At 45.3% G+C, this 72,089-nt stretch overlaps 2 protein-coding genes across 2 annotated transcripts; one reads left to right on the forward strand and one right to left on the reverse strand.

Moving 5' to 3' along the window:
• Positions 1 to 13,062: 13,062 nt before the first annotated feature.
• LOC125548741 lies at positions 13,063 to 14,732 on the reverse strand. Its single transcript, XM_048712290.1, has 3 exons — positions 14,452 to 14,732; positions 14,241 to 14,308; positions 13,063 to 13,387 (listed from the first exon to the last, which is right to left on the reverse strand). The coding sequence occupies exons 1-3, from the start codon at positions 14,543 to 14,545 to the stop codon at positions 13,250 to 13,252; spliced, it is 300 nt and encodes a 99-aa protein (XP_048568247.1). The 5' UTR covers positions 14,546 to 14,732; the 3' UTR covers positions 13,063 to 13,249.
• Positions 14,733 to 30,303: 15,571 nt separating this feature from the next.
• On the forward strand, positions 30,304 to 33,274 carry LOC125545117 (E3 ubiquitin-protein ligase At3g02290-like). The gene is made up of 5 exons (XM_048708987.1): positions 30,304 to 30,644; positions 30,852 to 31,207; positions 31,790 to 32,162; positions 32,719 to 32,828; positions 32,950 to 33,274. The coding sequence occupies exons 2-5, from the start codon at positions 31,076 to 31,078 to the stop codon at positions 32,974 to 32,976; spliced, it is 642 nt and encodes a 213-aa protein (XP_048564944.1). The 5' UTR covers positions 30,304 to 30,644; positions 30,852 to 31,075; the 3' UTR covers positions 32,977 to 33,274.
• Positions 33,275 to 72,089: the final 38,815 nt, after the last annotated feature.

Consider the following 72,089-nt stretch of genomic DNA (forward strand, 5'->3'; position numbering starts at 1 on the left):
AGGGTTTCGGCCCAGGGTGGGCCGGCGGCTTATAAAGGCTGGGTCCGGGGGAGTCCGGGCCTAGCACGGCCCGTAGGTCGGTTCGGACGTTTTTTTAAAAAAAATTACGCTGGGAAAAAACAAAAGGACTATTAAACTGACTCCAAAAATCCCGAAATAAATTTTCCCCGGCTTCTAAAATCAAGCCGCACAGGATGAACATTTATTTGGGGCCTAAATGCAATTTTGAAAAACGCGCATTTTTCCTAAATTCAAATAAACTAGCAAATAAAACCAAATAAAATCTTATTTGATTTTTTTATTAAATCCTCAATATTTCTTTATTTTGGAAAATTCATTTTATTACCTCTCTCATATTTTTTTAATAGAAATAATTGAAGATAAAATAAATAAAATCAAATGATCCTATTTTTAAAATTTGAGACAACTCAAATATGAAAATAACGAAATCCCCAACTCTCTCCGAGGGTCCTTAACTTGCGAAAAATTTCTAGGATCAACCAAAATGCAATAAATATGATATGCAATGATGATCTAGTGTATAACATTCCAAATTGAAAATTTGGAATGTTACAAACCTACCCCCCTTAAAATGAATCTCGCCCTCGAGATTCGGGTTGGCTAGAAAATAGGTGAGGGTGGTCCTTCAGCAAATCTTCCTCTCGTTCCCAGGTGGCTTCATCCTCCGTGTGGTGGCTCCACTGAACCTTGCAAAACTTGATAACCTTGCTGCGGGTGACTCGACTGGCATACTCTAGAATCTTAACTGGTTTCTCCTCATAGGTCAAACCACTGTCCAACTGAATTGCTTACAGTGGTACCGTATCTCTCAGCGGTATGTCAGCCATCTCTGCGTGGCACTTCTTCAACTGGGAAACATGGAACACGTCGTGAACTCCTGACAATCCTTCGGGCAATTCCAACTTATAGGCAACTTCTCCCATACGCTCCAAAACTTGGTATGGGCCTACAAAACGTGGTGCTAACTTTTCCTTAACTCCAAAGCGCTTAACTCCTCGAAGTGGTGATACTCGAAGATAGACTAGGTCTCCGACTTCGTAAACTGTCTCCTTGCGTTTATAATCTGCATAACTCTTCTGCCTGGATTGAGCTACCTTCAGCCTGTCGCGAATTAATTTTACTTTCTGTTCAGACTCCTTTATCAGATCCGGTCCAAACAACTGGCGATCTCCAACTTCATCCCAGGACAATGGGGTCCTGCACCTCCTTCCGTACAAGGCTTCGAAAGGGGCCATCTTCAAACTGGATTGATAGCTGTTGTTGTAAGAGAACTCTGCATATGGCAAATTCTCATCCCAACTAGATCCATAATCTAGCGCACAAGCTCTTAGCATATCCTCCAAAATCTGATTTACTCTCTCGGTCTGTCCATCTGTCTGAGGGTGGAAAGCTGTGCTAAACTCCAGTCTGGTTCCCAAAGTCTCATGCAACTGATTCCAGAACTTTGAGGTAAATTGGGTTCCTCTATCCGATACAATGCTCCTTGGAACTCCATGCAGACATACGATCCTGGTCATGTATATCTTTGCCAACTTTGCACTGGTATAGGTAGTCTTCACTGGAATGAAATGAGCTACCTTTGTCAAATGATCGACTACAACCCATATCGAGTCATAGCCTGAACGTGTTTTGGGCAATCCTGTGATGAAATCCATGCCTAGCTTATCCCACTTCCATTCGGGTATCGGCAATGGTTGTAGCAATCCTGCTGGCTTCTGATGCTCTGCCTTCACTCTCTGACATACATCACAAACTGCTACATATTCCGCAATATCCTTCTTCATTCCGGTCCACCAGAAAATATCCTTCAAATCCAAATACATCTTGGTATTTCCTGGGTGAATCGAGTATGGTGAGTCATGGGCCTCTTGCAGAATTAGCTTCCTAATCTCCGGATCATTTGGTACATAGACATGGTCTTCAAACCATAAGGTATCGTGCTCATCCTCACGAAATCCCTTAGCTTTTCCTTTGTTCATTTTCTCCTTAATGGAAGCAATTTCCTTGTCAGTCCTTTGATCTTTTCTGATCTTATCCATTAAAGTAGACTGAATCTCCAATGCTGCTACATAGCCTCTTGGAACTATTTCCAAACATAGCTCTCGAAGATTTTCGGCTAACTCCCCTGGTAAATCTCCCGTCATTAGGGTGTTGACATGGCTCTTACGGCTTAATGCGTCAGCTACTACATTAGCCTTTCCGGGGTGATAATGCAATTTCATACCATAATCCTTTATGAGCTCCAACCATCTCCTTTGTTTGAGGTTCACTCCTTCTATGTGAAAATATACTTCAAACTCTTGTGATCCGTGTACACCTCGCAATGGTTTCCAATCAGAAAATGTCTCCAAGTCTTCAATGCATGCACTATGGCTGCTAACTCCAAATCATGCGTGGCATAATTCAACTCATGAGGCTTAAGCTGTCGTGAGGCATATGAAACAACTCTGCCTTCCTGCATTAGCACTGCTCCAAGTCCTCGTCGTGAAGCATCGCAATGCACCTCATAATCCTTGGTCTGGTCCAGTAAAATCAACACAGGTGAGGTAACCAAATGTTTCTTCAACTCCTAAAAACTAGCCTCACATTCCTCCGTCCATATGAACTTGGTATCCTTCTTCAACAACTCAGTCATAGGCTTCGCAATCTTTGAGAAATTCTCAATAAACCTCCGGTAGTATCCTGCGAGTCCAAGAAAACTCCGGATCTCTCCCACGGTGGTTGGTGCTTCCCACTTGGTCACGGTATCAACTTTAGTGGGATCTACTGCTATACCTTCTCCGGATATAACGTGTCCGAGAAATCCAACTTCCTTCAACCAAAACTCACATTTGCTAAATTTGGCATATAATTGATGTTCTCTGAGCTTTCCAAGAACCAAACGCAAATGCTCCTTATACTCCTCTTCATTCTTTGAGTAAACCAGGATATCATCAATAAACACTACGACGAACTTATCCAAGAACTCCATAAACACCTTGTTCATCATGTTCATAAAATATGCAGGTGCGTTAGTCAGACCAAATGACATAACGGTATACTCGTACAGCCCATACCTGGTGGTAAAAGTCGTCTTGGGTATATCCTTTTCCCGAGTCTTCAACTGGTGGTATCCTGATCGCAGATCGATCTTGGAAAATACCTTAGCTCCTTGCAATCGATCAAATAGATCATTGATCATCGGTAGGGGGTACTTGTTTTTGATGGTTACTTCATTCAATCCTCGATAATCGACAACCATCCTTAACGATCCATCCTTCTTCTCCACTAGAAGTACTGGCGATCCCCAAGTTGAAGAACTTGGGCGAATATATCCTTTATCCAGTAACTCCTTAATCTGCTTCTTAATTTCCACCAAATCCTTTGCAGGCATCCTATATGGTCTCTTTGATATTGGCCCTGTGCCTGGCAAAAGCTCAATCAAAAACTCAATATCTCTATCCGGTGGCATGCCTGGCAACTCTTCTGGAAATACTTCAAGGAAATCCTTCACTGCTGGTACTTCCTCCTGCACTACTCCGGTTAAACAATTTACTTGAGTCCTCTTTGGCACATGTCGGGATACATACTTGATTCTTCTCCCTTCTGGGGTGGTAAGTGAAATTGACTTACCGGCACATTCAATATTCCCTTCATACTTTGATAACCAATCCATGCCTAATATCATATCCAATCCTTGGGATTCCAATACTATTAGGTCCGAGGGAAAAACATAGTTACCAATCCTTAATGGTAACCGATCACACCATAGACTAGCCATATGTTCTGCTCCAGGCGAGGTTACTAACATGGGTGACCTAAGGGCTTGGGTTGGCAGTTTATACTTATCCACAAATCCCCTTGATATGTATGAATGCGATGCACCAGTATCGAAAAGAACGAGTGCAGTAAATGACTTAACCAAAAACTTACCGATTACTGCATCCGGCTGCTCTTCAACCTCCTCCACGTTAACGTGGTTCACCTGTCCCCTGTTGAAAGGGTTCGGCTTCTTCCCAGAGCTTCCATTGCCATTTCCATTATGGGATTCAGGACATTCATTGGCATAATGTCCGGTCTTCTGGCACTTAAAGCAAGTGACTTAGCTCAGGTCTTTCTTGGCTGGGGTTGATGGGTTGGTGCGGTTCTGGCCGTTGCTTCCTCCATTCCCATTACCATTCCTGGGGCCATTGTGATTGTGCGAACTAACTCCTCCATGGGTATGCTGAAAATGTCCTCCCGGCCTAGGGGTAAATCGTGGCTTCTGCTGAGCTCCTGAATTGTACTTTCCTTGTGCATACTTCCTCTTGCGATTCTCAAGTTGCTGCTGCTTCCCTTCAATCATAAGAGCATGATCTACCAACTCCTGGTAGTTGTTGAAGTTTGCTACCATCAACTGCATGCTCAACTCATCATTCAGTCCTTCCAGAAACTTCTCCTGCTTAGCTGCATCCGTAGCAACGTCATCTGGGGCATAATGTGCTAGCTTACTAAAGTCCTCCACATACTGGCCAACTGTCCGTCTCCTTGGCGCAAGTTGCGAAACTCTCACTTCTTCATGGCCATAGCTCCTGTTGAAACATGGGCAGTACGAAAAGCCTGCTGAAACTGGTCCCATGTGATAGTATCGACAGGAAAAGTGGCTGTGAAATTCTCCCACCATGATGCTGCGGGTCCTTCAAGATGATGTGCGGCAAACTTCACCTTCTCCGCATCAGTGCATCCTGCTGTGGTCAACTCTCCAGCTGTCTTGCCGAGCCAATCATCTGCTACTATCGACTCGGTGCTACTGGAAAACACCGGCGGATTCAGCCTAAGAAAACGGGCTAAGTGATCAACAGGTGGTGGTGGTGGTGGGTTGTTGTTTTTGTTGTTCTCCTGGTTCTGATTCTGGACTAGTAACTGCATCAATGTGTTCTGCTGCTGGATCAACTGAGTGAGCTCCGGTGGGAAGGTAAATCCGGGGTCACGTCTCGGAGGCATCTGAGGGTTTAGAAAAGGATGAGATTTAAGAATAGAGGGGGCCTAAAAAGAAAACACTACCCATATGCACATGAGGCAAAAGCAAACAGTTCACTTCATTCAATCAACCAAACAAGGGCATACAATCGATCTAACTATCGCAAAAGTGCTCGGGCTACTATATTTACATGGTGGACTACTACTACTGTTGGGGTGGTCTACTAGAAATATTCTTCGGTTGCAGACTCCATGATATCTGCTCCAGCTTCATCAACATAGTCATCATCGCTATCATCTGGATTCGAGTCGGTGTCGTCGATGATGATGTAGTCTTCCGGGAGAATCTCCTTGGGTTCTTCGTCTTCTTCTACTGATGTAGGGTCTTCCATGAATATTCCAATTTTCTTGATCAGATCGTCATTCTTTTCCACTAATACTTCAATTTCTTCTTCAAAATCTTCACGTGTAGCCTTGAGTTCTTCCTCCAGTTTCTTGATTCTTGTCCTTGCCTTCTACAGGTCTATTATGTCGGCGCACCTCTGGTTCTCCTTACGTCGAATGTGCTGGTTTAACTCCTAGATAAAAGCTGCAATTGATCTATCCTTTCTAGTACTGATCATCTCCCAGTGCTCATCTCGGCGCCCACAAATCTAGTAGATAGTATCCTTGAGATCATTGCGGTAGACTTCTCCAATGCGTCCCATGGTGATGTGAGCTGCCATGCTCTTTCCTAGACTCCAGGTTGGTGCATCGAAAGAAAACTCTATGGGCTCAGTGACTGGCATGAACGTCCTTCCTGGAACTTGAACTTGAATCATCCAGCGCTCTTCTTCAGGTAAGGTGGCGTTGTAGGTTCTGGTGAAACTTGGTACTCCTATGTTCAGGTATCTAGTGACTTCCTTCAAGTGACGTCCAAAGGGTGTATCTTCATCCGGTTGAGTGAACTTGTTCCTTAAATCCGCCATCCTAAAAGAGTAGAAAATATGAGAGGTCAGAAGAGAAGAGAGTGAGTAGTGATCTAGGTCTTTAGCTTAGTGGTCGTGTCCTACAGTCAGCGTGTGCTCTGATACCATCTTGTAGCAACCAGACCTCAAACGGTCCAATCTCTGTGCTCCGGTGTCATCCCTGGATCAGTAATGCTGACACCACATAGTACTTGAAGGATTTATAGCAGAGTAGCAATCACACACTTATTACATCTAGTGTCTCCAAAGATAACTTATTACAATAAAAACGGCTTAAGGCCATCTAATAACGATAACAGCGGAAGGCTTGGAAGATAAGTGAGTCCATCAACTCCAACGGAATCACTAAGTATAGAACCACGACCTAAAACTCCTTAATCGTCGTCTGAAAAGTCTGCAACATTTACGTTGCAGCCCGAAAACGGGCCAGCACATGAAATATGCTGGCAATGTAACACATACAGAATAATGGAATGAAACAGCTATACTATATGCATATTTGGCTGGGGGAAAGCTCTATGGTTACAGTTTTGCGTAAAGCCAATTTTTCCCTACTGCAAAGGAATAAATTTATTTAACTATTATGGTGGTTGTTAAACATTGAGAATGGTTGATAGCATTCTCAATCCCAATTAAACATCATCATTAAACAAACCCAACAAAATTAATCTTTAGAGTAACATGTTGAGATTCACATGATAATCCAGGTACTAGATACTCAAGATGTGCATAACCGGGGACACGGCTAACCATGATTAGTTTATACACTCTGCAGAAGTTTGCGCACTTTTCCCCACAAGACTCGACCGCCTCCGTTTGGTTTCTCGCACTACACGGTGTTTGAGAAACGGATGACCGAGACATAGTCTTTCAGAAGCGCTAGCACCTTACGATGGGTAGACCGTACCACCTACATCCCCTACATCTGCTAGCCTACCACTGTAAGAGTTCACACGACTTAGTCAACTATGCTAGAGCCCATAATAGCTTGTGGCTGCACACGGAAATTTCTAGCATGAATAATCTCATGATCCCTTTGAGCCTGGGTGGCGGTCCAAAAGAAAACAGGCAATCCTGAAATACCCAGGTGCCTCAATCCACCCAGATGTGTGTTTAGGTTGCCACCTTAAGTAAACCATTAATTAACAAAGCTCACATCTGTCATGGATACACTCACCCAATCCATGTCTACTAGCATAGCATAGCAATAATAAGCAAACGTAGAAGTAACTCCCAAAAGTTTGATAATTAGACAGGTAATAGGTACTACCTCAACTACTTTCCAAACCCACAATTTATTAGATCCTAATCATGTAATGTGTAAGGATTGATCTAATGCAATAAAACTGGGTAGTAGGAGGAATGATCAAAGTGTTACTTGCCTTGCCGATGATCCGGAAAACCTAGCGATTCGAAGTAACAAGCGGCGCACTCCGGGTACTCTATCACAAACAAACAAGCACACAATAAGTACTCAACTAATGCACAGGTAAAACTCAAATAAGAGATTTAACCAGAAAGTTCAACTTAAGAACTCCGGTTGGCAAAAAGAATCGAATCGAACGAAGCAACAAAAAACAAACGGCAAAAGAAACAGGCTTCGTTTACTATTCTGGATCTAAGGCAATTTTTACAGAAGCAAAAACTTGTTTAAGTTGGTTAAACGGAAAGAGGATTTCGAGACGAAACTCCAGGCGCTTGAATCGCCTGATTCTGATAAACGAGCGAAAAGATAAACTAAAACGAAAATCAGATCAGAAATCGCGGATTTAATCTGAGAAAAAGAGAAACGACGAACAGTTTAATGAACGAACGTTCGTTAATTGCATCTAAACGAAGAACGCGTTCGTTAAAACGAACGAACGAGCGAACGCTCGCTAATTAGCCTAAACCGGGAAAAAAACCGATCTAAAGAAAAAACGAAAAAAAATCGACGAAAACCGAACGGTTTTTTCGGGAAAACCGGCGGCGGGATCGAGGTAAACCTCGGGTGGCGGGACGGCGGCGGCGGCTCCGGCGAGGCGGCGGCGTCGGCGGCGGCGGGGTCCGGCGGGCGGCGTCGGGCGCGGCGGCGGGGTCCGGCGGGGCGGCGGCGGGCGCGGGGTTCGAGGCGGGGTGGCTAGGGTTTCGGCCCGGGATGGGCCGGCGGCTTATAAAGGCTGGGTCCGGGGGAGTCCGGGCCTAGCATGGCCCGTAGGTCGGTTCGGACGTTTTTTTAAAAAAACTTACGCTCGGGAAAAAAACAAAAGGACTACTAAACGGACTTCAAAAATTCCGAAATAAATTTTCCCCGGCTTCTAAAATCAAGCCGCACAGGATGAACATTTATTTGGGGCCTAAATGCAATTTTGAAAAACGCGCATTTTTCCTAAAATTCAAATAAAATAGCAAATAAAACCAAATAAAATCTTATTTGATTTTTTTATTAAATCCTCAATATTTCTTTATTTTGGAAAAGTCATTTTATTCCCTCTCTCATATTTTTGTAATAGAAATAATTGAAGATAAAATAAATAAAATCAAATGATCCTATTTTCGAAATTTGAGACAACTCAAATACGAAAATAATGAAATCCCCAACTCTCTCCGAGGGTCCTTGAGTTGCGAAAAATTTCTAGGATCAACCAAAATGCAATAAATATGATATGCAATGATGATCTAGTGTATAACATTCCAAATTAAAAATTTGGGATGTTACAGGTTCGGAGCCCGTGGCCGGAGAAGGATCCGGCAGTTTGACAACACGGCTCTCGTGCAGGGTAAGGTCAATGTCTGGCTCGATCGCCGATGAGGATAAGGCTTCCGTGGCGGGGTCCATCTACCCGTCCGTGGAAGGCGCAACTGGCTCCAAATTGAGGGTCGGAGCGGCTGCCGGTGCGATCTCCTGAATACCGTCTGATGGTAGAGTTAAATCGTACTCATCGTGACCGCGTGACGCACAAGGCAGAGACTCGAATCCGTCGAAGATCAAGTCTCCGCGGATATCGGCCGTGTAGTTTAAGCTTCCAAGCCTGACCTGGTGGCGAGGGGCATAACTTTCGATCTGCTCCAGATGGCCAAGCGAGTTGGCCCGCAGTGCGAAGCCGCCGAATACAAAAATCTGTCCGGGGAGAAAAGTCTCACCCTGGACTGCATCGCTATCGATGATCGTAGGAGCCATCGAGCCTAACGGCGACGACACAGAGAAACTCTCAACGAAAGCACCAATGTCGGTGTCAAAACCGACGGATCTCGGGTAGGGGGTCCCGAACTGTGCGTCTAAGGCGGATGGTAACAGGAGGCAGGGAACACGATGTTTTAACCAGGTTCGGGCCCTCTTGATGGAGGTAAAACCCTACGTCATGCTTGATTAATATTGATGATATGGGTAGTACAAGAGTAGATCTACCACGAGATCAGAGAGGCTAAACCCTAGAAGCTAGCCTATGGTATGATTGTATGTTATTGTTGTGTCCTACGGACTAGAACCCTCCGGTTTATATAGACACCGGAGAGGGTTAGGGTTACACAAGGTTGGTTACAAAGGAGGAGATATCCATATCCGTATTACTTAGCTTGCCTTCCACGCCAAGTAGAGTCCCATCCGGATACAAGACGAAGTCTTCAATCTTGTATCTTCATAGTCCAACAGTCCAGCCAAAAGATATAGTCCGGCTGTCCGAAGACCCCTAATTCAGGACTCCCTCGGATACCATGGTTGTGAGGAGGATTAGATAGCCAAATATGATGTTCAGGATCTAAGCTAATCGCCATGCGTGGAGTCTATGAGCCTCATCATTGCAAGTGTGTTGCTCATGGTAAAATTCACATGCCTAAAAAACGTAGCGAGAGTAAGGATCTTCTTTAGAATCATGCAATTGTCTCCTAGCTGCTCCGTGGCGCGAATATCTTGAATCACTCCCGGATAGTCAAAAAGTAATAATTCTCACCTTGCTCAACAAAAATTCTTGTGGAACCATGAGTAATGATTTGGGTTTGTGACCCCTTCATACACAACTGCTGATGCACCAATGTAGCAACCCTACGCATCACGACATACCACCCTATAGCTCGCTTGTCTATGGACTTTGGCAGCAATGCCATCGATATTCATCTTGGCCACTCTAGCCTCGGGTAGGACGGGCCCCACCATAAGATTTTATGCTAGATCATATACCATGTGAAGAAGGGAAAAAAGCCCAGCCCAACTCCCAACTCCCATCTGCCTAACCTATCAAATTGGGCTAGATCCAGGGACCTCCTCTTTGATGCCCGTTGTGTAAAATAGGTTGGCGATCCTTGCATCAAATAGGAGGATGGTTGGGCATCCTGGTGGGTCATCCCATTGCATACAGAGTGGGAGAGTGTGTGCACAGTTTGGTGAACAGTACTGGCTAGCCACTGGAGTTGTTTTGCCTTGCTGTCTATTAGGCAGCGCGGTGATATAAGAACTATTAGCAGCGACAAAGCTATTTTTTTTTAAAATTCAATCTTTTTTAAAAAGTGAAATATGGTTTTGAAACTTGATCGTTTCCAAAAATGTGAAGTTTTTTCAAAAACTCGGTCATTTTTGGAAATCTAAAACATTTTTTCATCTGTGAATAATTTTGAAAAAAGGATTTTTTTAAATTTATGAACAGAATTTGAAAACACAACCTGTTTTTTGGATCTGTTAATAATTTTCGAAAATGGGAACATTTTTTGGAACTCCAAACAATATTTGACAACGTGAAAATTTATTTTCAATTTTTTAAACACGTTTTCTCAAATTGTAATCAATTTTAAAAAAAACAGGACCAAATTTTGAAAGTTTGAAACATTTTCTGTAACATTTTTGAACATTTTGAATTTACCAAAATTAAAAAGGAGAAAAAAATCAATTTTGGAAAAAAGGAATGGAAAACCATTGAAGAAAAAAACCCTGAAAGACCGTTGAAAGAAAAACAGACCCTAGCTACTTGGGCCGCCCGTCTCCGCTTTGCTCGCTGCTCCCCTGTACGAAGCAGGGCCAACGTGCCGCATTTAGCCGCATATAGGAGCTCTCTCTCTCTAAAAAAAAACAGCGCCATATAGGGTTTTCCCTTGATCCGCACGTCCATGCTTATGGCTCTCCTTATCTCCATTGAAAGGAACGCACGCCAGCGATCCAGAATTTTGGCTTCTATTCGGCCGATCCCTCTGCTCCCATATCAATCCGTACGTTCCTTTCAGATCTGTTGATATATGTTGACACCGCACTACTGTCCATTCTTAACTTCATCGGCTATCGGGCGACTTGTGCCATGTTGAACTCTACACCCGTGGTTGCACAGTTTGCAGTCTTTGTTGAACTGTTGAATTGTTGATCATTACAGTTGAGAGAAGGTGCTTCAAGCACGCAACGGAATTAACTGCGGAAGTCGACGTCGGCTGCATGAGAAATGGGGACCGACGCCTGCAAATTTATTTTGAAAAAGTCGATTTTTTCATGCCATTTGATTAAGATCCAACAGTTTGGACAGTTCTTCTTCTTTCTTCTTCCTTTAGCTCCTTCCTTCTTCAACCGTTTCTCCTCCCATAAAATCAACTTACCCAAATACAAATTAAGTCAACTCACACATAGCTATCGTTCCACTATTGAGGAGCATAGAAATTCTCAAATAGCTAGCAAAAGAAGCAAAGGTAGAATTCATTTGGTGTCATTGAGTACAAATTGACATACACACATTTTTTTTGGGGAAAAGTCGGTTAAGACCCCCAGCCTCTGCACCAATAGATACATACGGCCATCTTTATTTATTATTCAACATAGGTCTAACAAGAACACAACTGTAATAGGGATAGTTGTTTGAACCCTGCTCATGTTCGCATCTGTGACAGCTACTCTTTGGCTATTGCCGAGCACTGCTTAACAGTCTGTGTGTGTTGGTTTGCCTTGGCTTTCAATAAAAAAGTTGGGGCGGGGGGAAACCCCTCTCATTTAAAAAAAAAGGTCTAACAAGAACATACATCAAGTCACCTGAAGCCATCACTCACACCTACAAAACTCGATGATGTGCAGTGCTCTCACTCCCATATCTAAAACTGGTGTCGTCGCCGATCCATCCACATAACATATTGGAACCCACAACCGGTGCAATAGACCTAAAGCGTACACCATATGTTCACGTTTTAGACACCGCCATCATCATCGAACCGCTGACCCATCTTTAGGAGAGAGATCTACATCATCTTTGCCAGTACGTCCATCCGTCGACGTCACCACGGCGCCCAACAGCGCCACCGCCACGCGCTCATCCGTCCAGGCACGAAGATTCTGAAAGATCTATCGTGCGTAGCACCCGCCGACCAGGCATGACACAGCGTAGCACCTGTCGGCCAGGCATGACTTGACATCTCCATCGAAAGCTCCATGCAAGACGAAACCGCTCCACCTCCTGCCTCTGTCTTCCAGCTCTGCTCCACAAACGATGCTCGCAAGAGAGAAAACGACACCGCAATACCGTCATCGTCTGATCTGGAAGACCAGATCCTAGGGTTTCCCCCGGAGCAGCACGAGTGAGTCGATAGTAGTTACACGATGATGCCTTCATCAAGGTAACGACGCAGAACATCACCATCGCCTGCCATCGGTTCGGTTTTCACCGCCAACTATGTCTTCCCGACTCGCAGCCGGAAGTAGATGGCGGATCTCGAGATCTGATCATCCAGCCTCGTGTCGACCACCTCCGACGAAGGAGATAGCCACCACCGCAAGCGGCACCGGCCAGATCAGATCTGACCGGAGGCGCCGCCGACCAGTCAACCATGGCCACATCCCCTCCCGACCCGCCCTCCCGACCCGCCCTCCCGACCAAGCTGCCAGAGTAGCGCCGAACCGCCGGGAAAGACAAAGACCGAAGGGCGATCTCGCGTCGCCGGGCCCTCCATACCGCGGGGCTGCAACCTAGATTCCCGTCATCCCCATCACCGGTGGCGCCCGGGATTAGTCGGAGCACGTCTCTAGGGACGACGAGGTGGAGGAGAGGAGGCGGCAGCCGGGGCGCTGGGGTTGGCCCCTTGATCGCCCTAGAGAGAGCGATTGAGGGAGCCCTGGAGCGATGGTCGGCATTGACAGACACACATGGACATACTATATTAAAAGAATGAAAAACATGAACATAGGGGCACACACATATAATATACTCCCTCTGTATCAAAATGTAAGACCAATTTTGACACTATTAGAAAGTAGTTAGAATGCTTCTTTCCTTGCTCGGACATGTTTAACCCGTTGAACTCATCAGTCATCACCAACAAGTGCTATCTAGACTAGACTAACCCATTACTAATCTCCCTATACACGGAGGTTCTGCGGATCGACTTCACCCCCTCCCAGGGCTCCTAGGCGGCTCATGGCGGCCGTTGGCGCTGGATCCAGGGTAGTCGTTGATCTCGATGTCCATCCGCGCCACCACTTCGCCGACGACGCTTTGCTCCTCGGCGGCCGTCGTCACGACGCCCTGTATGAACAACACAAACCACGTTAGTGGTGTCACACACCTCAAGCTGAATATACATATTCTAGATGCATGCACTCAGTTTGCAACTTGCAGGCAAACACCACACCGCGCACTGGGAATGTTCTTGTTTGCACGAGCGAGGTGGACCTTTCGATCGTGTGGATGGGTGCAATGCAACTACACAAGTATATAGTACAGCAAATGGCTTATGGGGAGTGGCCACGCATGTGGGCTGCACTGTGGCCGGCAGGCCGCGCTTATCTAGCCGTGCATGCATGTGACTGGACATGGGATCACTGCACTAGCTAGCCACCGGCCGACGCAGCTTCGGGTATGCTCTTCCGAGCGTCCAAAGGTCACATGCGATTTTGTGATTTTGTCAAACTGTGGGTGCCGCGTCAGTGAGTGGCTGACTGATGAGTGCTCTATCGTGGACACCAGCTACAGAAAGCACTCGACTTAAACCCTCAGCGTGAGTGCGCTTAGCTCCCTAGTCAAATGGTTAATATGCACTCCTGTCAAAAAATGTCTTAATCCTACATTATAGGACGGAGGGAGTAGAAAGAACTATCAATTATTATGTTTCCTGCTTAGCTAGTGACGTCACGGCACAATGTTATGCGCTAGCTTCGAGCCTCTGAACGACTGAACGGACAAGGGAACATGCAAGCCATCTATGGTGGCGGCTCCGGCCACTGGGAAGCAGGAAGCAGCCAGAGCCAGGTACGTATGACTGTGTACAAGTAACATTCGGCATCTATCATCAAGCCACAACTAGTTTAATCCGCTTAAGGAACAGAAATATACATATAGAAGAACGGCAAAGGCATCAGGTAGAGGGAGAGAGATTGACCTGAACAGGCAACGCCTCCGGAGTCAGACTAGAAGCTGAGGCTTGATGATTTGCCAAGGACACGCTTCCTACATCCAAGAACAAGGATGCATAAATACAGGCACGAAACTGACATGCATGCACAGACACATCACACATGCCAAGAAAGAAGATGAACTGATATTAAGGTCCATGCATACGTGAATGCATGGGGATGGGGTCAATCACTTACTCGACACGGGCACAGAGGAGACCAGCGGAAGAAGAAGATGGCACGACAGCAGCAGCACGAGAGCAAGGACGGGCTTCATCTTCCTGCACTCCATCGCCCTCTACCACACAAGGCCACAACGAAAACGATGAGGAGGAGAGGGGAGCACCGTGCGCGCTATCAGCCTATGATCCACCTCCAAGCTCCGCCTCTCTTCTGTCGCTCGCCGCCTGCCACACAAGTATACACTGCACTTGTCTACGATCGAGCTGCTGCGCGCGACAATGGTGACTTGGGTGGTGGGTGTGAGGGGTATTTTATACCACGGGGAGGGCCTCTCCTGAGTCCTTTGTCTCTCCCTCTCGCTCAAAAGTCAACTTCACGCGCCATGTCGACCTCTTGGCTCTGCGTGCGCACTACAGTGCCTGTGCTGCGCTGGGGCCTTTTCGCTTCTCTGGATTTTTCCGGCTGGATCCGTCCGTCCGTCCGCGTTCATGCGTCTGAGCTGGGTGACACTGACCTGCGGCCAAGGGCGAGGTGTCGCGTGCGCAGGCCCGGCGCGTCGACGAGTGCGCATCGCAATGTGCCCGGCACAGTGGGGGCGATGCGCGTGCGGAGGCTGAACATCACGCGTGCTCCCGTATGATTGGGCCGTGGTGGTCAACGACGCCGCAGAGTGCGTCGGAGTCGGAGAGCTCGGATGCAGTGGATGCTCGGTAGATCGGGCGTCGGCACCGCACATGCGTCGATCCAGGCGAAATATCATCAGTAGCTAGTAGAGGAAATATCAATATCCACGGGAAATATCGTCGTGCATTTCTATCTGCGTTCCATGCGTCCGTTTCTGTAGAGTAGTCCGGCATTCCTAGATTTATTTGTGAGGGTACGGCAAGGGCGCGCCTATACCTCGCTCGACGCGAGTTCGATCGTAGCCTCGCCTGAAGCGAGCGCCATACTGGGCCGGCCCAGGCATGCAGGAATCCACTGAATCGTTTTTTTCTGGGGTTTCCCGTATTGATTTCTTTCCTTTTTACTTTTCTTTATACTTTAGAATATTCTAAACATACATATTTACAAAAATAAACTTTACTTGTATTTTTAAAAAATGTTAGTCATGCACTTAAAAATGTTAAATGTGTATAGAAAAAATGTTTCTGGTGTATACAAAAAAGTCCTATGAGTATGGGAAAAAGTAGACATAAAAAAGTTTTTTAAAATTGTTAATCATTTATTTAGAAAATGTTAAACATATGTACAAAAAATGTTCCTGGTGTATACGAAAAATGTATAATGACTATGGAAAAGAGTAGACATACAAAAATATATGGTGTAAAAAAATGCTAATCACCTATTTAGAAAAACTTAAACATGTACAATTTTTTTTCTGATGTACACAAAAAATGTACAATGTGTATTAAAATAATTAAACATAAAATTATAAATTTTGAAAATTTTGATAGTGTATAAAAGTGTTAATCATGAAACATGTAGAAAAATGTTCTTGATGTATACGAAAAACAATTAGAGTGCGTTTTAAACAATTTAAACATATTTTTTAATAGTTTTTGATCGTGCATAATTTTTTTCAATCATATATTTTATAAATGTTAAACATGTATTACAAAATGTTCCTGGTATATACTGAAAATATAAAATGTGTATGAAAAAAGTAGTCACCAAACATAAATTTTTGAAAAATGTTGATTCCATATTGAAAAATGTTAAACATGTGCAAAAAAATGTTCTAGTGTATACATAAAATGTATAAATGCACATGACAAATGTACACATGTGCTAAAGAAAAAACAAAGAAAACTGTGAAAACAAAAGAAACCGAATAAGGAAACAAAAGAAACACCTCATAAATGAAGAAAAGCAGAAAACCCAAAGAAAACCGTGAAACCCATGAGAAAACAAAGAAAAACAAAACAAAACCAAAGATAAACGATGAAAACTAATGAAACTAAGAAATAGATACAAAAATGGAAGAAAAATAAAAAATAAAAAAGGAAACAAAAGGAAATCGAAGAGAAAAAGGAAACAAGACAACCAGAGAAAACAGTGCAAAAAAAGACAAACGGAGGAAAAACATAAAAAACCCAAAAAGGAAAGAAAAAGAAAACAAGAAAACCTGATGAAAATAAAAGAAATAAAGAAAATACAAAACATAATAAAAAACCAAGCCAAAACTCGAGAAAAGTCCACTGAGAAGAAAGAAAGAAAACCACGAACTAAACTCAGCGAACCCGAGCAAAACACAATGAAAAAACCTAGACGAAAGGGGCTGGCCCAGTAGCAAGCTACAATGTGAAGACGAAGCTTCAGGCGAGACGAAGGAGCACTCACACTAAGAGAGATATAGCTCCCGCATTCGTAGAGGAGGTATCACCGAAGCTGGCCATATAGGTCGTCTCTTGCGAGCTAGCCCACATGCAAGGACTTTCGGCCGTCCTGAGCCTAGCAAGGGACATGAATAAATGGGAACAAGGCTGATCCCCAAAGTCGGGCCTTAAGAACCGACACGACACGTCCTTTTTAACCGAGGGGCCTTTTAGGCCTCTTTGTTTTGCTCTTCTCACGGTCGTGCTGTTTTGGCCTTTTTAGGTTTGTTTTGGCTTTTTAATGCAAGCCAGCCACAACCATGATGTGTCGTGCCGGTCATTTTTACTTGTGTGCCAGGCTATTGTTTTAAACCCAGATTTTTGGGTTGGCACAACACAACCCTTTTTTAAAAGGCTGATACGGGCCGGGTCGTGCTAGCTAGTCCATGTCGAATCTGCCAATACTCAAGATTTAGGTTTGGAGCCCACACTCAACAATTATTACGGATTATTTTTAGATAACATACAAGATTGGAGGAACTTCCTTGCAACATTGCAATAGGGAGGCTAATTATGTGGCGCACAAGGGATAAAATCTTCATTATTTCCACATGTATCTTCCAGATGATGATAATGTATTATGGGCCATGATGATCTAGTGAGGGATCACTGCGTCAAATGCATTATATCCTTCTTCCTATTTTACGCGCAAATTCTAGATGCATCGAGATCTTTTCAACACCATTGCAAAAGCTGTGGAGAACCATAATCCTTTGTTTCAACTGAGAATAAATGCAACGGGAGCAGCAAGTACAAGTCCATTATTGAAGATTACCCAGCCATGCGAGTCCTTGCTTATGGATGCCCCGCAGATGCCATTGATGACTATGTTCACATTGGGGAAGATCTCGTCCTCGAGTGTCTGAGATGATTCTGTGATGCTAAGATCGTAATCTATGGACCGTAGTACTTGATGGCTCCCAATGATGAAGATACCGACAAGCTCATGGTAGAAAAAAAGAGATGGGTTGCGCGGGATGCTTGACTCAATTGACTGTATGCGTTGGACATGGAATATTTGCCGTGTGGCATCGCAAGGTTCGTACAAAGTGCACTTTTTATGATCCAACTAGTATTCTTAAGGCATTTGCATCACATGATCTCGGGATTTAGTACACATAATTTGGATGCCTGGCTCTCACAATAATCGCAATGTCCTCTCGTGATTTCCTCTTTTTGCAGGGCTTGTAGCGGTGACAATCCACCTTGCAACTATGTTGTCAATGATAATGAGTACAACAAGGATACTACCTAGTCGATGGCATCTATCCTCCATGGGCCATATTTTTGAAGACAATCTACCTTCCTGAAGGCAACAAGAAATCTTAGTTTGCAACTATGCAAGAATTTGATACAGAGCTTTTGGTGTGTTTGGATGACGCTTTGTGATTTTCTGTGGGTCTGTTGAGTATTGGAAGTGTAAAACCTCATGGAAGATCATGGAAATATGTGTTATCTTGCACAATAAGATCATTGACGATAAGATATAGGACCCTCTGGACTTTTAGTATATTTTCAATGGAAACTCATGGAGCCGGAACATAACCCAAACAGGATTTAAGCCTTCCTCCAATCACACCAACCAATCGAGAATAGTCAAGCTCACAGCCGACTTCAAGAAAATCTTATTGAGCACCATTGGCACCTTCATAACACTTGATTCTTGTGATGAATCTTTTGGATTCTTATTAGTTCATTTGGACCATATGTTGTGTTTGTATTTGCATGATTATGTTTGAGAACATAAACTTTGTTATGTATTTGAATTGTGTGTACTTGAATTCTTAAGTATTGAACTAATATGCCGTGATAATTTTTAAAATAGCTGGATAAATTAGCAAAATAATATTTTAAGGGATTAAGTAGTGGATCTACTAGTTGAGCAAAATTTAACCGCCTTTTTAAAATCTTTTTTGGATAGAAGAGGATGAATTTTGGACTCTTATGACACGGGATCTGTGAGAGATGCTCCAAATGACCTGAAAGTTGTCACTAGGGCAGCTCCAATAACACCCTTATGGTTGAGTGCAGTCATAGCAGTATCGAGGCCTTTGTTTCAACAAGCAAAATAGAGCTATAGATTTAAGATATCAATAGGGAGCTCACATTTGCTCCAGGGGTGTTCCCGGCATTCGTACGTGCTAGAAGGACAACTGGCAAATGAAATTGTTCGCTCTAGGACGCCCTTTTGCATGACGAGTTTGCCAGCCCTCCAAGTCACAAACACCCCACTCCTGACCTTCTTCATCGGCAAGAAGGTCCTGATAGCGGGAAAACGAGATCCTTACTCTATGCATCACCACCTCCATGAATCGAATTGCAAAACAGTGGTAAAAAAACTTCACTAATCCACCTATATGAATTTCACCCCCTTTCCATTCTAGCCGCTACAAAAATATTTGTAGGTTACCTACGATCTGGATTGATTTCTCCAAGGAAAATCAAAAAACAGTTTCGGGGGGGGGGGGAGGGATTGTCGTGTGGAAGCCACTTGATATTCACACAAAAAATCAGGGTGATTTGCATGGGCAAGAACATCCGATTTGCATCTATGAGGACAGTAAAAAAAGAATCCAATGATGGAATATCTCCTAAACAAAGATCAATTTCCATGGGATATAAAGGGGATTTGCCTAGGGATGTTACTAGTGGTAGACATAATGAAATTTCATATCAATGAACTAGTTGTCTTGCTGAGAAGTTGCCATGACACTATGTGGCAAACAAACTCTAATAGTTGACATGCACTTGCTCAGAGATTCAATTGTTATGCTACCAATGAACTCCTCCTATAAAGGGTGAAATTGCGAAAGGCAAACCATGTGCATTTTTCCACAAGGAAGGGGGTGGAAGTTGCCATGCTCTAGTCAATGAGACTGCCACAAGATTTGAAATTAATGTGTATAGATGTGTGCTACTTAAGTTTGCCATAGAAAAAAAACATCTTAAGTTTGCCCTGGCATGTATATAGATGTAGTACAACTTAAGTTGCCATGGTAAAAACATCTTAAGTTTTTCCATGAAAAAAGAAAAACTTTGTCATGGCATGTATATAGATGCAGTGTGAAAAATAAATTGCCATGGCATGTTTGAAGCTCTAAAAACAAAAAAATAAATATAGACAATAATATTTGGCATGCTATACGAAATGCAATGGTGTGTATTGTGTATTAAAATACAAAATAATTGCTATGGTGTAGATTTTTTTTCCATGGTCCAGTGTGTTCCAAAAAAGAACATGCAAAGTAAAATTTGCCATACAAAGTAAAATAATATATGTAAGCATGATTTTAATAGTTGACATCATTCTGTGGTCAGAACACCTCCTTCAACAAAGGTTAGCAGTATCAAAAAATAAGTGATATCCTTTTTATGATAAATTTACCATATTATGTAAATTAAAATTGCCACCAATCTAACAGACTCATACATAGAGCAGAACACACAAAAACACACAGAACAAATTGTCATGTGTTAATTAGAAAAAATGATGTAAAGTTTTCCATGTGTCAATTCCAAAAATAAAAAACTAAAAGTAACCCTTTGACCATGACAAAAATTGAGGATTTTTGTCCTACACTTGCCATGTGTCAAGGACAAAATTATTATGTGTAAAAAGCCAATGTCGAAGTATGGGATATGAATTTTGCCATGGCATACGAAGACTTTTTTTGGCATATTTTAAATAAAATTGCCATATTATATATAATAGATTTTCCATAGACACATGGCGAGATTGGAATGGGTACATAAAATAAAATTTACCATGGTGTTTTTATTTCTTTGAATCAATGTAACATTTAAAAGTAAAATTAAAACAAAGAGACATGGGAAATTTGGGGCAAATGTAGTATCGAAAAAGTCATGGAAAATTGTTGCAAAATGTCCAAACTTCGGATGGAAAATTAATAAAAGTTTGAAGTTATCACATGGATATTTTCAAAAAAATTCCATGTAAAAAATACAATTTTTTTCCGTACCAGTTACATGCCAAATTTACAAAATAAATGTTAAAAAATGGTCACCATGGCTTTATGAATTTGTTTTGTGTAAAACAACATGATAACTTTTGGAAAAAGATTGTAATCATCATTTGACAAAAAATACAAAAAAAACATGCCACACACAAAGGGAATAAACACAAATGGTTGCCATGGTCCTAATACTTTAATTTTGAAACATGGTTTATCAGAGTTGCCATCGATGTGTGAAACGGTACTCCTTCATCCCGAATTACTTGTCTTGGATTTGTCTAGATACAGGGTATCTCAACATGTTTTAGTGTTATATATATATATCGGTGTCTAGAAAAATCTAAGACAAACAATTTGAGATGGAGGTAATAAATGACATGACGAAACAAATTTGAAAAATGCCATGGCAAAACACATCTCAATTAAGCACAAAAATATGATTTAAATTGCCATAGCGAAACTCATTATCAAGTCAGTATGATACTCTACTTGCCACGGCAACAAGAAATACGTATGAAAATTATTGTGGCAACACATCCTAATCTATACCTACAATAAAGTACGGAACGCTTCTGCTTTCCAGCGTCGTGTTTTTTTGTTGCAAAACTCCCCGTTCTTTCTTAAAATCAACCCGAAGTCTCGGTTTAAGTGATTCTAGTCTCTAGAGATAATGTTTCACTGTTTGTGGAAAGCCCCCTGCATTTTCCTCAAATCAACCTGCAGTCCGAGTTTGAGTGACTACAGAAAAACTATTCACTATTTGCGGAAAACACCCTGACATTTGGGTTAATTAACCCACAGTACATATCATACATTTTTAAAAATAGTCGTATCTTTTAAACCGTAACTCTTATTTTTAACATATTATATATGAAATTTGATTAAAAAATTGTAGATTCTGAATATGATGTTATTTTACCTGTTAACCACTTTAAAATGTTATTTAGGGTGACGCCTCAATCAATAGTGCAATCCCGGTTTAAGTGATTTCAGAGATAATGTTTCAATGTTTGCAGAAAACTCCCTGTAGTTTCCTCAAATTAACACGTAGTCGGGGTTTAAGTGACTCCATAAAACTGTTCGCTATTTGCGAAAACACCCTGACATTTGATTTAATTAACCCGCTGTACATATTATATGTTTTTTAAAATAGTCATATCTTTTAAACCATAACTTTGATTTTAACATATTACATATGTAATTTGATTATTTTTTATAGAATTTGAATATGATGTTATTTTATGTGTTAATAATTAAAAAAATGTTACTTAGGGTGATGCCTTAATCAACGGTGCACGATCCGCCTCTCTTTTGTATTGGTGTAGATCTGGGTTGTAAATGAACACCTTAGTAAAATTGATTGGATACGAAATAAATCATCTGTAACAAACACATGGACATGTCGGCGAAACCTTGCACAGGGAAAAGGAAAGAAGATTTCTTATCTTATGCGGAGAGAGAGACGCCTTAGGATTGACCACATTCAAACGTGTTGTGAGTGTGTGAGCATTGAGGCCACCATCGGCGAGGTTGGGACGAGGATAAGCGGCAAGACAGATGGGATGCCGTGTTCGAATCTCTACCTAATAATAAAGGGACTATTTCTTCTGGTCGTCCGTCATAATGATTGTCCCCAAAGTTGCCACATATTACACCCAATGCCACCTGTAAGTGAAAACGTTCGGTTTACTACATTACCTATGGCCTCTGGTTCATAGAAGTATAGTCCTTGAAGAGTCACAACCACATGGGTGCTCCACTAGCTAGAGCCACAATATGCCACAAGACCTAGGTTTGATCCCTACCTTTGCCCATTTTTTGTTTATATTTTTCACTCCCTGAATTCTCAGCGGATGATTGTATAATGTTCTAATTTGGGCCTAGCAACTCTAACGTTTCTCATTTCTTTTTTTCGAACAAATATAAATGCTTTTTAAATTTTTATGTCTTTCAAACCACAACTCTAAATCTAACATTTTATATATGAAAATCACTCCGAAAATATGTAGATTTCAAATATGCTATTATCTTGCATGTTAATCATTTCTAAATTATGTTTAAGGTGCAACCTTAATTAATAATTTTTTATATGGGGTGTTTTGGAAATGCCTATTATATATGTTCTCTACCGCATATAAATTGAGTAGATATGATAGTTTGATGCTCTCACAAAAGATATTATTGCCACCATAGGGGACAATTTTTTTGGATGGCCATAGTGTATGTTGATTTCTACCCGATATCATATGCTAAAGGTTACAATACATACATAATCGTAATCATTCTCTCTATTTTCACATAGTGCGCGATAACCAACCCGTATACAATGATGTGCACTTCTAACGTTTCTCATTTCTTTTTTCCGGACAAATTTATATGCTTTTTTAAATATTCATATATTTCAAACCACGACTCCAAATCTAACAATTTATATATGAAAATCACCCAGAAAAATATGTAGATTTCAAATATTCCATCATCTTGCATGTTAATCATTTCCAAAATTATGTTTAAGGTGCAACCTTAATTAATACCTTTTTTATATGGGTGTTTTGGAAATGCCTATTATATATGTTCCCTACCCCATTATAACACCCATGATGCGGCTATATCTCCCACGTGTCGGAGCACGACTTAGAGGCATAACCACATGGTAGGCATGTCGCAAGAGGGGTAATCTTTACACATCCCATGTACTGAATAAGAAAGGGATAAAGAGTTGGCTTACAATTGCCACTTCACACAATACATAAATAGTCATACATTATCCAGAATACAATCAAGGTCTGACTACGGAACCAAAGTAAAGAAAGACAACCCCAAATGCTAGATCCCCGATCGCCCCAACTGGGCTCCTTTACTGATCAACAGGAAACGAAACAATACAACGATCAAGATCTTCATCGAGCTTCCACTTGAGCTCGGTTGCGTCAACTGCACGGGTACCATCGGCACCTGCAACTGTTTGGAAGTATCTGTGAGTCACGGGGACTCAGCAATCTCACACCTGCGAGATCAAGACTATTTAAGCTTAAGGGTAAGAAAGGGGTAGTGAGGTGGAGCCGCAGCAAAGTACTAAGCATATATGGTGGCTAACTTACGCAAAAGAGAGCGATAAGAGAAGCAAAGCACGGTCGAGAAGCTAAAAATGATCAAGAAGTGATCCTGAAGCTACTTACATTCAAGCATAACACGAGACCGTGTTCTCTTCCCGGACTCCGCCGAAAAGAGACCATCACGGTTACACACGCGGTTGATTCATTTTAATTAAGTTAAGTTTCAAGTTCTCTACAATCGGATATTAACAAATTCCCATCTACCCATAACCGCGGGCACGACTTTCGAAAGTTCAAAACCCTGCAGGGGTGTCCCAACTTAGCCCATCACAAGCTCTCACGGTCAATGAAGGATATTCCTTCTCCCAGGAAGACCCGATCAGTCTCGGAATCCCGGTTACAAGACATTTTGACAATGGTAAAACAAGACCAGCAAAGCCGCCCGATGTGCCGACATCCCGATAGGAGCTGCACATATCTCGTTCTCAGGGGAACACCGAATGAGCAATCCGAACAACTAAAACCAGCCCTCAAGTTTCCCCGAGGTGGCGCTGCAAGGAGCTCTAGTTCGAACCAACACTTAGACAAGCACTGGCCCGGGGGGTTAAAATAAAGATGACCCTTGAGTCTGCAGAACCCAAGGGAATGTGATAGGTTGTTAGGCAAATGTAAAACCAAGGTTGGACCTTGCTGGAGGAGTTTTATTCAAAGAGAACTGTCAGGGGGTTCCCATAACACCCAACCGCGTAAGGAACGCAAAATCAAGGAACATAACACCGGTATGACGGAAACTAGGGCGGCAAGAGTGGAACAAAACACCATGCATAAGGCCGAGCCTTCCACCATTTACCAAGTATATAGATGCATTAAAGTAAATAAGATATAATAATGATATCCCAACAATATCCATGTTCTAACATGGAGCAAACTTCATCTTCACCTGCAACTAGCAACGCTATAAGAGGGGCTGAGCAAAGCGGTAACATAGCCAAACAACGGTTTGCTAGGAAAGGTGGGTTAGAGGCTTGACATGGTAATATGGGAGGCATGATATAGCAAGTGGTAGGTATCGCGGCATAGCAATAGAGCGAACAACTAGCAAGCAAAGATAGAAGTGATTTCGAGGGTATGGTCATCTTGCCTGCAAAGTTCTCAGAGTTGATGAAAGCTTGATCCTCGTTAGCGTACTCAACGGGTTCCTCAATCACGTACTCGTCTCCATGCTCTACCCAAGGCAAGAACACAAGCAAAGGAACCAACAATCAATCACGGCGCAATGCACAAGCAACATGATGCAAAACATGGCATGATATGCGAGATGTGATATGCAATGCATATGCGTGCTCCGGAAGGAAAAGATTGATCAAGGCATCAACTTGGCAAACCAAGTGTGCTGCTGGAAAGATGAGATGATTTCGATCGAAATCGATATAAAGATCATCGGAAACGGAGGCACGGTTTGCAAATGGCGAGCAAAACAAGAATGGCACAAATCTGCGATTAACAGCACGATGCCATCTAGAATGCAACAAGAAACTAAGCTACTGCACACCAACATAACAACAAAGCACATGGCAGTGATCTACTCAAGATGCTTGACAAAACATGAACACTGAGCTACGGCTAAAACACACTAGAACATGTTCAAACAAGCATGACAAAAGTGCAAAAGATATCAGCTTCACAGACCTAGTGAAAATACTAACATGCCAGAAATTAACATCAGGAAGCCATGTTTAGAGCAAGCAAACAACATGCTACAGGAACATATCATAGCAAACAAAGGCATGGCATGATTCTACTAAATGCATAGAACAAAAATCCCTTACTGACCATGAGCCAAAAAGGCACAGAAGATATGATGGCACCCATGTAAACATAGCAAGTTTATTAACAGTTTCAGACTTAGCAGAAAACTGAGCATGGCATAAACAGAATTATGAAGGCATCTTTGCGAGCTCAAATCACTCACCACAAGGCATTGCATGACAAGATAAGCATGGAATCAGCAAGAAGACATGTTCAAGAAGCTAACCAAGGCAAGAGAAAGTTCATAGCATGCATGGATCAACAACAACAACCATGGCAAAATTGATTAACATGTAAACAATCTGCCAGGAACATTTTATAGCAAAAGTAGAGCAAGATTAAGACATGCTAGAGCACTCCATAATTGCAAACAGGGGCATGGATGGATAGAGCACAACCATATGTCCAAAACATCCTTACTGAAGCAACTCAAAACAAGCATAGATCCCACTGTAGCATCAAGTTTACATGGCATAAAAATAACAGCAGAACAAGGACTTAGCAAAATCCTAAGTCCCTGAAAACAGCAATATCACGAAGGCTACTTTGCATGCTTGTGCTAATCACCACATTGATCACAAAAATACAAGGCAAGAACCTTTGTAAAGATGGCATGGCATAGATCAAAATATATGTAGAGCTCATGCCCATATGCAGCACACAACAAATGTGACCAAAATGACAAATCATCATAATCTGATAAGTAACAGGAGTAAACATTTATAGCACTCTTGCATCAATGATATGGGCATCAAGATGGACTCAAACAAGCATGTCACAATGGAATGAAATGAAGAGCATCTCCCAATGAACATTTTGATATATCCTGCGCATGAAACGGAGCTACGGTCACAGAGTTATGGCATGATGAATATGGGCATAAAATGTGAGGGGGAAAGGACTTAGGAAAAATATACCCCTCCGAAAACAGATCTAGGGTTTCCAGCATGGATCTCGAGGTTCGCCGAAGAAGCCGACGGCGACGAGGGAGATGACCGGAGGAGGACGAGGAGGTCGGGGGAGGGGCGCTCCGGGCCGGATCAGCGGGCGGTGGAGCGCGCGGATAGCGGGGCGCCGGCGACAGGGAAAGGACGATGTCAGCGGCGGACTTGCAGGAGGCGAGGCGCGTCGGCGGCGATGGATCGGCGGCGGGGATCCCGACGAGGGCGGCGAGCGGCGCTTGAGAGGGAGTCGGGCGCGGTGAAGCGGCGGTGGCGGCAGGAGCAGGGCGGAGGCGGCAGGAGCAGGGCGGAGGCACCGACGACTGGTGGCGGAGGCGGCGGGCGAGGCGGCGAGCGGCGCAGGCGGGCGGCGGCGCGCAACGCCGGCGGACGGGCGGGCGCGGCCCGGTTCGGGCCCGGCGGGGGCCGGATCTGGGCTTGCGGGCCCGCGGCGGCGCGCAATGGGAGACGTAGGCGGCGAGGACACATGGCAGACGAGGATTGGGCGCGGGGTGGTGGCGCGTACATGTCCGGTGGAGGGAGAATGTGTCCAGCAGCGCGAGGAGAGACTAGGATAGGGTTCATCCGTGAATTTTGGACGGGGAGGACATATTTATATGTAGGAGGAGTTTGGAGTGTACAAAAGAGGTGTAGTTTTCGACCACGCGATCCTGGGAGTGGTTTGGATGGGTTATTGGACCGTTTTGGAGGGGTGTTGGGCTGCGACACACATAAGGCCTTTGCGGTTACCCGGTTAACCGTTGGAGCATCAAACGGACACCAAATGACACGAAATTTGACAGACGGTCTATCGGTGGTGTACCAAGGCCGCTTGGCAAATCTCGGTCCATTCCGAGAATGTTTAACACCCGCACACAAAAAGAGACAAGAGGGGGACATCGGAGGACGTAGAAGTGTCGGATTGCAGAACGGACAACGGGGAAAATGCTCGGATGCAAGAGACGAACATGTATGCAAATGCGATGCACATGATGACATGATATGAAATGCATGACATGAACAAAAGCAAAATAAAGACAAAACCCAACCACTAAGGGAAAATCATATCGCATCTTCGAAAAAGGCAAGAGTCGGAGTTACAAATATGGAAAGTTGCATCCGGGGCATTACACCCATATAAACTGAGCAGATATGATAGTTTGATACTCTCACAAAAGATATTATTGCCACCATAGGTGATGATTTTTTTGAATAGCCATAGGGTATGTTGATTCCTACCCGATATCACATGCTAAAGGTTACAATACATACATAATCATCCTCGCTATTTCACATAGTGCAAAATAACCCACCCGTATACAATGATCTGCACTAAACTGTTGATGCGAGCTTTATGTAAACAAGTGGCTTAAGGTTGATTTTCATATTATTTGAAATAGTGCCCATAAAGATTTTTGGAGACACCTTAAGTACACTTGCAACACCACTTATCATGTTGGTTGTATGGCATCATTAAAGGTTTCAATGAATTTGCTAATGTCGTGTGTATAAGAGGTGATTTTTTTCCCATTGCAACACATGAGCATGTTTGCTAGTAAATAACATAGACCTATTGGGGGGTCTATTGGTCAGGAACATTTGTTATTTTTTCTTCCGTTGCAACGCACGAGCTATTTTGCTAGTTACACAAAAAAAACTTCATGTAGATTTACAATCCATATCAAAGCCTATGCAAGAGTATTCGCAAAAAAAAACCCAATGCAAGAGTACACCATTAGAGCATCTTTAGCCGTACTCTCAGAAAGACTTCCCTAGACGATTTTTTCGCGCCGGCGCCGAAAAAATGGCCTAATCACGTCCCAGGAGCCCGATTTTCGCCGGCCTGGGCCGAAATCAGCGTCGGCGGACCCAAGCCGAACCCACTGCATTGGGACGCCCGGGGGCGCCGGGGCGAGTTGTTTTGGCGCGAAGCAGCCACGGGCCCGCCGAGTCAGCGAGACGGGCGCTTTGTCACCCTCATTGCCTCGGTTCCCGCGGGAATCAATGCCAAGGGTGCCGCGCTGCCGCCGCCGGTCAGCCTTGCCATTGATTCCTCACGGGCGTCGCGTCACGGGGCGGCGCGCCGACACCTCCCCTCCTGCGCACGCGTACACACGGGCGCGGCTATATAAGCCGGTGGCCTTCCTCGCCTCTGGCCACACCAGCCCTAGCCGTCGAGCTGTGCCTCTCCCGTGCGCTGCCGCCGAGCCCTCCCTCTCCCTCTCCCGTGCACCGCCGCCGAGTCCTCGCTCTCCCTCTCCCGATGGCCGAACGTTTCCCCGGCGACGAGACAACGGCCAACGGCTTCGGCCGCCGCTCTCTCTGCGAACAAGAGTCGTGGCTCCTGTTCGAGGCCAACATCCCGGCGCCGCTGGACATGCGCGCCGGGCCGACGGGGTGGAGGCTTAGCAACAGGGGAGTGCCCATTCCACCGTTGCCCGACGCCGTGGCGCACGCACCCTACTTCGCCGCCGAGGTAGAGATCGTGCACTCACCGACGAACAGCTCGCCCTGCCCTAGTACGCCGCCAACAACCACGCGGCGTGGACGGCGTACTTTGAGCGCCGTCAGCAGCAGAGGCTGGCGTCCACCAACAGGGCGCCGGTGGTGGGCGGCACGAAGAACAGCGAGGGGCGCCACCTGTGGTGGGGCGTCTCCGGCCGCACGCTCGAGGGCGTGCTGACGCACCTTGAGGGCGGCAACAACCCGCCGCTGGCATACCCTCCCCCGGCGAGGGCGGCCGCCCCGGCCCACCGCCGACGCGCCGGGCAATGGATGCCCAGGAGGTTAGGCTCCTCCTCGTCTTCCTCCTCGCACTCTTCTTCCCACTCCTTCGGCTCTCCGGCTCTCCGGCGCTGCTCGGCGTCAAGGCCGAGCCCGCGGCGGAGACACCTTTTGGCCGGCGCACTCGCAGCGCCGGCATCGTCATCAACGAGGGCGGCCATCGTGCCTCCTCGTCGGCTCCTCCGCGCTTTGTTAAGCCAAAGACGGAGCCGAGGCTCGCGCCGGTGAAAACGGAGCCGGGTCTCCCCGCCGTGAAGACAGAGCACGGTGACGTTGAGCTCGACGACGACGCGGCCCTGGAATGGGCGCGAAAGGACTCCCTGAAGATGGCGAGGGAGCGCCAGTGCGCCGCCCTTCGGCGGTTCGAGCAGCGCCGCCGGGGCCGCGACGAAGGAGTCGTCGTCGTCATCGAAGATAGCGACGACGACGCACCGCCGTCACCAGTCCGCCATGGCGACGCCGGTCAGGGGTCCACTAGGGACGGCCACGTCAAGGAGAAGGCCGCCGACGACGACGGCGGTGAGGATAGCGGCGACGACGGCGACTACTCGACGTTCAACGATTTTTTTAGTTATATTTGCTATGTAATCGGCCGAACATGTCTAATATATGCCAAAGTTTGCCGAAATTTAGCCATGTTTAACCGAACTTTGCCGAACGTTTTTTTTTTTGAAAAAATTAGACACACCTGGGGGCGGCCCTGGGGCCGGCGAGTGAGGACTAATTCGCCCCAGGCCCTTTTTTGTACCGGCTCGTTCTCAGGCGGCGATTTTAGGCACCCCTGGGGAGGCAACGGCTGAAGATGCTGGGCCGAAATCTCTGGAACAAAAGCAGAGTATCCTTTTCGCAAAAAAAGCAGAGTATCCAGAGATAGATATAAAAAGCAGGGACCTTGCAAAAGGCAGTGAGGGTGGTCCGCCAGGGAAAAATCATAGTCAGCTTCCACCCCCACTTACCAGCCGGCAGCGCTAATCTCGTAACAAAACCCACCAATAGGATTCTAAGCTTTATTTCCCAGAGATTTTTATTCTATCTCTCTCTTTCCGCCGCTCCGCCCGTGCGTTCGGCGCAACAGCAAACCGATCGCAATGCCTTGCGTGCCAGCTCCAATCTCCTAGCCGCCGCCGCTCGTCCGCCTGCATCTCCAACCGCAATCCTCCCCCGATTCTCCCGAGTTCAGTTACCACTGCCCGTACCACCACCACTACTTGAACCCACCGCCGTCAATCTGCGTCGGGGTTTAGCAGCTCCGCCCGTCCGTCCCCAAAGGTCCGCCTTTTCTTTCTCCTTCACGAACTCGCAGTCAAAAGGAAATTCCGACTCCATCTTGAGTAGCGGCAGCGGTAGCAGAATTTAAGTGGCGCCGCATACTCGCCGTCGTCGCCAAAGATGTGACTCTGTTTTTCGATTATTGTTGATTCTCTCATCGGCGGCGTAGAGCCTAAATTTCCGGCGTAACTTTGGGTTGTTTCGCAGGTCCAGCGGCGAAGAGTAAAGGAACCTGCCCGGATTCAAAGCGACGGGATCGGATTCCATCCCGTGGATAAATTGCCACCGATCGCCTTTTTTCCTTCCTTCCTTCCGTCGGTGTGCCGGTGCGGCGGCCGGGTAGCGAGAGGGGAGGTCCAAGGATAGGTGGGAACTAGAAGGCCGGTACTGCTGGCTCCTCCGTTTGGTTTGCAGGGGAGGGGTTCAGTCAGATGGGGGCCATCATGTGCTGCTTACGCGGCCGCGGCCCCGGCGACGACGCGCCTGGCTGCTGCTGCCTGCCATGGCCTTTCCTGAACAACGATCGCAACAACGACAACAACAACAACAGCAATCACAACTCGGTATGCTTTTACCTATCTGTTTGTTTTGTACGTCTTGTCTGGAGATATTTGGTGCAGTTGCGGTGATATAGACATGTGATGGATTTAGTCATGGTGTTGGTGAAATGCACGGAACTTGTGTTGCGTAGTGGCAGATGGTGGGTGGATTTTCCGTCTTCCCGATCCTCGCATGCGCTAGTCATGCCCCAGGATCGCATTGCCGTGATCTCAGAATAGCGGATGTTCATTATTGTGTTAATTTAATTGCGTAATTTGTAAATTAGTAGTAGATAAACCATGAACGGATATTAGTAGTTTGCATGGAGCCTATCTGGTTTTATTACCCTGAGACTTGTTTGACAGTTGAGAGCTGCTATTCTCAGAAGTTGGAAGTGGACAACTCGGTACTGAATAAGTAAGATACTAACACCCAATTACAAACGGCCAGTCCGTGTAGCTTGAAAATTATTACAGTACTAAACAGTTTGGTATACTTATTAATGGTGCCACATTTGTCCAGAATAATTGCATGTTCTGTCTGGACCTTCTGTTTCAGTCAGCTGCTATGCACTGGTATCATCTAAATGTTTTATTCCCCCACAGGGCGGTCCTGCTCGTCAAAGAGCAAATACACGGGTTGCGCCTGTTCAGGGAAGGGTTCCTCCTGCGGGTTCACGGCAGGATGATTCAATGAACACCTTCCGCTGCCCTCCTAGGCCTTTGCCTTATGATGATCCTCAATTCAGACATCAAACGGAGCGCCACCCGCTGGTGGCAGGACATGACAAGGCTTCAACGCAATCCCAGAAATCTAAACTACTTGAAGAAAACAATGATGCTGATACCAGATCAACTTGTGCCGATCAGAAGGCTGATGGACCGTTCCTGAAAGCTGAGTCGGGAGGTAAAAAGATCGGGGGAGCTCAAGTCTGTGTTCCTTCTGATTCTGAGGATGATTGTCCAATATGCCTAGAAGGTCAGTGAAAACAATTACCTGTTTTACAACTCCTTCACTATTCAGAATTGCAGCATCTTGTATTTTCGCTCAGGGGGATTTACAATTTACACTTCGCATATATCATATAAAGTACACAAGAAAGAGAGAATCTGAAACATTATTGTGTCAGTTGCAAAAATATACTCCCTCCGTTCCTAAATATTTGTCTTTTTTAGAGATTTCAAATGGACTACCACATACGGATGTATATAGACATATTTTAGAGTGTAGATTCACTCATTTTGCTCCGTATGTAGTCACTTGTTGAAATCTCTAGAAAGACAAATATTTAGGAACGGAGGGAGTACGTGTTTGTTCATTTTAATCATTATTGTTAATGAATATGTCTTAATTAATCAGTTCTCATTGATAGCTGGTTTGTTACCATTTTATCAAATTGCTGCCACGTGAATACATCTACTCTGGCAATGGTAAAGGAAAACAAATGTAGCATTCCATAACTCTGAATTTATATCCTTGTACTTTGTGCAGAGTTGTTTGCTCTTCTTGTCTTCTGATTGTTTCTTATTTACAGAGTATGATTACCAGAATCCAAAGATAGTGCTTCAGTGCAACCATAATTTCCATCTGAGTTGCATTTACGAGTGGATGGAAAGAAGTCAATCTTGTGCGGTCTGTGCCAAGGTATTAAACTTATACGTAAAACCCCTTTTTTTCACCTGAGAAGGGAAGCATTAGTTGGTATTTGATCTAATCTGGCAAAAATCATGTCAAACATTTTGACTGCTGAACTGCTCCATTGTAGGTAATGTTGTTTAAAGAGGACCAATAACCATGCTGGCTGCAATTCTTTACACATGCTGAAGACCCAGGACTGAATTGCTTAGGTTGTGTACATAGCATTGGTGAAATCATGTCGCTAGATTGTTTGCTGAAACCTCTAGCGGTGCGAAGATTTGGCTTTTCCTTCTAGAGCAGTTCATGTTTCTCTTTTCTCCACGAATTTAATGATTTCTGCCAATGCACACCTGGCATTTTTCAAACTGATGTTACTTTGGTGAACGGTGGGTGATCGCACTGGCTTGACATGCTCAAGTATAATGCTCTGGAAACTTCACAAGTTACATCCACTTCTTTGCCAATAGCTATTTTGACATCATTTCAATAGTTTCCATCTAGAACCATGTAGTTCTAGAATCAAGATGCAGCGTATGCTTACCCCTAGTGTATCGTTATTATTGAATGAGTTCAAATTGAGCATGATTTATCAAGTAGAAACAAAATTGAGGTTTCTCAGACTTGAAATCACCAATTAATTAGGGGATACCCTTGCAAAGGTCAATACCACCTCCTCTGGTGGTGACAAGTGGGCATGTGAACCAACCACGGAGTTTTGGTGTGTTTTCTCACAAAGCGCTTGAGGATGTGAGGTTTTCTGTTTGTGTCTTTTCTTCTTCTTCTTAGATTCGTTTGTTTCAAAATGATTTATCACTCGTACCGCGTGTCCAAATGATGAACCGCTTTCACCTTTGTGTTTCTCGCGCCTAGGTTTTCAAAACTCGGTCCACTTTGGTAGGTTTTGATGAACAGTTTTCTGCAAAATCTATGCTCCAAGCTGTACCAATCCATGCTTCAAAACTGACTAAAATGTGCTTCAAACTATACTAAGGTGTGCTTCACTTCTTTTGGGACGCACAGTCGCTTTTTCACATGAGTAGCACATGTGTGCTTCACACGAAAAACCAAAATAAAAGAACCGAAGATAGAAAAAACTGCAAATAGAAAATACATAAACAAAAAACAAAGATAAAAAAAGGAAATTAAAAAACCAGGAACCATAAAAAAAATCAGAAATACAAAAGTGGAGACCAAAAAAAAGCTGAAAACCAAGCGATAAACCAGAACAATAAAAAATGAAAACAAAAAAAATAGTTGAGGCGAAAACATAGTTGATAGTTGTGTTTTCACGTAGAAGCACAACTATGCTTCACGTAGAACGACACGTGTGCTTTATCTTTTTAGAGAAGCACAACCGTGTTTCACTTTCTAGAGAAGCAAAACTGTGGTTACAACTACGAAAAGGTAAATCCCGAACGCTTGAATTTTGCCAATGGCAATCAAATGTTTTTCATGACAACCTTAGTTGACGCGAGGATGGCAAATTTAGTTGGCACCCATGACAATTTTCTATCAAAAACAACTCGCGGGTGAAATTGCCATGGTTACCAACCAAACTTGTTAACCCCGCATCAATTATATTTATCATAAAAAACATTTGATTTGTCATGGGCAAAATCCGAACGTTCAGGGCTTATCAGGATCCTACAATTATGCTTAATACTTGTGCTTCACTTTTTTTTAAACACTGTTGTACTTTCACACACGGAAGCACAACCCTGGTTCACACGAATGTGCCTTTTTCACTTCTGTCATACAAAAAATTACAAAAAATGAAGAAACAAAAAAAAATCTTGTAAGGACAGATTTTTTAAATCAAAATACTGAAAGAAAGATGAAACCTAAGAAAAAACTGAATAATACTATCCTGGTGTAAGAAGCGCCCAGCGCGCGACATGTGTCCATTGGGACACCCGGTGAAGGGGTGACCCCCAATTAATTGCTCGTATTTTGTTGTTGCATGGAGAATTGTACTTGGGTTTGTATTTTAGTTTAAGTGAGCCTTAAATGGCCCAGGATACAACTAAAGAATAGTCGGTCCACAACTTTCTCCATCCTACATAATGGTGTCCCGGCTGAGTGGTCTCTGTCTTTCACCATGTCGGTTCTCGGCCTGGTGGACTGGGCTAAGGACCCCTAGGTCAGTTCCATCGTGAGCCACATTTGTCGGCCTCTGTCGAATTACGAAGACTCCGGAAGACTTGGCGTACAATATGAAGATAATGGAACCGTGGAGGACTCTATTTCCATCGACGTAGCCGACTAGGATATGTAACCCTATGAACCTTGGTATGTTACATAAGCCGGGGGTCGGGCTCGTTGATAGGAAAACTTAGAATACCTTGGTATTCACTTGTACTTTGTACACACGCCAATGCAATATACGGGAGCAGGAGTAGGGTATTATCTTCACCATGAGAGCCAAAACCTGGGTAAATCCTTGCATCATGTTACCATTCATCCAAGTCTCCTAGCTAGGACACCCAATCGAGGGATTTGCCGGACTTAGCTCCGGTAGTGGTGGCCCATGCAGGCCATTTTAGGCGAAAGCCGTGACTCGATGGGAGTTCAGATCAACGCTCTGATCTGTTCCGGCACGACTTTGTCTCGGGGCATATGTTCGCCTTCAGCGTCGCACCTACATTGCCGACTCGACTATCCATTTCAGCCAGGTCAAGACTTTTGCTGCAGGATGGATCGTTAGATTCGGCAGCATGGAGTTCCCCAAAGATTCCTGCAGGGAGCTGATCTTCCATGGTTTGCCATCTCGCCGGATCCAGAAGTAGCAGGAGCTAGTTCTCTCAATCTTGATGTCAGATCGGATCTTGGAGCAGCCGGAAGAAGTCAATTTTTTCGACCCACCCACTACTCATCTTGTCGCCAATGTCGAAGATGTCACACATATCGTCGAGGGTGCCACCGAGGAAGAGGAACACATGGAGGAGACACATGAGTCTGCGGACAAACAGGCTGCCTGCCGTGATGCCTTTACATCGGTGGTGATACGTCTCCAACGTATCTATAATTTTTTATTGTTTCATGCTATTATATTATCTTTTTTATTATTTCATATGCATTAATATGCTATTTTATATTATTTTTGGGACTAACTTATTAACCTAGTGCCCAACGCCAGTTTCTGTTTTTCCTTGTTTTTGACTTTTACAGAAAAGGAATATCAAACAGAGTCCAAACGACATAAAACTTTACGGTGATTTTTCTTGGACTAGAAGAAACCCGCGAGACTTGGAGAGGAGGCCAGAAGAACTACGAGACGGCCACAAGCCGTAGGGGCACGCCCCGAGCCCCCCCCCATGGCTAGTGGCCCCCTCATAGACCGTCTAACCCTAATCCCAGCACTATATATTCTCAAATATTTCCCCTATACCAGAGGGCACACCAAAAATACTTTTCCGCCGCCGCAAGCTTCTGTTCCCGTGAGATCCCATCTTGGGGCCTTTTCCGGCACTCGCCGGAGGGGGATTCGATCACGTAGGGCCTCTACACCAACCTTGTTGCCCTTCCGATGATGTATGAGTAGTTTATCACGGACCTAAGGGTCCATAGCTAGTAGCTAGATGACTTCTTCTCTCTCTTTGATCTTCAATATAATGTTCTCCTCGATGTTCTTGGAGATCTATTCGATGTAATCTTCTTTTGTGGTGTGTTTGTTGAGATCATATGAATTGTGAATTTATGACCAGATTATCTATGAATATTATTTGAGTATTCTCTGAACTCTTTTATGCATGATTGAGATAGCTTAGTAATTCTCTTCGATCTATTGATTTGGTTTGGCCAACTAGATTGCTTTTTCTTGCAATGGGAGAGGTGCTTTCTGATGGGTTCAATCTTGCGGTGTCCTCACCAAGTGACAGTAGGGATAGCGAGGCACATATTGTATTATTGCCATTCAGGATAAAAAGATGGGCTTTATATCATATTGCTTGAGTTTATCCCTCTACATCATGTCATCTTGCTTAAAGCATTACTTTGTTCTTATGAACTTAATACTCTAGATGCAGGCAAGAGTTAGTCGATGTGTGGAGTAATAGTAGTAGATGCAGAATCGTTTTGGTCTACTTGTCACGGACGTGATGCTTATATTCATGACCATTGCCTTAGATATCATCATAACTATGCGCTTTTCTATCAATTGCTCAATAGTAATTTGTTTATCCACCGTAAGCTTTATTCAAGAGAGAAGCCTCTAGTGAAACCTATGGCCGCCGGGTCTATTTTCCATCATTTATTTTCAGATCTATAAACCAAAAACCCAAAAATACCTTGCTACAATTTATTTATATTTACTCTATTTTGCCTTTTATTTATCTTTTATACCTATCTCTATTAGATCTCACTCTTGTTCGTGACCATGAAGGGATTGACAACCCCTTTTTCGCGTTGTGTGCAAGTGTTTGTTAGTTTGTGCAGGTGCGTATATTGGAGACTTGCTTGTGCCTCCTACTAGATTGATACCTTGGTTCTTTAACTGAGGGAAATACTTATCTCTACTTTGCTGCATCAGCCTTTCCTCTTGATGGAAAAAATCAACGCAATCTCAAGAAGTAGCAGGAAGAATTTCTGGCGCCATTGTCGGGGAGGTTCTACATCAAGCCTACCAAGTATCTATCATAAACTCTCATCTCTTGCACTTACATTATTTGCCATTTGCCTCTCGTTTTCCTCTCCCCCACTTCTAAAACGTTTTCAGAAAAACACAAAAATATTTGCCTTTTGATTCGCCTTCTTTCGTTCGTCTTCTCGTTTGCTTGTGTGCTAGATTGCTTGCTTTCACTATGAAAAAAAGACACATCCGTGACATTTTGGGCCAAACGAAAAAAAATTCTGTCATACTTATGACACTTCTGCGACGATAATTGTGACAAAACCCGGTATCATCATAGATGTGGTGGGGTCCTACTTCTATGACTAAAAATCATGACAGAAAATGGGCTTTTCGTCTGGGCGGGCCGGAGACGCAGCTGCATGACATTCTTTGGGCCGTCCATGACGGAAAAAACCGTGGTAGAAGCGTGGGCGAGGAAAATATCGGGGAGTTCCCGGTTACGGTGGGTGGTCGGGGGTCGAGCGATGCACGTTTCTCTCGTATGTACGCGCGTGTGTGCGAGGCGTTGCGCTCTAACTAAACCCGAGCGATTGCACTGCAGGCTACGCGTTACTGAACCCGAGCGATCGATCAATCCCTTGCTGTTACTGAACCCGAGTGATTCCTTCGCTACTGCTGCTAACTGAAGCCGATCGATACTGCCTCTGGATGAACAGTGAGCATTGTTGGGGGGTTTGGATGAACAGTTCCCGGTGGGGGGTTGGATGAACACGAACCTGTGGTAGTAGAGGCCGTTGCTGCTGGATGATCAGTACCCCGATCGATCGAGCCGGTGGATGAACAGGATCCCGTGGAGGGCTGGATGAACAGGACCCCGTGGAGGGCTGGTTGAATAGTAGCCGGTGGGGGGCTGGATGAATAGTAGCCCATGGAGGGGTGGTTGAACGTACATGACCCCGTGGAGAGAGCTGGTTGAACAGTAGCCGGGGGAGGAGCGCGTGATGGAGGCTGGATGAATAGGAGCCCGTGGATGAACAGTCGTAGGTGGAGGCTGGAGGAGGTCGACGGTGGATGAACAGGAGCCTGTGGAGGCAGTCGACGGTGGATGAACAGTAGCCCGTGGAGGCAGTCGACAATGGAGACGAACAATATCCCGTGGAGTCCCGTTTTGCGGTACGCCACACCCCTCCCGATGAACATGACCCCCGTTTCGACCGTAGCGCTCCAACACAAGTCCGTTTCCTACGTTTTGCGGTATGCCACACCGCTCCCGATCAAAAGGACCCCATTTCGACCGTAGAAGGTCAGTTTCCTCCATTTTGCGGTACGGCAGACCCCTCCCATTGAACAGGATCCCGTTTCGATCATGGCCGGTCGAACACAAGGCCGTTTCCTCCGTTTTGTGGTACGCCAGGCCTCGTTTCCATCGGCTGTTCCGTCCAAGCCGGTTGGCTTTCGATGAATAGCACGCGTTCCGTTGCCTCCCGATGAACACGACACATTCCGTTGCCTCCCCATGAACACGGCGACGACGCAGTTTCTCTGTTCCGACCCAGCCATGTACACGAGGCCTGGCCATACATATGCGCGAGTAGGTGTTCGAGACCCCGCCCATATGTACGTACGTGGCCGTATTTACTTTCTTGCATGCTGGCTGCTGTACGTACGTGTACATGCTACGTGCGCGCCTCTACTACGACACGTGCACGCCTCTACATCGCCCAGTATGTACGTACACGTTCGCGACCAGAATGACAACGCTACGTACACTTCGACCAGGTGGGTCCCGACTGTCAAGCACTTCCTTCCGTGCAAAGATGTAGCTGGTGGGTCTCAGTAGTGAGGGGGGAAACGTTTTTTTGTGAAATACGGTGGTCTGTCCGCTGGGTCCCTGCTGTCAGGTGGAGGAATCATTATTTTCCGCATGATAAGGAGGCACTTCCTTGCTGTGGCCATGGACCCAGCTGTCAGACTCTCAACGTATAGTACTCTTCCGATGGAAGTCGTTCGTTGACCACGCCACTCCGGGAGCACCAAGGCGGTGGACGACAGTGAGGCCTAGGAATGGAACGACGCGGAGCCGGGGAAGACGCGGCAGTGGATGCTCACGTGGAGAGGAGTACGAGGGTTCACTGGTTCGGCTGCGGTGTGAGGCTGCCGTCGCCGCAGGGCCTGGCCAGCGGTGGGAGTAGTAGGGGGCCGTGAGGCCTCCTCGGCAGCACAGCCGGCCACGAGAGGCAAGAGCACGTGGTGGTTTGGACGGCTGGAGCAAGAAAATCAGAGGTTGAAGAAGCAGGACGACCGTTGGATGTTAACAATATAACGGTCACCGGTGATAGAATCATTTGTTGACTAAGTTGACAAAGCCCTCCGTCTGCGTCAACCCACAAGTCAGAGTACCACTATGGTGGGTCCCAGCTAGTAGGGGAGTATTCGTTTTCTTTATGCGTAATAAGAAGGCACTTCCTTGCGTGCGAAGATATAGCTGGTGGGTCCGAACTGTCAGCGGGAGTATTCATCTTTTTGGCGTAATAAGGAGGTACTTGCTTGCGTGCGGCCATGGACCATGTGGGTCCCAACTGTCAGCCTCTCCATGTACGCCCCTCTTCCGATGTTGTCGTTTGTTGACAACATTAACCACGCCGTGCTGAGAACACCAGCGCGACGGACGACGGCGAGACCCAACAAGGGAATGACCTAGAGGCGGCTAAGCCACAACAGTGGAGGGATGTGGGTGAGTAAAGGGATGGTCTGGCCAGCGGTGGGAGTAGTAGGGGGCGGTGAGGCCTACACGGCAGCACAGCCGACCACGGGAGGCAAGAGCAGGCGGTCCCGCCGGCGCTGGATTTGGCGGCTGGAGCAAGAAGATCAGATATTGAAGAAACACGACGGTCGTTGGATTGACATCCAACGGTTACGTCTACTTGAATCATTTGTTGACGTATATAATAAGTAAAAAAATCTACATACACGTCAACTTAATAGGCCCACAAGTCAGACCATTCCCTATTTTTTAATAATTTATATATAGCTCATTGCAACTTCTTATGCAATTTACTGCAGTCCGTTTTTTGTTGGCCAGGGCCGGGGTTAAAAATTTAAACCAAATTTCGCATATTTCTGTGGGTTCCAAACTATTTTTAATATCAAAATGTCGAGCCAGATTTAAAGTACTTTGAAAATATATTAAAATTAGGTTAAAGCCCAGTGAAATTGGAATCTGAAAATGTGAAAAATTCAGAAATTACAAAGTAATTACCAATTTGTCATCTGTTTTTATAATTATAGCCCATTTCATATTACTTTCAAGATTTGCAGGCGTCTTGAAAGAGTTGCAGGCTTGCAGCCCATCAGGGTGTAGAAAAATAAGTAGGCCTGGATTGGGTATTCTTCAGAAAAAATAAAATGGACTCATTTTCACAAAAAAAATTAGCTGGGCTGGTCATGTGGTGAACATAAAATATAAGTCTGGGCTAGACGGGCCACATCCCAGTTGAAACCCTACTCCGTCTCAACAATAACAAAAAAATACTGCTCGAGCAGCTACGTCCCAGGTGTTAGCCGATCTTGTGCTGTTCTCTTGTGTATTGACTATATACGCTGACAATGTTGTGGGTCCCAGATGTCAGGAAACCACTAGCAGGAAGCATTTTCTTTTTCCATACGCTAACAACGCAGTATATATATAACAAAAAATGAGGAACTTCCTTGCGTACGACCATGGACATGGTGGCCCCTACTGTCATCCTCTCCACGTATAGTCCTCTTTTGATTCCTCTTGTTTGTTGACCATGTTGACAACACGAGAGGGCGGCGCGCGGCGAGCGCATCAAAGCGCGCGGAGGACGATGGCGACGCCTCGGAGGTCGGCGTTAACGATTTAGGAGACGTTGGGGGCGGCGATGCATGCGTTGAGGCGCAGCCAGCCGTGGGAGGCGGAAGTAGGCGGCCCCGCCAGCGCTGGTTTGGTTTTGGCGGCTGGAGGAAGACAGGACTGAAGAAACACGACATACTGTAAAAGCAGCATGAGTACTTAACAACCTTAACTGAAACCACCAGGGGCACTTAACAACCATAGCTGAAAGCAGTATGAGTACTTATACAGGTTCAACCGTACAAAGCACGCCTCGAACAGTGCTACTTTTGAAGAAAATATGCCCTAGAGGCAATAATAAAGTTGTTATTTATATTTCCTTATATCATGATAAATGTTTATTATTCATGCTAGAATTGTATTAACCGGAAACTTAGTACATGTGTGAATACATAGCCAAACAGAGTGTCCCTAGTAGGCCTCTACTTGACTAGCTCGTTAATCAAAGATGGTTAAGTTTCCTAGCCATGGACATGTGTTGTCATTTGATGAACGGGATCACATCATTAGAAAATGATGTGATGGACAAGACCCATCCGTTAGCTTAGCATAATGATCGTTCATTTTTATCGCTGCTGCTTTCTTCATAACTTATACATGTTCGTCTGACTATGAGATTATGCAACTCCCGAATACCGGAGGAACACCTTGTGTGCTACCAAATGTCACAACGTAACTGGGTGATTATAAAGATGCTCTACAGGTGTCTCCGATGGTGTTTGTTGAGTTGGCATAGATCGAGATTAGGATTTGTCACTCCGTGCATCGGAGAGGTGTCTCTGGGCCCTCTCGGCAATGCACATCACTATAAGCCTTGCAAGCAATGTGACTACTGCGTTAGTTACGGGATGTTGCATTATGGAACGAGTAAAGAGACTTGTCGGTAATGAGATTGAACTAGGTATTGAGATACCGACGATCGAATCTCGGGCAAGTAACATACCGATGACAAAGGGAATAATGTATGCTATTATGCGGTTTGACCGATAACGATCTTCGTAGAATATGTGGGAACCAATATGAGCATTCAGGTTCCGCTATTGGTTATTGACCAGAGATGAGTCCCAGTCATGTCTACATAGTTTTCGAACCCGTAGGGTCCGCACGCTTAACGTTTGGTGACGATCGATATTACCAGTTTATGTGTTTTGATGTACCGAAGGTAGTCCGGAGTCCCGTATGAGATCGGGGACATGACTAGGAGTCTCAAAATGGTCGAGACATAAAGATCGATATATTATACGACTATATTCGGACATCGAAAAGGTTCTGAGTGATTCGGGTATTTTTTGGAGTACCGGAGAGTTACGGGAATTCGCCGGGGAGTACATGGGCCTTATTGGGCTTTAGGGGAAAGAGAGAGGGGAGGCTGCGCGCCCCCCAAGGCCTAGTCTGAATTGGACCAGGGGGAGGGGCGGTGCCCCCTCCTTCCTTCTCTCCTACTCCTACTACATGGAAGGGGGGAATCCTACTCCCGGTGGTAGTAGGACTCCCCAGGGCGCGCCATAGTAGAGGGACGGCCCTCCCCCTCCTCCACTCCTTTATATACGGGGGAGGGGGCACCCCATGGACACACAAGTTGATCAGTTGATCTTTTAGCCGTGTGTGCTGCCCTCCTCCACCATAATCCACCTCGGTCATATCATAGCGGTGCTTAGGCGAAGCCCTGCGTCGGTAGCATCATCATCACCATCATCATGCCGTCGTGCTGACAAAACTCTCCCTCGAAGCTCTGCTGGATCGGAGTTCGTGGGACGTCACCGAGCTGAACGTGTGCTGAAGTCGGAGGTGCCGTACGTTCGGTACTTGGATCGGTCGGATCATGAAGATGTACGACTACATCAACCGCGTTCTCATAACGCTTCTGCTTACGGTCTACGAGGGTACGTAGACAATACTCTCCCCTCTCGTTGCTATGCATCACCATGATCTTGCGTGTGCGTAGGATTTTTTTTGAAATTACTGCGTTCCCCAACAGTGGCATCCGAGCCAGGTTTATGCGTAGTTGTCATATGCACGAGTAGAACACAAAGGAGTTGTGGGCGTGGGTATATACATATTGCTTGCCGTCACTAGTTAATTCTTGATTCAGCGGCATTGTTGGATGAAGCGGCCCAGACCGACATTACGCGTACGCTTACGCGAGACTGGTTCTACCGACGTGGTTCGCACACAGGTGGCTAGTGGGTGTCTGTTTCTCCAGCTTTAGTTGAATCGGATTCAATGAACATGGTTCTTTCTGATGAGCAAAAATCAATCACTATACCGCGTTGTGGTTTTTTGATGCGTAGGTAAGAACGGTTCTTGCTCAGCCCGTAGCAGCCACGTAAAACTTGCAACAACAAAGTAGAGGACGTCTAACTTGTTTTTGCAGGGCATGTTGTTATGTGATATGGTCAAGACATGATGCTAAATTTTATTGTATGAGATGATCATGTTTTGTAACACAAGTTATCGGCAACTGGCAGGAGCCATATGGTTTTCGCTTTATTGTATGAAATGCAATCGCCATGTAATTGCTTTACTTTATCACTAAGCAGTAGCGATAGTCGTGGAGGCAATAGTTGGGCATGACGACAACGATGCTTCGATGGAGATCAAGGTGTTAAGCCGGTGATGATGGTGATCATGATGGTGCTTTGGAGATGGAGATCACAGGCACAGGATGATGATGGCCATATCATATCACTTATATTGATTGCATGTGATGTTTATCCTTTATGCATCTTATTTTTCTTAGTTCGACGGTAGCATTAGAAGATGATCTCTCACTAAATTTCAAGGTATAAGTGTTCTCCCTGAGTATGCACTGTTGCTACAGTTCGTCGTGCTGAGACACCACGTGATGATCGGGTGTGATAAGCTCTATGTTCACATACAACGGGTGCAAGCCAGTTTTGCACACGCAGAATACTCGGGTTAAACTTGACGAGCCTAGCATATGCAGATATGGCCTCGGAACACTGGAGACCGAAAGGTCAAGCGTTAATCATATAGTAGATATGATCAACATAGTGATGTTCACCATTGAAAACTACTCCATCTCACGTGATGATCGGACATGGTTTAGTTTATTTGGATCACACGATCACTTAGATGACTAGAGGGATGTCTATCTAAGTGGGAGTTCTTAAGTAATATGATTAATTGAACTTCAATTTATCATGAACTTAGTCCTGATAGTATTTGCATATCTATGTTGTAGATCAATAGCTTGCGATGTAGCTCCCCGTTTATTTTTGATATGTTCCTAGAGAAAAATAAGTTGAAATATGTTAGTAGCAATGATGCGGACTAGCTCTGTGATCTGAGGGTTATCCTCATTGCTGCACATAAGTATTATGTCCTTGATGCACCGCTAGGTGACGGACCTATTGCAGGAGCAGATACAGACGTTATGAACGTTTGACAAAGCTCGGTATGATGAATACTTGATAGTTTAGTGCACCATGCTTTACGGCTTAGAACCGGGACGTCAAAAACGTTTTGAATGCCACGGAGCATATAATATGTTCCAAGAGCTGAAATTGGTATTTCAGACTCATGCCCGAGTCGAGAGGTATGAGACCTCTGACAAGTACTTTGCCTACAAGATGGAGGAGAATAGTGTTGGAAATATGCCCTAGAGGCAATAATAAAATGATGATTATTATATTTCCTTGTTCATGATAATTGTCTATTGTTCATGCTATAATTGTGTTATCCAGAAATCATAATACATGTTTGAATACATAGACCATAACATGTCCCTAGTAAGCCTCTAGTTAACTAGCTCGTTGATCAATAGATAGTCACGGTTTCCTGACTATGGACATTGGATGTCATTAATAACGGGATCACATCATTAGGAGAATGATGTGATGGACAAGACCCAATCCTAAGCATAGCACAAGATCGTGTAGTTCGTTTGCTAGAGCTTTTCCAGTGTCAAGTATCATTTCCTTAGACCATGAGATCGTGTAACTCCCGGATGCCGTAGGAGTGCTTTGGGTGTACCAAACGTCACAATGTAACTGGGTGACTATAAAGGTATACTACAGGTATCCCCAAAAGTATCTGTTGGGTTGACACGGATCGAGACTGAAATTTGTCACTCCGTATGACAGAGAGGTATCTCTAGGCCCACTCAGTAATGCATCATCATAATGAGCTCAATGTGACCAAGTGTTTGGTCACGGGATCATGCATTACGGTACGAGTAAAGTGACTTGCCGGTAATGAGATTGAACGAGGTATTGGGATACCGACGATCGAATCTCGGGCAAGTAACGTACCGGTTGACAAAGGGAATTGTATACGGGATTGATTGAATCCTCGACATCGTGGTTCATCCGATGAGATCATCATGGAACATGTGGGAGCCAACATGGGTATCCAGATCCAGCTGTTGGTTATTGACCGGAGAGTCGTCTCGGTCATGTCTACGTGTCTCCCGAACCCATAGGGTCTACACACTTAAGGTTCGGTGACGCTAGGGTTGTAGAGATATTAGTATGCGGTAACCAAAAGTTGTTTGGAGTCCCGGATGAGATCTCGGACATCACGAGGAGTTCCGGAATGGTCCGAAGGTGAAGATTTATATATAGGAAGTCCAGTTTCGGCCATCGGGAAAGTTTTGGGGGTAATCGATATTGTACCGGGACCACTGGAAGGGTCCCGGGGGTCCACCGGGTGGGGCCACCTATCCCGGAGGGCCCCATGGGCTGAAGTGGGAGGGGAACCAGCCCCTGGTGGGCTGGTGCGCCCCCCATGGGCCTCCCCCTGCGCCTAGGGTTGGAAACCCTAGGGGTGGGGGGCGCCCCACTTGGCTTGGGGGGCAAGTTCCCCTTGGCCGCCGCCCCCCCTTGGAGATCCCATCTCCTAGGGACGGCGCCCCCTAGGGGCCCTATATATAGTGGGGGGGGGGAGGGAGGGCATCCGCACCAAGTCTCTGGCTCCTCCCTCTCCCTACATAATACCTCTCTCTCTCTCTCTCGTTGGAGCTTGGCGAAGCCCTGCCGAGATCACCGCTGCTTCCACCACCACGCCGTCGTGCTGCTGGATCTCCATCAACCTCTCCTTCCTCTTGCTGGATCAAGAAGGAGGAGACGTCTTCCCAACCGTACTTGTGTTGAACGCGGAGGTGCCGTTCGTTCGGCGCTAGGTCATCGGTGATTTGGATCACGACGAGTACGATTCCATCAACCCCGTTCTCTTGAACGCTTCCGCTCGCGATCTACAAGGGTATGTAGATGCACTCCCCTATCCCTCGTTGTTAGATGACTCCATAGATTGATCTTGGTGATGCGTAGAAAATTTTAAAATTCTGCTGCGTTCCCCAACAAATAGTTCAACCAGTGAGCATGTGCTCAGATTGCCTGAGTACTACAATCACTTGAATCAAGTGGGAGTTAATCTTCCAGATAATATAGTGATTGACAGAGTTCTCTAGTCACTATCACCAAGTTATTAGAACTTCGTGATGAACTATAAAATGCAAGGGATAACGGAAACGATTCCCAAGCTCTTCATGATGCTGAAATCGACGAAGGTAGAAATCAAGAAAAGCATCAAGTGTTGATGGTTGACAAGACCACTAGTTTCAAGTAAAAGGGCAAGGGAAAGAAAGGGAATTTCAAGAATAATGGCAAGAAAGTTGCCACTCCCATGAAGAATCCCAAAGCTAGACCCAAGCCTGAAACTGAGTGCTGCTATTGCAAAGGAAATGGTCACTGGAAGTGGAACTGCCCTAGATACTTAGCGGATAAGAAGGATGGCAAAGTGAACAAAGGTATATTTGATATACATGTTATTTATGTGTACTTTACTAGTGTTTATAGCAAACCCCTCAGTATTTGATACTGGTTCAGTTGCTAAAAGTAGTGACTCGAAACGGGAGTTGCAAAATAAACAGAGACTAGTTAAGGGTGAGGTGATGATGTGAGTTGGAAGTGATTTCAAGGTTGATAAGATCACCATCACACACTTCCTTTAACTTCGGGATTAGTGTTAAACCTAAAATAAATGTTATTTGGTGTTTGCGTAAAGCATAATATGATTGGATCATGTTTATTGCAATACGGTTATTCATTTAAGTCAAAGATAATTGTTATTCTGTTTCCATGAATAAAACCTTCTGAGGTCATACACCCAAGGTGAATGGTTTATTGAATCTCGATCGTAGTAATACACATATTTATAATATTGAAGCCAAAAGATGCAAAGTTAATAATAATAGTGCAAATTATATGTGGCACTGCCGTTTAGGTCATTGGTGTAAAGCGCATGAAGAAACTCCATGCTGATGGGCTTTTGGAATCACTTGATTATGAATCACTTGATGTTTGCGAACCATGCCTCATGGGCAAGATAACTAAGACTCTGTTCTCTGGAACAATGGAGCGAGCAACTGACTTATTGGAAAAAATACATACTGATGTATGCGGTCCGATGAGTGTTGAGGCTCGCGGCGGGTATCGTTATTTTTTGACCTTCACAGATAATTTGAGCAGATATGGGTATATCTACTTGATGAAGCATAAGTCTGAAACATTTGAAAAGTTCAAAGAATTTTAGAGTGAAGTGGAAAATCATCGTAACAAGAAAATAAAGTTTCTACGGTCTGATCGTGCAGGAGAATATTTGAGTTATGAGTTTGGTCTTCATTTGAAACAATGCGGAATAGTTTCGCAACTCACGCCACCTGGAACACCACAGCGTAATGGTGTGTCCGAACGTCATAATTGCACTTTACTAGATATGGTGTGATCTATGATGTCTCTTACTAATTTACCGCTATCGTTTTGGGGTTATGCATTAGAGATAGATGCATTCACATTAAATAGGGCACCATCTAAATCCGTTGAGATGACACCGTATGAACTATGGTTTGGCAAGAAACCAAAGCTGTCATTTCTTAAAGTTTGGGGTTGCGATGCTTATGTGAAAAAGTTTCAAACTGATAAGCTCGAACCCAAATCGGAGTAGTGCGTCTTCATAGGATACCCAAAAGAAACTGTTGGGTACACCTTCTATCACAGATCCGAAGGCAAGTTATTCGTTGCTAAGAATGGATCCTTTCTAAAGAAGAAGTTTCTCTCGAAAGAAGTGATTGGGAGGAATGTAGAACTTGATAAGGTAATTGTACCTTCTCCCGAATTGGAAAGTAGTTCATCACAGAAATCAGTTCTAGTGATCTCTACAACAATTAGTGAGGAAGCTAATGATGATGATCATGAAACTTCAGATCAAGTTACTAACGAACCTTGTAGGAAAATCAGAGTATGATCTGCACCAGAGTGGTACGGTAATCCTTTCTGGAAGTCATGTTACTAGACCATGACAAACCTACAAACTATGAGGAAGCGATGATGAGCCCAGATTCCGCAAAATGGCTTGAGGCCATGAAATCTGAGATGGGATCCATGTATGAGAACAAAGTATGGACTTTGATTGACTTGCCCGTTGATCGGTGAGTCATTAAGAATAAATGGATCTTCAAGAGGAAGACGGACACTGATAGTAGTGTTACTATCTACAAAGCTCGAATTATCGAAAAAGGTTTTCGACAAGTTCAAGATGTTGACTATGATGAGATTTTCTCACTCGTAGCGATGCTTAAGTCTGTCCGAATCATGTTAGCAATTGCCAAATTTTATGAAATCTGGTAAATGGATGTCAAAACTGCGTTCCTTAATGGATTTCTTAAGAAGAGTTGTATATGATGCAACAAGAAGGTTTTGTCAATCCTAAAGGTGCTAACAAAGTGTGCAAGCTCCAGCGATCCATCTATGGACTGGTGCAAGCATCTCGGAGTTGGAATATATACTTTGATAAAGTGATCAAAGCATATGGTTTGATACAGACTTGCGGTGAAGCCTGTATTTACAAGAAAGTGAGTGGGAGCACTACATCATTTCTGATAAGTATATGTGAATGACATATTGTTGATCGGAAATAATGTAGAATTTTCTGGAAAGCATAAAGGAGTGTTTTAAAAGAGTTTTTCAAAGAAAGACCTCGATGAAGCTACTTACATATTGAGCATCACGATCTATAGAGATAGATCAAGATGCTTGATATATTTCCAATGAGTACATACCTTGACAAGATTTTGAAGTAGTTCAAAATGGAAAAGTCAAAGAAGGAGTTCTTGCCTGTGTTGCAAGGTGTGAAGTTGAGTAAAGACTCAAAACCCAACCATGGCAGAAAATAGAAAGAGAATGAAAAGTCATTCCCTATGCATCAGTCATAGGTTCTATAAAGTATGATATGCTGTGTACCAGACCTATTGTGTATCTCACCATAAGTTTGGCAAGAGGGTACAATAGTGATCCAGGAGTGGATCAGTGGACAACGGTCAAAATTTTCCTTAGTGGAATAAGGAAATGTTTCTCAGTTATGGAAGTGACAAAGAGTTCGTCGTAAAGAGTTACGTCGATGCAAGCTTTGACACCGATCTGGATGACTCTAAGTCTCGATCTAGATACATATCGAAAGTGGGAGCAATTAGCTAGAGTAGCTCTGTGCAAAGCATTGTAGACATAGAAAATTTGCAAAATACATACGGCTCTGAATGTGGCAGACCCATTGACTAAATTTCTCTCACAAGCAAAACATGATCACTCTTTGGGTGTTAATAACATAGTGATGTGAACTAGATTATTGACTCTAGTAAACCCTTTGGGTGTTGATCACATGGAGATGTGAACTAATTACATAAAGATGTGAACTGTTGGTGTTAAATCACATGACGATGTGAACTAGATTATTGACTCTAGTGCAAGTGGGAGACTGAAGGAAATATGCCCTAGAGGCAATAATAAAGTTGTTATTTATATTCCCTTTTATCATGATAAATGTTTATTATTCATGCTAGAATTGTATAAACCAGAAACTTAGTACATGTGTGAATACATAGACAAACAGAGTGTCCCTAGTAGGCCTCTACTTGACTAGCTCGTTAATCAAAGATGGTTAAGTTTCCTAGCCATGGACATGTGTTGTCATTTGATGAACGAGATCACATCATTAGAGAATGATGTGATGGACAAGACCCATCCGTTAGCTTAGCATAATGATCGTTCAGTTTTATTGCTACTGCATTCTTCATAACTTATACATGTTCGTCTGACTATGACATTATGCAACTCCCGAATACCGGAGGAACACCTTGTGTGCTATCAAACATCACAACGTATCTGGGTGATTATAACGATGCTCCAGGTGTCTCTGATGGTGTTTGTTGAGTTGGCATAGATCGAGATTAGGATTTGTCACTCCGTGTATCGAAGAGGTATCTCTGGGCCCTCTCGGTAATGCACATCACTATAAGCCTTGCAAGCAATGTGACTAATAAGTTAGTTACGGGATGTTGCATTACGGAACGAGTAAAGAGAATTGCCGGTAACGAGATTGAACTAGGTATTGAGGACACTGACGATCGAATCTCGGGCAAGTAACATAACGATGACAAAGGGAACAACGTATGTTGTTATGTGGTTTGACCGACAAAGATCTTTGTAGAATATGTAGAAACCAATATGAGCATCCGGGTTCCGCTATTGGTTATTGACCGGAGATGAGTCTCGGTCATGTCTATATAGTTCTCGAACCCGTAGGGTCTGCACGCTTAACGTTCGGTGACGATGGTTATTATGAGTTTATGTGTTTTGATGTACCAAAGGTAGGTCGGAGTCCCTGATGAGATCGGGGACATGACGAGGAGTCTCGAAATGGTTGAGACGTAAAGATCGATATATTGGATGACTATATTCGGACATCAGAAAGGTTCTGAGTGATTCGGGTATTTTTTGGAGTACAAGAGAGTTACGGGAATTCGCCGGGGAGTACATGGGCCTTATCGGGCTTGAGGGGAAAGAGAGAGGGGAGGCTGCGTGCCCCCCAAGGCCTAGTCCGAATTGGACTAGGGGGAGGGGCGACGCCCTGTTGGGGAACGTAGCAGAATTTTAAAATTTTCTACACATCACAAAGATCAATCTATGGAGTCATCTAGCAACGAGGGAGAGGGGAGTGCATCTACATACCCTTGTAGATCGCGAGCGGAAGCGTTCAAGAGAACGGGGTTGATGGAGTCGTACTCGTCGTGATCCAAATCACCGATGACCTAGCGCCGAACGGACGGCACCTCCGCGTTCAACACACGTACGGTTGGGAAGACGTCTCCTCCTTCTTGATCCAGCAAGGGAAAGGAGAGGTTGATGGAGATCCAGCAGCACGACGGCGTGGTGGTGGAAGCAACGGTGATCTCGGCAGGGCTTCGCCAAGCCCAACGAGAGAGAGAGAGAGAGGTGTTACGTGGGGAGAGGGAGGCGCCAGAGACTTGGTGTGGCTGCCCTCCCTCCCCCCCACTATATATAGGGCCCCTAGGGGGGCGCCGGCCCTAGGAGATGGGATCTCCAAGGGGGGCGGCGGCCAAGGGGAACTTGCCCCCCAAGCCAAGTGGGGCGCCCCACCCCTAGGGTTTCCAACCCTAGGCGCAGGGGGAGGCCCATGGGGGGCGCACCAGCCCACTTGGGGCTGGTTCCCCTCCCACTTCAGCCCATGGGGCCCTCCGGGATAGGTGGCCCCACCCGGTGGACCCCCGGGACCCTTCCGATGGTCCCGGTACAATACCGATTACCCTCGAAACTTTCCCGATGGCCGAAACTGGACTTCATATATATAAATCTTCACCTCCGAACCATTCTGGAACTCCTTGTGATGTCCGGGATCTCATCCGGGACTCCGAACAACTTTAGGGTTACCGCATACTAATATCTCTACAACCCTAGCGTCACCGAACCTTAAGTGTGTAGACCCTATGGGTTCGGGAGACACGTAGACATGACCGAGACGACTCTTCGGTCAATAACCAACTGCGGGATCTGGATACCCATGTTGGCTCCCACATGTTCCACGATGATCTCATCGAATGAACCATGATGTCGAGGATTCAATCAATCCCGTATACAATTCCCTTTGTCAATCGGTACGTTACTTGCCCGAGATTCGATCGTCGGTATCCCAATACCTCATTCAATCTCGTTACCGGCAAGTCACTTTCCTCGTACCGTAATGCATGATCCCGTGACCAAACACTTGGTCACATTGAGCTCATTATGATGATGCATTACCGAGTGGGCCCAGACATACCTCTCCGTCATACGGAGTGACAAATTCCAGTCTCGATCCATGTCAACCCAACAGATACTTTCGGGGATACCTGTAGTATACCTTTATAGTCACCTAGTTACGTTGTGACGTTTGGTACACCCAAAGCACTCATACGGCATCCGGGAGTTACACGATCTCATGGTCTAAGGAAATGATACCTGTGTAACACCCCGGATGTAACTTTCCCTATTTGTACTCCAACTCTTGCCGTTTCCGGCGTTAAGTTATATTTATTTCCTCAGGTTCGGGTCTTTGTCTCCGTGTGTTGTTGTCTTTGTCATGCATCTCATATCATGTCATCATGTGCATTGCATTTGCATACGTGTTCGTCTCATGCATTCGAGCATTTTTCCCGTTGTCCGTTTTGCATTCCGGTGCTTCATTCTCCTCCGGTGGCCATTTCTAGCTTTCTTTCATGTGTGGGGATTAAACATTTCCGGATTGGACCGAGACTTGCCAATCGGCCTTGGTTTACTACCGGTAGACCGCCTGTCAAGTTTCGTATCATTTGGACTTCGTTTGCTACTCCAACGGTTAACCGAGGGACCGAAAAGGCCTCGTGTGTGTTGCAGCCAAACACCCCTCCAATTTGGCCCAAAACCCACCAAACTCTGCTCCATGTCCTAGAGCGTTCGATCACGATCACGTGGCCGAAAACCGCACCTCATTTGGACTCTCCTAGCTCCCTCTATGCCTATATAAAGGCCTTTCCCCAAAAATCCGGATCCCCTCATCCAAAACCCTAAAAAATTTCGTCTCCGCGCCGGCCGGACACGTCCGCCGCCGCCCCCTCGCCCAATCTCTGTGCGCCACGTCACCGGGCCACGCCCCACTTCGCCGCGCCGCCGTCGAAGCCCGCAGGGCCCGCGGGGAGCCCTCCCCGGCCCGCGCGCCCGCAGCCGCCAGCTCCGCCCCGCGCCTCCTCACGCCCGCGGCCGGAGCTCGCCACTCGCCGCCCGCCACCGCTCGCCGCCCGCCGCCGACCGCCGCCTCGCCAAGCTCGCCGCCCCCGCCGAGAAGATCGTCGCCGGCAGCCCCGCGGCCGCCGCCCCACCTCCGTGAAGCTCCGCCGCCCCGCCTCCTCGTCGCCGGCGGCCTCTCCGGCGAGAGATCTGGCCGCCGTGGTCCTCGAGCTGCTACAGTACCGCCGCCGCCTCGGGTTGCGTGCCCGAAACCCGAGATCCAGATCTGGGGTAGTTTTTTTCCACTAAGTCCCGGATATTTTTTACTCCAAGTGCCCATGTTCGCGGCTCCGTAACTTTGCATCCGTAGCTCTGATTTGGGCATATAGCATATCAAAATGTTCATCTCAGAGAGTACATCATTTCATTCCATTGCATCATTTTCATTTGAGCCCATCTTGATGCCCGAAATGCTGTTAGTAGAGGGATACTTGAGATAATTGTCAGATCTGTTACTCCGTTTAGCACTTTTGTCATTTTTGCCATGATTAATGTGTGCATGCTATGCCCGTGACTTCTTCACATGTTTTGTTAAAGGGTTTTGTCATCTATCCAGAGGTGCAACCCATGTATTTTTAGGATGTGTGTGGTGACTTGTGCAAGCTTGCAAAGTGGTGCACTTGCTAATTCTGTTTTCAGGGACTTAGTGATTTCACTAAGTCCTGGGATTGTTTAGTTCATGATGCCATATGTTCTTGTTGTTTCCTAGTGATCCGTGCCTCTTTTGAGGATGATCAGTAAGGGAGTTTTGTTAACCTTGTAGTGCTCTATCCATCCATGTCTTTGTTTGCAATTATGGAGCACCCTAGCTTGAGTCAATCGAGCTCTATTTTTGCTTCGTTGCGAATCTGGGCAGATCGTCAACTCATTTGTGATTTTGCCGATGTTATTGTAGTTGATCCGTGCATGCTATGCTATTGTTCTTGCCATGTCTAGCTTGTGTTTTGTGCCTTCTTTATGGGTGTATGCTTGTCTTGCCATGACTTGCACCGTATCGAGTGCATCGAGCTCGTTAACATGCCTTCGTGAGTTATGTTTCAGCATGTCCCAGTTTTCACTAAGCTGAAAACTGATTATGTTTTTGCTATGTTCGTGTGCTTGTTAGTATATTTTGTGATCCCTTTTGGCTCAAGGTCACTAAGGGACTTTTGTTAAGCTTGTTGAGTAGCTCCATGCCATGTCTTTCTTTGTCATGTTCAGGTCCTGTAGCATGTTGTTTTGTTGCTCCGAAGAGGGCTATATGATCTGAAATTCCAGACAAGTGTTAATTTCACTAAGTCTGAGATCTGTTTTACCATTTGCGTTTTTGTCATGCTTGTTTGAACCTGTTAATGGATGAATTGGCCGTATCTCAGTGCTAGACTTTTGTTAAGCAACTTGTGTGCATCCCTGCCATGTATTTTGTTGTCATGTTTGGTTGCTGTAGCATGTTCATTTCATTGCATTTAGATGCCTACTTGCTGTAAATCGCAGACCGGTGTCATTTTTGAATCGCTTGCCATTTCCAAACCGTAACTCCGATTCCGGCGTTCTTTATATCGTTTTCAAGCGATTTCATATCATTTTCCAGTGGCACACTTGGATTTCCATGTTGAGGCCAGGTTCATGCATTTCCTGTCATATCTTGCATTTTGCATCCTACATCGCATCCCGCATAGCATATCATCATTTCATCATATTGCTTGTTCTTGCACGTGGTTGATTGTATCCTTGTTGCTTGTTTGTCTTGTTTGGGTAGAGCCGGGAGACGAGTTCGCTAACGAGGAGCCCGTTGAGTTTGCTTTTGAGGATCCAGTCAACTCTGACAACTGTGCAGGCAAGATGATCATACCCTCGAAAGCACTACTATCTTTGCTATGCTAGTTTGCTCACTCTTTTGCTATGCCAATGCTACGATGCCTACCACTTGCTTGCAAGCCTCCCAAATTGCCATGTCAAACCTCTAACCCACCTTGTCCTAGCAAACCGTTGATTGGCTATGTTATCGCTTTGCTCCGCCCCCTCTTATAGCGTTACTAGTTGCAGGTGAAGATTGGAGGCCGTTCCTTGTTGGAACATCTTTTATTTACTTGTTGGGATATCATTATATTGCCATGTTATCTTAATGCATCTATATACTTGGTGAAGGGTGGAAGGCTCGGCCTCTCGCCTAGTGTTTTGTTCCACTCTTGCCGCCCTAGTTTCCGTCATATCGGTGTTATGTTCCCGGATTTTGCGTTCCTTATGCGGTTGGGTTATAATGGGAACCCCTTGATAGTTTGCCTTGATTAAAGCTTTTCCAGCAATGCCCAACCTTGGTTTTACCATTCGCCACCTAGCCTCTTTTTCCCTTGGGTTACCGGAGCCCAAGGGTCATCTTATTTTAAACCCCCCCCCCCAGGCCAGTGCTCCCTCTGAGTGTTGGTCCGAACCGGGCAGCCTGCGGGGCCACCTCGGGGAAACTTGAGGGTTGGTTTTACTTGTAGCTTGACCTACCTGAGTGTGCCCTGAGAATGAGATATGTGCAGCTCCTATCGGGATTTGTCGGAACATTCGGGCGGTGTTGCTGGTCTTGTTTTAACTTGTCGAAGTGTCTTGAATTACCGAGATACCGAGTCTGATCGGAACGTCTTGGGAGGAGGTCTATTCCTTCGTTGACCGTGAGAGCTTGTCATGGGCTAAGTTGGGACTCCCCTGCAGGGATTGAACTTTTGAAAGCCGTGCCCGCGGTTATGGGCAGATGGGAATTTGTTAATGTCCGGTTGTAGACAACTTGAACCTTAATTAATTAAAATGAATCAACTGAGTGTGTTACCGTGATGGCCTCTTCTCGGCGGAGTCCGGGAAGTGGACACGGTGTTGGAGTAATGTTTGCGCAGGTTGCTCTCTAGTTTCTCGCTCGTGCTTTGCCTCGTCTTCTCGCTCTCCTTTGCGAATAAGTTAGCCACCATATTTGCTAGTCACTTGCTGCAGCTCCACTCACATTGTACCTTGTCACACCTTTAAGCTTAAATAATCTTGATCGCGAGGGTGCGAGATTGCTGAGTCCCTGTGGCTCACAGATTACTATTACACCAGATGCAGGGCCTGATGATTCCGCTCCAGGAGACGCGTGTGAGCTCAAGTGGGAGTTCGACGAAGACTCTCAATGATACTATGTTTCCTTTCCCGACGATCAGTAGTGGTGCCCAGTTGGGGGTGATTGGGACCGTGTCGCATGTTGGGTTCTCTTTTATTTTGGCGCCGTAGTTGGGCCTTGAGTGTATGGATGATGTAATGTTATTTATGTACTTGATTGACGTGGCGAGTGTAAGCCAACTATGTTATCTCCCCTTTTATTATTATTACATGGGATGTTGTGAAGATTGCCTAACTTGCGACATATGCCTTCAATGCGATTATGTCTCTAAGTTGTGCCTCGACACGTGGGAGCTATAGTCGCATCGAGGGTGTTACAAGTTGGTAATCAGAGCCTTCCCCGACCTTAGGAGCCCAATTGCTTGATCGTTTTTAGCGGCCGAGTTGTGTCTAGAAAAATATTTTGAGTCTTTAGGAATTATATATCGGAGAGTTTAGTAATTCTTTTTACTTCCTAGTCTCCTCATCGCTCTGGTTAGGCATCCTGACGTAGAGTTTTGACTCTTCTCTTCTCAAATTTCACTAAAAAAAATTTAGGATCACGCGGGTATCGTGGAATCGTTCCGATGGTTTTATGATGAGAACATTGTCTTGGTGCCTCCTATCAGGGGTTTAGTGGAAGTGTCCCGGGGAGTTGAGCTCTGAGGTGTTGTCATCATAATTTTATCGTTGCAGTTCTGGAATACCTGAGTTTAGTACGCCGACATCGAAAATCTCTTTTATGCAGTTCGTTGGTGAGATAACCTCGACACCACCCAGTACTGGGGCGGGAGTTCGGGAGTATCGCCATAACTTGTATAACAGATGCTTTTCGAAGGTTGAGGTAGATGGTTTCCGAAGGTTTCTTGGTTATGTGTTGAAGGATGGATACAGCTGGATGTAGGATTTGCTAGTTTGGGTGAGATATTATGCTTCCCCTGTATCCCCAACACCTAATTGCATAACCGGAAAAGTTCGGGAGTTTCATAGGTGGGAATTCTAGTAGCTCTAGTTTTTCTTCCATGGATATTGGTTTGAGATTGGGATTTCTTACCGATTATTCGTTCTTGATCCGTACCTTGTTGATTTATTTCTCTACCTTAATTCTATGTGGCTTCTCAATTTATGGATATGTGACCATTTCAAGAGGAATGCATTCGTTCATTTTGTTCGGATGTGAAGACTATATGTTGCAATTTTCATTTCGTTGGATTCAGCTTCAATATTTGTCTGTCAATGTGCTAATGGTGGTCAACCTCTTCAGGATGGCTCCTCCAACGCGCACAACTCCGAATCCTGATCCGCCACCACCTCCACCTCCTCAAGAGGCATGGCAAGCTGTGATGGCCGCAACCAATGCAAACACACAGCTGATCATGCAAATTCTTCAAGAGTGCAATCAAGGCAGTCAAGGGAATCAAGGCAGCAATCAGAGTCACTTTGCTACACTCAACCAGTTCCTTGCTAACAGGCCAAAGACTTTCAGCAATTGTGTTGAGGCAACCGATGCTGACGATTGGCTTGTGGATCTGTGCAAGCATTTCGAGTGCAGTAATGTCAGGCATGAGGACTTCGTCAAGTTCGCTTCCTTCCAGCTCAAAGATCAAGCTGCAGAATGGTTCCAGCAGTATAAGGACTCCAGAGGTGGACGTGTTATCACTTGGGATGATTTCCGTCGAGATTTCCGAGCTCATCATATTCTGTAGAGCGTGGTTGAAAGCAAGCGTGAGGAATTCCGCAATCTGAAGCAAGGCTCTTTGTCTGTCTATGACTACAACAAGTTGTTCCAGAAGCTCGCCCACTTTGCCAAGCAGGACGTCCCTGATGAGAAGAGCATGATATATCAGTTCAGGGGTGGTCTCAGAGAAGATATTCAGCTCGCTCTTGTTCTCTTCGAGCCCTTGAGATACGGTGAGTTCTACAACATGGCACTGAAGCAAGAGGCTTCTCAGTTGAGGTGTGATGCTTCCAAGAAGCGAGTCAGAGATGCTACTCCTTCTTCCTCTACTCAAGTGGCCAAGCAGCAAAAGTTTTGGCTTCCTCCTCCTCCGTTCCGTCAGCCGTATCAGCAGAAGAGCAAAGGTGGCAGTGGTTCTTCTCACCCACCCAACCCTGGCTTTCAGAACAAGACTTCGTCTCAAGCTCCAAGATCGAGTGCTCCGTATCACCGTCCGCTTTCAGAGGTCACGTGCAACAAGTGCCAACAGAAGGGTCACTATGCCAACAAGTGTCTCAACCAGAGGCGTCTTCCTCCTCCTCCTCCTGTCAGATCGGCAAGTACAGCTGTGGTCAAGCATAACCCCAAGCACGCCAAGGTCAATTTGATGAATGCAACTCAGGCAGAGGACTCGTCAGATGTGATCATGGGTAACCTTCCTGTTAATTATATTCCTGCAAGAGTTCTTTTTGACATGGGTGCATCGCATTGTTTCATGTCAAAGCCATTTTTTTTACCAAGCATGAGTTCGTTTCTTCTCATTTGGGTAAACAAATGGATATCGTTTCTCCTGGCAAACGTTTGAGTGCTAGTCTGGAGGTGCCAGATGTTACTATCACGTTGGGCGACTACAAGTTCCTTTCTTCCCCAATGGTTCTTGGTAACTCGGATATTGATCTTATTCTCGGGATGGATTGGCTTTCTAAGCACAAGGCTCAGCTTGATTGTGCAGCTAGACAGATTCAATTGACTCCTTCGTCTGAGGATGTAATTGTCTTTGCCACTCGGGATAATACCATCCGTCTGTTTTCTCTCAATGAGAAGGGTGAATTGGATGCCATCTCTCAAATTCCAGTCGTTTGCGAATATCAAGACGTCTTTCCATAAGAGCTCCCAGGAATGCCTCTGCACCGGCCAGTTGAATTCGTTATTGATCTTCAGCCTGGTACGGAACCTGCGTGCAAACGTCCTTACAAGCTCGGACCTGAAGAGTTGAAGGAGCTGAAGAAGCAACTCGATATGCAAGAGAAAATGGGTCTCATCCGGCCTAGTTCTTCTCCGTGGGGTTGTGGTGTTCTTTTTGTGAAGAAGAAGGATGGAACGGACCGACTTTGTGTTGATTACCGTCCAGTGAACAAGAAGACCATCAAGAACAAATACCCACTTCCCAACATCAATGAGCTGTTCGAACAACTCAAAGGTGCCCAAGTATTCTCCAAGCTTGATCTCCGTATGGGTTATCACCAGATTCGCATTCGTGAAGAAGATATTCCCAAGACAGCATTCAGAACAAGCTTTGGTTCATATGAATACATTGTCATGTCTTTTGGTCTCGCCAACGCTCCTCCGACGTTCTCTCGCATGATGAACTTCATCTTCAACGCCTACACCAATGACTTCGTTTTGGTCTATCTCGACGACATTCTGGTTTTCTCCAAGAACAAGGAAGATCATGCCAAGCACTTGCGTTTGGTTCTTGATAAGCTCAGAGAACATCAGTTCTACGCCAAGTTCTCCAAGTGTGAATTTTGACTCGATGAGGTTCTTTATCTTGGTCATATCATCTCTGCCAAGGGCATTGCCGTGAATCCTGAGAAGGTGTCTGCAATTTTGAATTGGGAACCTCCTCAGAACGTGAAACACTTGTTCAAGTAGGCCTTTATGCTTTCCAAGAATTCTATATCATTTCCCATCAATAGTATGTCATCCACATTCAATATGAGAAATGCTACGGAGCTCCCACTCACTTTCTTGTAAACGCAGGCTTCTCCATAAGTCTGCGTAAACCCAAACGCTTTGATCATCTCATCAAAACGAATGTTCCAACTCTGAGATGCTTGCACCAGCCCATAGATTGAGCGTTGGAGCTTCCACACCTTGTCAGCATTCTTAGGATCGACAAAACCTTCCGGCTGCATCATATACAATTCTTCCTTAAGGAAACCATTAAGGAATGCCGTTTTGACGTCCATTTGCCATATCTCATAATCATAGAATGTGGCAATTGCTAACATGATTCGGACAGACTTCAGCTTCGCTACGGGTGAGAAAGTCTCATCGTAGTTAACCCCTTGAACTTGTCGATAACCCTTAGCGACAAGCCGAGCTTTATAGATGGTCACATTACCATCCGCGTCTGTCTTCTTCTTAAAGATCCATTTATTTTCTATGGCTCGCCGATCAATGGGCAAGTCAGTCAAAGTCCATACTTCATTTTCATACATGGATCCTATCTCGGATTTCATGGCTTCCAACCATTTATCGGAATCTGGGCCTGCCATCGCTTCTTCATAGTTCGAAGGTTCACCATTGTCCAACAACATGATTTCCAGGATAGGGTTGCCGTACCACTCTGGTGCGGAACGCGTCCTTGTGGACCTTCGAAGTTCAGTAGCAACTTGATATAAAGTTTCATGATCATCATCATTAACTTCCTCCCTAGTCGGTGCAGACACCTCAGGAACAATTTCTTGAGCTGCGCCACTCTCCGGTTCAAGAGGCAATACTTCATCAAGTTCTACTTTCCTCCCACTTACTTCTTTCGAGAAAAACTCTTTCTCTAGAAAGGATCTATTCTTGGCAACAAAGGTCTTGCCTACGGATCTAAGATAGAAGGTACACCCAATAGTTTCTTTAGGGTATCCTATGAAGACGCATTTTTTCCGATTTGGGTTCGAGCTTTTCGGGTTGAAGTTTCTTGACATAAGCATCGCATCCCCAAACTTTCAAAAACGACAGCTTAGGTTTCTTGCCAAACCACAATTCATACGGTGTCATCTCAACGGATTTCGACGGAGCCCTATTTAAAGTGAATGCGGCAGTCTCTATAGCATAACCCCAAAATGATAGCGGTAGATCGATAAGAGACATCATAGATCGTACCATATCCAATAGGGTGCGATTACGATGTTTGGACACACCACACCATTACGCTGTGGTGTTCCAGGCGGCGTGAGTTGTGAAACTATTCCACATTTCCTTAAGTGCGTGCCAAATTCATGACTCAAATATTCTCCCCCACGATCTGATCGTAAGAACTTGATTTTCCTGTCTCGTTGATTCTCAACCTCACTTTGAAATTCCTTGAACTTTTCAAAGGTCTCAGACTTGTGTTTGATTAAGTAGACATACCCATATCTACTTAAATCATCAGTGAGGGTGAGGACATAACGATAGCCACCGCGAGCCTCAACGCTCATTGGACCGCACACATCAGTATGTATGATTTCCAATAAGTTGGTTGCTCGCTCCATTGTTCCGGAGAACGGAGTCTTGGTCATTTTACCCATGAGGCATGGTTCGCACGTGTCAAATGATTCATAATCAAGAGATTCCAAAAGTTCATCTGCATGGAGTTTCTTCATGCGTTTGACACCAATGTGACCAAGGCGGCAGTGCCACAAGTATGTGGGACTATCATTATCAACCTTACATCTTTTGGCATTCACACTCTGAATGTGTGTAACATCACGTTCGAGATTAAATAAGAATAAACCATTGACCAGCGGGGCATGACCATAAAACATGTCTCTCATATAAATAGAACAACCATTATTCTCAGATTTAAATGAGTAGCCATCTCGCATTAAACGAGATCCAGATACAATGTTCATGCTCAAAGCTGGTACTAAATAACAATTATTGAGGTTTAAAACTAATCCCATAGGTAAATGCAGAGGCAGCGTGCCGACGGCGATCACATCGACCTTGGAACCATTCCCGACGCGCATCATCACCTCGTCCTTCGCCAGTCTCCGTTTATTCCGCAGTTCCTGTTTTGAGTTACAAATATGAGCAACTGCACCGGTATCAAATACCCAGGAGCTACTACGAGCGCTGGTAAGGTACACATCAATAACATGTATATCACATATACCTTTGGTATTGCCGGCCTTCTTTTCCGCTAAGTACTTGGGGCAATTCCGCTTCCAGTGACCGTTTCCCTTCCAATAAAAGCACTCAGTCTCAAGCTTGGGTCCATTCTTTGACTTCTTCCTGGCAGCTTTCTTACTGGGCGCGGCAACTCCCTTGCCATCCTTCTTGAAGTTCTTTTTACCCTTGCCTTTCTTGAACTTAGTGGTTTTATTCACCATCAACACTTGATGTTCCTTTTTGATTTCCACCTCCGCTGATTTCAGCATTGAATATACCTCGGCAATGGTCTTTTCCATCCCCTGTATATTGAAGTTCATCACAAAGCTCTTGTAGCTAGGTGGGAGCGACTGAAGGATTCTGTCAACGACCGCATCATCCGGGAGATTAACTCCTAGCTAAGACAAGCGGTTATGCAGCCTAGACATTTTGAGTATGTGCTCGCTGACAGAACTGTTCTCCTCCATCTTACAACTGTAGAACTTGTCGGAGACTTCATATCTCTCGACCCGGGCGTGAGCTTGGAAAACCATTTTCAGCTCTTGGAACATCTCATATGCTCCGTGTTGCTCAAAACGCTTTTGGAGCCCCGGTTCTAAGCTGTAAAGCATGCCGCACTGAACCAGGGAGTAATCATCACTACATGTCTGCCAAGCGTTCATAACGTCTTGTTCTGCAGCGAAAACAGGTGCTTCACCTAGCGGTGCATCAAGGACATATGCTTTCCTGGCAGCTATGAGGATAATCCTCAGGTTACGGGCCGAGTCCGTGTAGTTGCTGCCATCGTCTTTCAGCTTGGTTTTCTCTAGGAACGCGTTGAAGTTGAGGGCAACATTAGCGTGGGCCATTTGATCTACAAGACATATTGCAAAGATTTCAGACTAAGTTCATGATAATTAAGTTCATCTAATGAAATTATTTAATGAACTCCCACTCAGACAAACATCCCTCTAGTTATCTAAGTGATACATGATCTGAGTCAACTAGGCCGTGTCCGATCATCATGTGAGACGGTCTAGTCGACATCGGTGAACATCTTCATGTTGATCGTATCTTCTATACGACTCATGTTCAACCTTTCGGTCTTCCGTGTTCCGAGTCCATGTCTGTACATGCTAGGCTCGTCAAGTCAACCTAAGTGTATTGCGTGTGTAAATCTGGCTTACACCCGTTGTATTCGAACGTTAGAATCTATCACACCTGATCATCACGTGGTGCTTCGAAACAACAAACCTTCGCAACGGTGCACAGTTAGGGGGAACACTTTCTTGAAATTATGTGAGGGATCATCTTATTTAAGCTATCGTCGTTCTAAGCAAATAAGATGTAAAACATGATAAACATCACATGCAATCAAATAGTGACATGATATTGCCAATATCATTTGCTCCTTTTGATCTCCATCTTCGGGGCGCCATGATCATCATCGTCACCGGCATGACACCATGATCTCCATCATCATGATCTCCATCATCGTGTCTTCATGAACCCTGCCATGGCTAACGGTTTAGCAATAAAGTAAAGTAATTACATGACGTTTATGTTGACATGCAGGTCATAAATAAATTAAGACAACTCCTATGGACCCTGCCAGTTGTCATACTCATCGACATGCAAGTCGTGATTCCTATTACAAGAACATGATCAATCTCATACATCACATATATCATTCATCACATCCTTTTGGCCATATCACATCACATGGCACATGCTGCAAAAACAAGTTAGACGTCCTCTAATTGTTGTTGCAAGTTTTTACGTGGCTGCTATAGGTTTCTAGCAAGAACGTTTCTTACCTACGCCAAAACCACAACGTGATATGCCAATTTCTATTTACTCTTCATAAGGACCCTTTTCATCGAATCCGATCCGACTAAAGTGGGAGAGACAGACACCCGCTAGCCACCTTATGCAACTAGTGCATGTCAGTCGGTGGAACCAGTCTCACGTAAGCGTACGTGTAAGGTCGGTCCGGGCCGCTTCATGCCACGATGCCGCTGAATCAAGATAAGACTAGTAACGGCAAGTAAATTGACAAAATCAACGCCCACAACAACTTGTGTTCTACTCGTGCATAGAAACTTCGCATAGACCTGGCTCATGATGCCACTGTTGGGGAATGTAGCAGAATTTTAAAATTTTCTACGCATCACCAAGATCAATCTATGGAGTTATCTAGCAACGAGGGAGAGGGTAGTGCATCTACATACCCTTGTAGATCACGAGCGGAAGCGTTCAAGAGAACGGGGTTGATGGAGTCGTACTCGTCGTGATCCAAATCACCGGTGACCTAGCGCCGAACGGACGGCTCCTCTGCGTTCAACACACGTATGGTTGGGAAGACGTCTCCTCCTTCTTGATCCAGCAAGGGAAAGGAGAGGTTGATGGAGATCCAGCAGCATGACGGCGTGGTGGTGGAAGTAGCGGTGATCTCGGCAGGGCTTCGCCAAGCTCCAACGAGAGAGAGAGAGAGAGAGAGAGCGGTGTTACGTGGGGAGAGGGAGTCACCAGAGACTTGGTGCGGCTGCCCTCCCTCCCCCCACTATATATAGGGCCCCTAGGGGGGGCGCCGGCCCTAGGAGATGGGATCTCCAAGGGGGGGCGGCGGCCAAGGGGGACTTGCCCCCCAAGCCAAGTGGGGCGCCCCCACCCCTAGGGTTTCCAACCCTAGGCGCAGGGGGAGGCCCATGGGGGGCACACCAGCCCACTTGGGGCTGGTTCCCCTCCCACTTCAGCCCATGGGGCCCTTCGGGATAGGTGGCCCCACCCGGTGGACCCCCGGGACCCTTCCGGTGGTCCCAGTACAATACCGATTACCCCCGAAACTTTCCCGATAGCCGAAACTGGACTTCCTATAAATAAATCTTCACCTTCGGACCATTCCGGAACTCCTCGTGACGTCCGGTATCTCATCCGGGACTCCGAAAAACTTTAGGGTTACCGCATACTAATATCTCTACAACCCTAGCATCACCGAACCTTAAGTGTGTAGACCCTACGGGTTCGAGAGACACGTAGACATGACCGAGACGACTCTCCGGTCAATAACCAACAATGGGATCTGGATACCCATGTTGGCTCCCACATGTTCCACGATGATCTCATCGGATGAACCACGATGTTGAGGATTCAATCAATCCCGTATACAATTCCCTTTGTCAATCGGTACGTTACTTGCCCGAGATTCGATCGTCGGTATCCCAATACCTCATTCAATCTCGTTACCGGAAAGTCACTTTACTTGTACCGTAATGCATGATCCCGTGACCAAAAACTTGGTCACATTGAGCTCATTATGATGATGCATTACCGAGTGGGCCCAGAGATACCTCTCCGGCATACGGAGTGACAAATTCCAGTCTCGATCCGTGTCAACCCAACAGATACTTTCGGGGATACCTGTAGTATACCTTTATAGTCACCCAGTTAGGTTGTGACTTTTGGTACACCCAAAGCACTCCTACGGCATCCGGGAGTTACACGATCTCATGGTCTAAGGAAATGATACCTGGCACTGGAAAAGCTCTAGCAAACGAACTACACGATCTTGTGCTATGCTTAGGATTGGGTCTTGTCCATCACATCATTCTCCTAATGATGTGATCCTGTTATCAATGACATCCAATGTCCATAGTCAGGAAACCGTGACTATCTATTGATCAATGAGCTAGTTAACTAGAGGCTTACTAGGGACATGTTATGGTCTATGTATTCACACATGTATTATGATTTCCGGATAACACAATTATAGCATGAACAATAGACAATTATCATGAACAAGGAAATATAATAATAATCATTTTATTATTGCCTCTAGGGCATATTTCCAACAGCCCCCTCCTTCCTTCTCTTCTCTTTTCCCTTTTCTTCTCTCCTACTCCTACTACATGGAAGGGGGGAATCCTACTCCCGGTGGGAGTAGAACTCCCTAGGGCACGCCATAGTAGAGGGCCGGCCCTCCCCCTCTTCCAATCCTTTATATACGGGGGAGGGGGGCACCCCATGGACACACAAGTTGATCAGTTGATCTTTTAGCCGTGTGCGGTGCCCCCCTCCACCATAACCCACCTCGGTCATATCGTAGCGGTGCTTAGGCGAAGCCCTGCATCGGTAGCATCGTCATCACCGTCATCACGCCGTTGTGCTAACGGAACTTTCCCTCGAAGCTCTGCTGGATCGGAGTTCGTGGGACGTCACCGAGCTGAACGTGTGCTGAACTCGGAGGTGCCATACGTTCGGTACTTGGATCGGTCGGTTCGTGAAGACGTACGACTACATCAACCGCGTTCTCATAACGCTTCCACTTACGGTCTACGAGGGTACGTAGACGATACTCTCCCCTCTCGTTGCTATGCATCACCATGATCTTGCGTGTGCGTAGGAATTTTTTTGAAATTACTGCGTTCCCCTACAACTTTGCCTACAGTTAACCAAAGGGTGAACACACGTGCTACAGTGGCAATGACAATGGGAAGCAAGGCTGTAAGGCGGAGCGAATCCGGAAAGATTGCCTCAGTTCGGATTGTTCTCTGCAACTCGGGAACATGAAGTTGAAATCGCTAGTAATCGCGGATCAGCATGCCACGGTGAATATGTACCCAGGCCCTGTACACACCGCCCGTCACACCCTAGGCCAAGCCCCGGGACAAGGCCCAGGTGCAACCCCGTGCATCCATAACCTTCTGAAAGCGGCTTCATCTCGCAATGTGGTCAATAAACAGGATATTCACTTTAAAGCCATGGAAAAGCAGGAACATAATCTTCTGTCCTATTCTCCAAGATGGACGGGCCTTCATTATTTGAGACCACCCATGAATAAGTATCTTTTCACCTCCAACGGGAATGGAGTAGGTCGACATAAACATCATGTTGTGACCAAGCGCATGTCTGACCCGACCATGGTCAGGCATATGTATAGGAACTATAGAACTAGGCAGTTCCCGTTTCAAGAAAATCACAACTGTAAAACTGTGCATAAGCAAGAGTTTATGAACAACATATATAACAGAAAACAACTCGTACCATAAGTTTCTCAACATAGTTGGACCTGTTCAATGAGTGCAGTAGTGGCACACATATCCCACGTGGCCTTCCATCATTGAAATGCCCCACAAGGACCTCAAGACGATCAATAAAGTGTAGGAACTTGTGGATGTCGTCCAAGTCAACTTCAGTGCCATGAGTAACAGCCGAGTTCTTATCGAATAACAAACGAGTAGCCTGCTTAACTCTGAAAAAAACCTACATGTGCCACCAATTATAAGAAAATATTAGTTAGAAGTTAAATTGTGATTAGTTAGATAGAATATGTGGATTAAGTAATCAAGGCAAGAAGCAAGAACAAGATACAAAACTAACATGGATGAACAAATTGGAACGACGCCAGGGTGGAAGATCGCAGTGAAGAGAGACCAGGTTCTGCTATTTCCATCAACATTCGTGCGCCAACTTTCAGTCTGTAACACTTGAGAGAGTTTATCCAAGTTCGGCGATAAAAAAAGCAGCGATCTTCTTGGTTCATGAACCCAACTCGAAACTTATATCCATGGCTTGTCTTCACTGTGACCATTAAACTGGTGTATTCAATTATGGCAAGGCCGAGCATCTTGAGTACATGTGTTCTGGCAAAGCAAGGAATGCATTGCAGGAAAAATAACATGAGAACACAATGTATTCTCTATATACGAATCTAGAAATAATTTCCTCCTTCACGTTAGTGTTGACAATGGTACTAGTACCTTTTATCCAAATATAGAAATCCAAATTTCCAAATTAGTTGAGAGCATGTTCAAAAACCCCACCCTCCCGGATAGAAAAGAGGATTCTAGGAACATATTGTGCGCGTTTTAAAATCCTGTGTTAGGATGAGAAGGAACAAGTGTGGCATCTCGCCGAGGGCACGTAAACCTATAGGGTCCTTGCACTTTGGGCATTGCAAATGAAACACAGTAGATTCAGTAGGAAGAAAAATGCATCAATGGCGGCGGCTGCCATCCTAGGAGTACCCGCGACCAAGGGACTTGGATTTATCGGGGATGGATGACGAATTCGTACCAGGTTCTCCATGAGAAAACCCTATGCAATCGCCGAACGGGGGTTTTTATAACGCCCCGGACACACCCGCCGGTGGTCGTTACTCCTGGCGGGATCTAGACTGGCCCCACAGATCAATACTAGTCTTTTTTGCGCACTTTGTCCTCACTCGTGCGCACCCGGGAGCAACTTCCTGGTCGGTCACCCATCCTGACACTACTCCAAGCTGAGCACGCTTAACTTTGGAGTTCTGTCCGAATGGGCTCCCGGAAAAGAGAAATTCCTTATTGATATGAGTAGTCTATCATCCCTAATAAGCCAGGCCATTACATACACCCCCACTCAGAGGAACCGACGTCCTCGTCGGGCCACAGGAACGTTCCCTCTTGGCACATACGTCTGTGCATCCAGTCCGGTACATGTACCATGTCGTGTGCCACGACGGGTCACAAACGTCATGAACAATATGATCGCGCACCTGTCCGCAAACATCCGTGTAACCGTGAGGATCGACTCTGATACCAACTTGTAACGCCCCGGACACACCCGCCGGTGGTCGTTACTCCTGGCGGGATCTAGACTGGCCCCACAGATCAATACTAGTCTTTTCTGCGCACTTTGTCCTCACTCGTGCGCACCTGGGAGCAACTTCCCGGTCTGTCACCCATCCTGACACTACTCCAAGCTGAGCACGCTTAACTTTGGAGTTCTGTCCGAATGGGCTCCCGAAAAAGAAGGAATTCCTTATTAATATGAGTAGTCTATCATCCCTAATAAGCCAAGCCATTACAGTTTTCTCTGAACAAGCAGACGAGGGAGAAGGGGATTCAGGCCTAGTGAAATATTGCCGCTTTGTCCGTCCCAGCTTACTGCTAAAGCTGGAAAGGTGGGGGTTTTTGTGATTTGACGGCTCATTGAGCATTACTGCGGCGCTACGGCCGGGGTGTGTCTACTGTGCAGTTGTGCACTCTAATTTGGTGCATATGGCACGTGGACCCTGTTGCCGGATGCCCCACATATCAGCGAAAGGAAGTAGAAAGACAGGAGTAACTAGTTACACATAAATATATTTTTGACAGAGAGATACCCCCTCTGTAAAGAAATCTAAAGATCTTTTATATCACAACTTTATACATAAGAAAAATCAAGGGGAATATATATAACATATATAATTATAAAAAACAGAGTTTTTTAACACGGTATAGACGAGTTGGTGATGATGGTGTGCCTGTCATCCTGCAATATAGGCCGTCCTATTTATATCTGACGGATAGGAAGGAAACTATGGCAATTTTGCAAAAAGGTACCTACACATCTCTCCACATTTGCAAATAAGGCCTTCCTTTGTTCATCCTTTTCGCTCACAACATAAAATACTCATACAAATGAATCTTGATGTTACGTGCAACGCACGGGCATTATGGGGGTTCAGCTGAGAAATACTCAGACAGGCTCACGGTTCTGGACTTTGGGCCACAGGCTGGTGGGCCTGCATGTTTGGGGGCCGATGTGTTCTACCTCAGCGCTTTTCATATTGCAAGCAGTCGGTACGGCGCTGGTTTTAGATGCTGTCGCAAGGAGAATACACAAAATTGAATAAAGCACAACATCTGTTAGAATGAAATCAAACGACAGTTCCTAACCAGCAATCAGAGTTGCAATTCTATCAACGATACTGTCATACTACTTATACACATGACACTTGTTTCACCATGCTAGAGTATTACATCAAAATCTCTCAGAGGATAGATCAGTTCGGCAGTTGCGTGCTGCTACTGAAGAATTTCAAAGTTGATTTGGACGAGCTCTCCTTGTCGACAAAGTTCGATTTTGACATCATCCCCTACCGCAACATATGATTTAGATTTGAACCTTGACCATCCTTTAGCATCAATCATCATGCGACCATCCTTTGTACTTACGGTATATTGAGCAGGTTCATTCACATCAAGGCTGCGCATGGTAAGAGAAACTTGGCCACGGTTGCCCGGATTGTTGAACGACTCCCTCGTTGCTCTAGAAATTCTTTGTTTGCAAACAAGAAGACATACGCAAACAGTTAGATCAACACAGTGAATCATGTGAAACAACATGGAAAGAAAAAAGAATGAAGCACTTGGGCGGCCAATGCTTACCAAGGTGGACATGTCGGTTTTTGTAAGGACTTTGGTATATGAAGTGCGAACTACAACCTAGTCTGTTGCCGGTGCAACTGCTGGTTCCGTTGCCGCTGCACGGGCCGGAGCAGATGCAAGTGCAAGTGTTGGTGTAGGTGCCGAAGCCGTTGCTGGTGCCCGTGCGACTAGTAGTGCCGCCGCTGCTGCCGGAGATGGTGCTCCTTGTAGAGCTGGTGCCGGTGTCGATGCCCGACCCTCCGGTAGATCAGCCTGATCCGCTGACGCGGTCGGTGCCCAATCCTCAACTGGATCAGACTGAGTTGCTGCCGCTGTCAGTGTAAGAGCAACTGCGGTGCTCGATCCGTTGCTGAAGGTGGTACTGATGTGCGAGACAGCGGCGATCGTGTCTACTCTGCTATGATCAGCTTTCTAACTTGACTAGGCTCCGTGACCGTGATCCAGTCTTTTTCTTCATTTCTTTTAAACGCGAGAAGGACTAATTGTGGCGTGCTCGTTAAACCAAACTACAATTCATCATAGGGATTCAGCTTGTACTCAGACAACAGACTGATCCAATTTTTTCTAGTAATATAAGTGATGGACAGTGCCTTCGTTACTGACACGACATAAGAAGTTAAACCTGTAAAAGTATCCATCGTAGAGCAAACCAAACGGTTTATTCTGTGATGAATGTCACATAGCAAAACCTGCATCATAAAATTACAGTAAAAAAAGAAAACATGACATTAAATCAATAAGATTTTGACAGTAAATCAATAAGATTGACTTGATGTGACACGAGTGAATCCTTAATAGGAAATCACTATGTTGAAGTACTAAACAGAAGATTGGTCGTCCAACTACGCGTGGCATGCAGGGCCCCCACCTACTCCCACAAGCAGGACAGTCCAAAGGTCGTGACAAATCGTATGGACCGAACATCCATGAGACTGAAAATCCTGGTGGATGCGATAAACCCTGCAATGCATACAGATATTGGAGTGTAACCATAATTAATAAACCGTCCTCACAAAAAAGATGATCTGGATACTTCAAAATATACAGACTAAATTGAGTGGACGGACATTAATATAGACTATTCTCAGGACTCACCACACACCAAAAGCGGTAGTACTAAACAATATAGGGTTCACAGACACAAATCAAGTACTGAACAATAGTACTTACTACAGACAAGCAAAGTTGCACTAATTAAACTCTGCAGACTTTCTTGCCACCGACCTACGGGATGAACCCCGCATAATTGACTAGGCCATGGACTTCGTGAGAGATGTCTACCGGCACCATCACCATCTCCTCAACATTGGAGAACCTAACAGAGTGGTCTTTCCACTCATAAACATGACGATGAAGACAGGCCGCATCAGATTTGTTGGGAAGCTTTACAAGAACCACACCCTTTGTAATCGAAGGCGCAGCCAGAAAATTGTTGTGGTCAATGACGGTGTCCTGAACTAGGGGGTACTCACCACGTCGTCTCCTGACCAGCTGGATTGGGCCGAGGACCCCATGACGGTTCACTCATGGGCCACTTTGGGCAGCCCATGCCGCATATAAGGAAGATCCCACGAGACTTGGCGCACAGGACGAGGACCCTCCTAAACCCTAGACCTCTGGTGTGTTATATAAAC

This window comes from Triticum urartu, chromosome 3 (genome assembly GCF_003073215.2).
Source record: "Triticum urartu cultivar G1812 chromosome 3, Tu2.1, whole genome shotgun sequence".
NCBI lineage: Eukaryota > Viridiplantae > Streptophyta > Magnoliopsida > Poales > Poaceae > Triticum > Triticum urartu.

Excerpts from the sequence above, each read along its gene's own strand:
- LOC125548741 (XM_048712290.1), bottom strand. The coding sequence starts at position 14,545 with ATGGAGTGCAGGAAGATGAAGCCCGTCCTTGCTCTCGTGCTGCTGCTG. Across the intron at positions 14,309-14,451 it reads CTCCTCTGTGCCCGTGTCGA|GAAGCGTGTCCTTGGCAAAT; the intron begins GTAAGTGATTGA and ends TCTTGGATGTAG. Across the intron at positions 13,388-14,240 it reads CGGAGGCGTTGCCTGTTCAG|GGCGTCGTGACGACGGCCGC; the intron begins GTCAATCTCTCT and ends TTGTTCATACAG.
- LOC125545117 (XM_048708987.1), top strand. The coding sequence starts at position 31,076 with ATGGGGGCCATCATGTGCTGCTTACGCGGCCGCGGCCCCGGCGACGAC. Across the intron at positions 32,163-32,718 it reads TTGTCCAATATGCCTAGAAG|AGTATGATTACCAGAATCCA; the intron begins GTCAGTGAAAAC and ends TCTTATTTACAG. Across the intron at positions 32,829-32,949 it reads CTTGTGCGGTCTGTGCCAAG|GTAATGTTGTTTAAAGAGGA; the intron begins GTATTAAACTTA and ends GCTCCATTGTAG.